General features: G+C 40.4%; 2 protein-coding genes across 2 annotated transcripts in view; both read left to right on the top strand.

Annotated features, from left to right (window-relative positions):
* The first annotated feature begins 31365 nt into the window (after positions 1–31365).
* Positions 31366–38160, top strand: LOC136868193 (larval cuticle protein 65Ag1). Its single transcript, XM_067144759.2, has 3 exons — positions 31366–31425; positions 36450–36565; positions 37555–38160. The coding sequence occupies exons 1-3, from the start codon at positions 31414–31416 to the stop codon at positions 37811–37813; spliced, it is 387 nt and encodes a 128-aa protein (XP_067000860.2). The 5' UTR covers positions 31366–31413; the 3' UTR covers positions 37814–38160.
* A 28635-nt stretch (positions 38161–66795) lies between these two features.
* LOC136868177 (endocuticle structural glycoprotein ABD-4) overlaps positions 66796–72089 on the top strand; it is a 13491-nt gene continuing 8197 nt past the window's right edge. Inside the window, exons 1-2 of the mRNA XM_067144758.2 lie at positions 66796–66909; positions 70536–70690. Of these exons, the coding sequence (XP_067000859.1) occupies positions 66895–66909; positions 70536–70690 (170 nt within the window). The 5' untranslated portion in view covers positions 66796–66894. The remainder of the gene's footprint in view (positions 66910–70535; positions 70691–72089) is intronic.

The raw sequence follows: 72089 nt of genomic DNA, 5'->3' as shown, positions 1-72089 counted from the left end.
AGGACGAAAACAAATCGTAATTCTAGAAAGGCTTGCAGACCTTTCCTATATGGTGCAATTAAATTTTATTGACGTAGGCTGAGTGGACCTCGAAGCAGTCCTCAAATTCAGTTAAAAATCCCTGACCTGGCCGGTAATCGAACCCGGAGCCTCCGGGTAAAAGACAGGCACGCCAAGAAGTGATAAATGGAGATGGAATTAATGAGTGACGAAGCTATAATCAGACAAGGCTTGTTCCGAGGGAGGAATTTGAAGTTGGAATGTAGTTGTTTTTGCTCGATCGCATGCTTTCAAAGTTGAAAAACCACTGGGAAGTATACAAAAATAAGAAAAATGTTTTACTTCCTAAATAATGTAACTGACCTAATATATGAAGGGGTAGCTCTGAATTCACATTATAGCGCCGATCTAGGCAAAGATAGATCACATAGACAGCTGATTTTAAACAGATTTGTGAGTGAAGGTTAGTTGATGCCACTGAATACAGAGGTCAGCACTAGTTGTCAGTATCAGAGCGAGAGGAAGATATAGAAATAGTTTCACCTGTAGGTGACGTTGGGAATTACTACAGTGTAATACGTTAATTCAATCCCGAGTAATTGCAATGTGAAATTCACGCTTGAGATACATTCCTCGGCAGTTAATACGTATACTGCAGACGTGGAAGCTTAATAGTAGTAATAGTTTGAGGCAGTAATTTTATTTTTTAGTACAAATGTTTGATAATAATTATACACTGTCATCTAGAGGTGACGTTGGGCATTACAACTCATTTCGGATATTTTATTGACTGCTGCTTCTAATTGAAATATTTGTATTTTTCAGCCTCCAAGTCCATGAAATATTGGAGGAAATTATTAAACTAGAAGATGAAGATAATGAAAAGGCGTTGGATTCAGCTCAATTTGTCATTATACCTCCAGAAGACGGTCGAGTCACAGACGAAGAAAGTGGAGATGAAGGTTTGGGTGACATAAACCATCTTCCACCACGGATGCTCAGTGCAGGTGGTGGTGGTGTCCTTGAAATGGAAAGCAGACTTCCAAAAACTAGGGGACCCTACAACCTATATTTTGATAACTTTTTTACCACACTTCCACTACTGAACAAACTATCTCAAAATGGAAGTGGTGGTGCAGGAACTCGTAGGGAGAATCATACTCAAGGCTGTCCTCTTGTAACCAGCAAGGAACTGAGGAAGAAAACCAAAGGGTCACTCTCATTTCAAGTTACTGATTCTGTAGCTGTCATCATATGTCATTGTTGTAACAACTGCATCGAACTGCCATGGAGTAAATCCAATCTCCAAAGTTGAGAGAATAGCTACAGTAAATGGAAATCGTATGAAAGTGCTAGTTTATTGCCCATGTGCAATTGATAAATATAATACTTATATGAGCGGAGTAGATAGAGCGGAAGAGAATGCCGAGAGAACAGCACTGCGTAGCATAATATGGTGGTTCCCTCTGTTTGCTTTTGGCTTAGATGCAGCTTATCAAAATTCATGGTAGATTTACAGGGCATCAACTCCAGGAAAGAGCTCAAACTACTGTGATTTCAGAAGGAACATAGTGCAAGTGTATTGCGGTCTTTAGGGGACAAAACCTCAACAAGGTGTCAGTCGAAGATCAGTAGCGAAACGAGTGCCACTTGAAGTTCGCCTATCAAACGATTCAGAAGAGCATGTGCAGGAAAAATGTTCACAGCGACGATGTGCCTTGTGCCATAAAGAACGCGCCTATGTAAGAAATGTAAAGTTGCTCTACATATTCATTGCTGGTACGAATTCCACTCCAGCCATTGACTGAAAATGTGCTACCAGTTCACGTTTTTAGCTTGAACTGTTCAATGGGCAGTGTTATAGAGTTGCAATGATGTATGTACATTGCCCAACGTCACCTATAGGGGACACCCCCTCCATTTGTCACCATGATGACTTACAAAATGTTTTGCCCTGAAAATAAGTTTTTCTAAGTCTTCAAATAAAGTGTTTTACAGAAAATCACTTGATTTTTATTTTTAACCTAACTTTGGGAATTGACGGGTTAAATTCCTCCCTCTGAACAAGCCTCGTCTAATTAGAGCTTCGTCGCTCATTAATTCCATCTCCCTTTATCACTTCTTGGCGTGCCTGCCTCTTACCCGGAGGCCCCGCGTTCGATTCCCGGCCAGGTCAGGGATTTTTAACTGCCACCTGCGGGCTGGTTCGAGGTCCACTCTCAGCGTACGTGATTAAAATTGAGGAGCTATCTGACGGTGATCTAGCGTTCTTGGTCTAGAAAGCCAAGAGTAACGGCCGAGAGGATCCGTCGTGCTGACCACACGACACCACGTAATATGTAGGCCTTCGGGCTGAGCAGCGGTCGCTTGGTAGGCCATGGTCCTTCGGGGCTGTTGCGCCATCGGGTTCGGTTTTGGTTATCACTTCTTGATGGAATCATAGTCACAGGCTTTACATTTTGCAGTGGCAAGATTTTCAAAATGGTCATACTTCTACATATTATGAACTTCAGTTACAAATATATGCAAGGGATCAAAGTGTTCTAAATTAATGTTAACATCTTGTAAATGCTTGCGTACAGTTTCTAAACAATCAATTTCCAATACAGCTATTTTCAACCTTTCCCGTCTGTAGAACAAACCTGCAGTTTCATTCCTGGTCACTGATATTTCAGTAGTACTTTCTTCAAGATCAAATATTGTGTATGATAATTGATTCCAGTCTTTGTTTATTTATACTGTAACGCCCGCCACTTGTGGTTGACCATCTAATGTTCCATTTTTCCTTCACCAAAATACTTTCCAGAACAGATATTTTTTTAACTTTTAACATCCGTGTTTTGAGGCAGCAATAAAGCAAACACAATCCTCGAAGAAGTCACACGATTCTGTGTAAGATTCAGTTGCATTCTTTTAAACTAAATTCAATTAACTTCCCGAACAAGGGACATAGAATGCGTATAGACAAACATTTTTAATCCGAGCCTGCAGGCCACTGTACGCCCCCACCATATAAGCAACATTATCATAAAATTTTCCTCTACAATTCATAAGGTCTCTTTTTAGATTCTAAAGCCTCTTTTAGAGTTGCTTCGGCTGACTTCGCAAATTTATGTCGCCGATTAGGTATAAATCATGGAAAACGTTCCACAAGTTGCTCACTTTCCAGAATGTAATCCACCATCAATGAAACTTGATATATATATGAAACGTCTGTAGTAGAATCGATAATTATAATTAGTGAACAAATTTTGCGTCTCTGGTTTCGTTAATTATTATTATCATCAATATTGTATCCGTCCAGCTCCATGGCTAAATGGTTAGCGTACTGACCTTTGGTCGCTGGGGTCCCGGGTTCTATTCCAGACAGTGTCGGAGATTTTAACCTTAAATGGTTAATCCCTTTGGCTCGGGGACTGATTATTTGTGCTTTCCTCAACATCCCTGCAACTCGCACACCACACATAACACTATCCTCCACCGCAATAACACGCAGCTACCTACACAAGGCAGATGATGCCCACCCTCATCGGAGGGTCTGCCTTACAAGGACTGCACCCTGCTAGAAATTGCCATGCGAAATTATAATTATTAATATTTTATCAGACATTAATTTAATAATTTGCCCACAGGAGGTGGTGGACAGGTATCACGAATAACCATATCTAGCATTTCAGTTTTTATATATAGGTTCTGTTAAAAGAGGGACCGGATACAGCAATGACCTCAAGGAACGTCATATAAATGCCAGTCGTAATCCGAAAGTGTCACGAGTGCCACATGAAACTAGTGCGCTGAGAACAGCTACTACCCTCCTCAATACATCCCTCCAGTACGTGACTGCACTGTCATATGCGGAAATAAGATTCTCATCAGTCCTTACCAATTAACATAATGGAAGACTTACGGCACATAGAATTTCCATACTCCGATGTAACCTGATTTCCACGTTTCCAATAGGGAAATCCTGAATTTGCACATAGATGTACATCTCCGTATTATTCCTTATTTTAGGAATAACAATTCACATCATTTCAGAAAAATGCATATGACAAGTTGAATTACATGAGGACAACACTCAGCAATATTATCTGGAGTTATTGTATTGTCACGAGGTTATAATGATGACCTCGACATTGATGATTCCTAAGCCGTTTTGCCAGGCTTTTATGATCGTTCTATAACAAAGTCAAGCGTTAAAATCATTGGACAGATCTAGGTTAGAAACCGCGGCTATCGGATAAGGGACAGATTAAATACCCGCATATCACTGAAGCGACAACAGTAACAGACTAATAATTAGTCGATATAATGCCTTGTCTGTAATGTTTCCAAAAAGGTCGAAGACGAAGCACACCTGTGACTTTGTAGTTTCGAGAGGCCATGTAAATTATCTGTTACCTCACAACTTCCGTTGTGGGGAGTAATATCTCCAACAACATTAAGTGAGTAAGAGTTGTTTCCTGCTGTCAGTAGGTCAAGTTCACGGTTAGCTCGCACGTGAGAGAGAGTTTTCATCTAGTGGTCTCTACATAAACAAATACGGTCACGGAATAAAACCAGCTTAACTCGATTGAACTCATCAGGGGATATAGCTACACAATCTTCCAAGAGAAGGACGCACTGAATGTCGTCCATGAAGTGTTTAAAGACCTGAAGAGCTTATTTTCTGCCCGTGATGACATGACCATTAAACTTCCCTTTCAATGAAAATAAATCCATTAATGTAGGTAAATAGTAGTAGCACATCCAGCGAAGAGTTTAGCTGATTCTGAACCTGTCCAAATATCCTAGCACTTTTAGAAACCATATTATGGGCTTCGTGTCGGGTAAAAGTTCTTAATACCTAGGTAGACACGCCTAAACACGCCGATATATGAGAAGATTGCCTCCGGGGAGTTCCTTACTGTGGAAGATATGACACACTGACTTATCATGTACAAACAATCTAAAACGCCACTAACGACCGTCAGAATATTGCGAACAGGAAATAAATGATTCTGCATATAGGCCCATATAAAATAAGTAAAGTTGGGACGATAAATTACCATAAAACAACATACCTAAGAAACGAATACCATATGTCGCTTATCTTGTTCAGCATGTAATGTGAAGAGCTCTCTTCAATCGTCGGATCTTTTACAATAATCACGAACTGTATGTTCAGTGACCACTCATCCATCAAAACAGGCTATAATAATTTCCCAAGCAATGTGTTTTACGACCATAATTAAAGACAAAAATATTTTGCCTTATCTGACTAGCCTCGAGGTCCAGGATTTGACTCTTGTTTGGTTCATGGAATTTTAATCGTAAACGATTAATTCCTTTGGCGCGGGGAAATCATGTCGCCTAGAGTAAGTTTCCGGGTCTCCTGTGTATACATATATAAAACACTCCTGAATGATGTGCTGCACAGTATGTCTGTCAGCCCCACATCCACACTGTGGAGAAGTAAATTTCTTTCATTTGAACATGAGGTCCCAACATACTCCATGCTTAGTCCGTATGCGGTTCAGTATTGAATAGACTCTTCTACGCAGATCAGAGCGAGGAACACGTTCTGTGGTGAAAAATTCCCAGATATTATTTGCTTTAAAGATACATTATAATACTCATACTCAAATAGCCTATAATAGCTTTTGTATTTCTGTGATTTGTAGTTAACTTTTATTTCTATTGCTAATTGTGTTCACTGCACTTCTGACTTGAAAAAGAAAAGGAAGTCCTCTCGAAATTCTGCTCCGATATCCGCGAATTTATTGCTAAGCGCCTAATGAATGCATTGGATTAAATAACAATGTCTAGTCTTCATTTGTATAGACCAAAAAACCAAACCCCATGACGCAAGAGCCCCGAAGATCTATGGCCTACGAAGTGACCGCTGCTCAAGGCAAAGACCTGTAGATTGCGAGGTAAAATATCGTGAATACTCTCGGCCATTATTCTTGACTTTCTAGACCGGGACCGCCATATTACCGTCATATAGCTCCTCAATTGTAATCACGTAGACTGAGTGGACTTCGAACCATCCCTCAGATCGAGGTAAAATTCCCAAACCTGGCCGGAAATCGAACCCGGGGCCTCCGGGTAAGAGGCAGGTGCGCTGTCCTACACCGCGGGTCCGGGTGCTTACTAAGAATAAAATGCAATTTATATTTAAATAATGATAAAGTTTGATCTACTTAAGTTATTAAAATAAAGTGTGGTGAAGTTCATTGCCACAATATGGAGGATCAAAAGCGAGTCACAGATCTAATCTTCCACCAGTTTTACAAGAGAATGGCCCCAGTTAACATCTACAAATTGTTTCATTATTCCAGTTTCTCCACAATCACATATTTTGAATTTTTCCTGATATTCTCATTTTTGGAGTTTCCCTTTGCAAACTTACAATTCCTCACCGACGTTTCTTGAAGAAATTTCACGTTTTACACTCCATATTTTGACCTACAGGAATACATTCCTTGGCTTCCATCCATTTCGGCTAAATGGTTAATTTTGTTCAACATCGCTGAAGTCTGGCTCCCTAGGTGTTTGTTTCAGTAATTATCGTATGGTCTGTGTGCAGACATTTTAATTTGTCGCCATCTGGATGTCTGCTCGCTAATTTTGAAGTTGCGTTTTACTATATGCCTACTAGATGGCAGAGCACGTTTCATCGATTTAAACCCTCTCCTTCAAATGTTGATCCACTATCTGCTGCCACAGGTTTCTTAACTCTAACTGAGAGAAATGACGTAGTCTGCTCTTGATTTCCTCACCGAGTAAAAGGGCGCTATTATACTGTATATAATTCTACCAAGTCCACTGATATGTGTACACCAGCCGACTCTAAAAGCGGCATTTGCTCACTGAAACCCTCAACAGAACCAGCACGTCCGTATTCTGTCTAACCCTTTCAGACCTGAAAGAAAACTGGAGGTGTGAATTTTTGTTTGTACGTCAAGAACGGACTAAAATGCTCCTCAATACACATATTAATAGTTTATTTTACAAAATAAAAACTAACATCCGAAAAACAGGACCTACACAATTGTGCGTATCAAAATTCAAAACCTCGTTGTATCACGTACGATGGTGTAGCTTCAAAATTTACGTTCACTAACCAATGTACACACTTCATTGAATATATTCCGGTATTCAGTAAAGCTTCTAGATTAATATAAACGCAGTAAATAAATACTTACTTTCGGCACTACTGCTTCCTGCCATCTCGCCGATCAACTGTGCCTTTTTAATCTCTTCTTCCTTCGCCCTGGCGGTCAAGCGCATACTAAATTCAATTGAAATACACGCCACGTGTCCTGCACAATCACTGCAGTCCGGTGTAGCGCCAAACAAACAACAAATACGGCCAGGGATAACTAAAATACGAACCCGCACAATTGTGCGTACTCGGTCTGAAAGGGATATGACTTGAAGCGTGAACCGCAAGACCTGACTGCTAAATCGAATAAAGTTAATGACATCACGTACCTCTGCTATTTCCATACTGTTGGAGCCAATAATGAGACTGAGATGGGAGTAGCAAACTTAATTTAACACAGATCATAAGGTACAACGTATTACAAATCACAGCAGAGGTAGGTGTGTGTAAGTAAAATGCATAGAATTTCTGTGGTTATTACCAATGACAGGAAATGTACAAAACAAGAAACGTAACGAGGCTGAATTACAGTTACCTCAGAAATATTTATTGTAAATTACAATTGAGGTGGTTGACGTAAATACGGCATATACAGTATATTATACACCTATGCGCCCGTTTTATGCAGAATGCATACATTTGTCCGCCATTTCCCCTAGTTAATAATGGCGAAAGATTCAGCAGGATATGTTGAAAACTGATGTTGTTACACCAGTTTCAAATTAGCCGTGCAACTTCTCCTAGTTCGTTAACACAGCTTCTCACAGTGTCATAGAAACTTTGAACGTATCAGACAGTATATTAACCCGAAAGAAGTGATTGGGAATGCCAAGCCTTATCTTACTGCAATGTATTGTGCAGTAGAACCCCTTCTCCATTTCTGAAGTTACAATGGATATGAACCTATTGTCAGACTGGGATAAATGGTTATCCCCATTCTTTTTGGACAAGCCAGTATCCATAAACAATATCTCATTCACAAAATTGCGTATGTGATCATAAACGCAATGAGAGGTTGTCCTGTTAAGCGTTCTCACACCTTCACTGCAAATTTCAACTTTTTTCGCATTTGAAAATGTCCTTACAGACAAGAAACCTTCACCATTGAAAAGACCGCTCCCGTGGACATACCAAAAGAATGTGAAGGATATAAGAAGCCTGTACAAATTTTTGTCTGAAGACGATATTGCGCTTATTGAGGGGGTTATAAACCAAGACTGAACAGTAAATGAAGTAGGGTCTTTTGGCGCTATTCTCTGACAATGCTGATCTATTTATAGCCATTTAACTTTTCCACAAACTCCATCTTTGGTACTAATATAGATTTACATTTAATTTAAAGCACTGTATTTAAGTCTTGTTGGGCGCAGCTGTGAGCTTGCATCCGGAAGATAGTGGTCGGCATCCCTGAAGATGGTTTTCATTGGTTTCCCACTTTCACTCCATGTAAATGCTGGGGCTGTACCTTAATTAAGGCCACGGCCGCTTCCTTCCAACTCCTAAGGCCTTTCCTCTCCCATCGTCGCGATAAGACCTATCTGTGTCAGTGCGGTGTAAAGCAAATAGCAAAAAAAGTTATAAAAAATAAGTCTTGTGCATTGAATTTTACCACGGAAAATGCTGCCTGCGTAAAAAGGGCTGATAATATTGATTTAGAAGTTCTTTTTTTATTTAGTTCGTGAGTCATTTAACTGATATTTTACATATGTGAATTAAATAAAAATAACAACAAACACTACAGTATGGAAAAGAAATAAACACCGAGGAAAAACAAAGACAAGTATTTCATTTACTTTTTTCTCCAAAATTGTTTACATCTATGTTTCTTTTTACGCCAACCACCTCAGTTACAGATTACTTTTTCAACAAACAAACAATCAGTAAAATTATAATCAAATTACTTCGCAAAACGGCGGTTTTAAGGGAATCATTGACCTTTCTTTAACATTGATATGTTTTTCGGCTGAGGGTCTATACGGAATTAGCGACATCTGTTCCCCGCTACCATTGTAACCATGGAAACCAGTGTTTGTCTACGTATACTACTACGTCAGTAGCGTCATTATCTCGCTGAGCGTTTTCTTCCTGTAGACAAGAGCTTGAGAAAATCTCGCATCAAATGAACGCCATTCTCCTCCTCAGTTTAAAATTACAATCCTTGAACTGGCCGGAAAACGAATCCAGGGCCTTGGAATAAGAGACAGACACGCAACCTCTACACCACAGGGATGGCTAATAATAATAATAATAATAATAATAATAATAATAATAATAATAATAATAATCCTTTCGAAAATAACATTGATGTCAGTAGGTAAGAAATTCACCAGAATTGAATGTCAGATTGGTGATACGAAGCTGAAACTGGTAGATAATTTCAAGTATTTAGGATGTGTGTTCTCCGAGGATGATAATACAATAAGTGAGATTGAATCAAGGTGTAGTAAAGCTAACGCAGTGAGCTCGCAGTTGCGATCAACAGTATTCTGTAAGAAGGAAGTCAGCTCCCAGACGAAACTATCATTACATCGGTCTGTTTTCAGACCAACTTTGCTTTACGGGAGCGACAGCTGGATATCTTATTCATAAGTTAGAAGTAACAGACATGAAAGTAGCGAGAGTGATTGCTGGTACAAACAGGTGGGAACAATGGCAGGAGAGTACTTGGAATGAGGAAATAAAGGCTTAATTAGGAATGAACTCGACGGATGAAGCTGTACGCATAAACCGGCTTCGGAGGTGGGTCATGTGAGGCGAATGAAGGAGGATAGGTTACCTAGAAGAATAATGGACTCTGTTATGGAGGAAAGGAGAAGTAGAGGGAGGCCAAGCCGACGATGGTTAGACTCAGTTGAGTTATTGAACTAAATGAGGCCACAACAGTAGTTGTAAATAGAGGTTTGTGGCGACGTTTAGTATATTCACAGAGGCTTGCAGACTGAACGCTGAAGGGCATAACGGTCTATAATGATAATGTATGTGTGTATGCACAATAATAATCAAAATAATAATAATAATAATAATAATAATAATAATAATAATAATAATAATAACAATAATAATAATATATTTACGAGACTAATATGTCTTCTATTTTCTGCCAATTCATGGTTTCTGCCACTGTGCTGTGGATACACTCATTTTCTTTCTATTTGTATAAATCTTTTTCTCCCTTGTGGGTAGAGTCGAAGGTTGCATTACCTATACACGCTGTAAGAGGCTACTAAGAGGAGAAAAACCAAATAATATATACTCTCTCACTCTCTCTCGTCTTCTAAGCCCAACAGCATATCCATGAATCTATGCTGTTTGCATGGGTTGGAAAGATACCAAATGATTACCTTTAATTTTATGAGCATGGAGGCAGTTATCAGTGACTTATAAATGGACAGCTTCCACCTTGACGTTTGGTAGAAACAGAAGTTGCCGACCATGGGCCTGTCAACGACGGGACATTTCCGTTAGTTTTATATAGGTTTATTATGTGTTAGTATTCTTCTTCTTATTATTACTCCGTTTACCCTCCAGGGTCGGTTTTTCCCTCGGACTCAGCAAGAGATCCCACGTCTACCACCTCAAAGGCACTGTCCTGGAGCTTCAGACTCTGGGTCTAGGATACAACTGGGAAGGATGACCAGTACTCGCCCAGGCGGCCTCACCTGCTATGCTGAACAGGGCCTTGAGGGGGGATGGGAAGATTGGAAGGAATAGACAAGGAAGAGAGAAGGAAACGGCCGTGGCCTTAAGTTAGGTACCATCCCGACATTTGCCTGGAGGAGAAGTGGGAAACCACGGGGAACTACTTCCAGGATGGCTGAGGTGAGAATCGAACGCACCTCTACTCAGTTGACCTTCCGAGGCTGAGTGGACCCCGTTCCAGCCCTCGTACCACTTATTTTCAAATTTGTGGCAGAGCCGGGAATCGAACCCGGGCCTCCGGGAGTGGGAGCTAATCACACTAACCACTACACCACAGAGGCGGACTGTTAGTATTTTACTGTTCTTAATGTTTACTTAATGCATCCGCGTGCAATAAAATAGTTTTGAAGGTTTTTATTTATGGCTAATTAGTTACTACTCTTTCGTTTGAAAGTGCCTGCACTGTAGTGTCATTGTTGGACAATGCCAGTGGTACTGGCATTTGTTTCCGATATTACCGGAGTATCGATATTTTTGCGACATGGGTGTCGATACCTAAATATCGTATCGTATGTGGTATCGCAACGTCGCTACCCTTGTGATTTATGCCCTTGGCGTGACGCGCTGCTAATGCTGGAGCTCCAACGATGTCAAACTCTCGGTCCGATGTGCATCGATTACAGGAATTTAATGATTTATTAGAATGTAACTGTCAAAATTTTATTTCCAGAAGTAAATTATACCAGTAAAAATTATTTTTTGAAAAAAATTAATTACACAAGCAAAACTTCCTAAAGAGATGTTCGTTACAAGTAATTCAATTAGATTTACTCAATTACTTCAGAATTGTAGTTATTACATCGGCCGTGCAGCCATGTCTTTGCAGCATTACTGCTAACACAGTTCTTCCACAAATTTATCCGCAAACAAGTTTTAAAAAAAACAAAAGACTAGGAATGTTGTTTGTAATATGTTAAATACCATCAAAGTCTGGTAACCCGTTGCTTACCAATTATGCATTGAAACAGCAGGACCCTCCCTTGATTTCCTTGAACCCTTTTGATGACTTAGCCCATTACGCTATTTAAACACTTCCTTGGGGAATATATTGCTGTTTCGGTAAATACATGCTCCGAAGGTCATAGATCATTCGAATCTTCCGTTATGTTTAGTTCGTGATGATCACCTTCCTTTTATGCGTATGTAAATTACAAAATTACAATAATCTTCCGAGCGCGCCTTAATGCAGTGATCAAGACATTACGACAAATGTAAATATCAAAGGTACGTAACTCTTGTATCCAGTCTCCTTCTTGTCTGGCAGGTAACGTGGAATAAACTCTCAAGGTAGTTATAATGGCCATAATAGGGTCATATTTCATACTGAATCGTCCTCTTCTCCTTGAGGATTGCGGTTTGCTAATTACGATTAGGTTTTTCTTACGGGACGTAGAATGGCATTATAGTAATATATATGTCTAATCCCTTGCCATAGGCTACCCGTATTTTAAATCACCCGTTGTAGACAGGCACGTTAATTCCAGCTCCACAGTGCCAGTGAATAGCAAAATTGACCTTCCTCACTTTCTCATGAAACTAACATTTAACCAAAAATAAGAAACTGAACCCCAATGCGCTAGAGCCCTGATTGGTCTTTGTCTGCCAAGCGTTTCATGCAGATTAAGAGGTGACGAGAGGTCAGCGCGACGAATCTTCCCGGCCGTTATTTTTCACTTGCTAGACCGGGGAAGTTATTTAACCGTTAGATAGCTTTCAATTTTTCTGAAGTAGGCTGAGTGGACCTCGAACCAGCCATCTGATAGAAGTAAAAACCCAGTCCTGGCTGAAAATCGAACCCGGAGCCTCTGAACAAGAGCCAGGCATAATACCTCTAAACCGTGGAGTTGGAATTTAACCACTAGTAGTAAGAGATAGTTCTCTACTTAAATGATTAATAATATTATTCGTTTTACGAACCACTAGAGTGCGTTAGGCGACAAGAGAGTCTTTACGCTCCAATGGTTGTCACGACGGATGGGGGAAGAGGGAGAGAAATACGTAGTTCGAAACTTAGGTAAACACAGATCGAAAGGTATATGACATGGTCAGCGTAGCTTTGCAAGAAGGTATTAGGAAAGCCCAGGATCTAAGGCAATTTCGGCAGGCATTTGTTGAACTGCCTGTAGCTTCGAAAGTGTCTTGAAGCTAATTCATCCTCAACTCCCACCCTTAAACTGCCATAAACTTTAGGCAGGAGGAGTCTGTGTACTTTTTAAAACAGTAAAATATGAGATATTTTCAATGAAAAGGATAAGTTCTGTTCGTACACAATAAATAATTTGATACGTCCATTCCGGAAAAGTATCTTCTCTTCTTACCTTAGATAAAATCTTATGTTGCCACAGGATTTTTCTTAATTATTAAGGCATCCTTTTTATGAGCCTCACGTGTTGAAAGTAAATAACTTGTCTGTGACCTAATTTAGCTCTCGCTGTGGCCGAGGGTGATAGGAAAGTTCATTCAGCTAATCCCCTGCCTGTCGTAAGCGGGTGACCGAAAGAGGTGACACCTAAGGATTCTCGACTTAGGAGCGTGAGTTTAGCGAGTACGGTTCCCCAAACTAAATCTGGTATTACTTCTACTTAATTTTGACAGTTTAATTTTTCCCTATCCGACCTAATTTTGTGAACGCTTGTTGCCTTCAACTCCGAAGGTATTACGCATTAAATTTGCGAGGCCTTAGGTGTCTTTCCTTTTTATGCCCTCCGAGGCTATACTCTTTCGTATTTTGATACACTCACTCCATGAAGTGTTGGACCTCTGCCACTTTTTAACTCTGATTAGAGATAAGAGAGAATGGTCGCCCAGTCAAACATCTGTGTTCGTAATTGAAATCCCTAACTCCTCTACCGAAGTCGATAGCTGCAGTCGCTTAAGTGCGGCCAGTACCCAGTAATGGGGAGATAGTCGGTTCGATCCCCACTGTCGGCAGCCCTAAATATGGTTTTCCGTGGTTTCCCATTTTCACACCAGGCAAATGCCGGGACTGTACCTTAATTAAGGCCACGGCCGCTTCCTTCCACTTCCTAGCCCTTTCCTATCCCATCGTCGCCATAAGACCTATCTGTGTAATCTTCCTATGAACGAATATTTCTCGCAGAATTCCAAATGTATGACCTTCCCTACTTTTAAAAACGTTCGTAAATGATTTCTTATGTTACGGTAGAGACCTACCGAATAATGATAGAGTTTTCTCTAAATACAGTTCTCTACATGACATTAATCTTTCTTCATTTCTTTACTTCTCCCATAAATACACTGACTGACAGAGCAAATGCAACACCAAGAAGGAGTGGTTCGAAAGGGATGAAAGTTGGAGAAAAAACGGAGACGGCACGGACGAATAATTGAAGTTTATTTCAAACCGATATGCATGTTACACAATGCGCACGGCATCGACTCAGTAGGATGTAGGACCACCGCGAGCGGCGATGCACGCAGAAACACGTCGAGGTACAGAGTCAATAAGAGTGCGGATGGTGTCCTGAGGGATGGTTCTCCATTCTCTGTCAACCATTTGCCACAGTTGGTCGTCCGTACGAGGCTGGGGCAGAGTTTGCAAACGCGTCCAATGAGATCCCACACGTGTTCGATTGGTGAGAGATCCGGAGAGTTCGCTGGCCACGGAAGCATCTGTACACCTCGTAGAGCCTGTTGGGAGATGCGAGCAGTGTGTGGGCGGGCATTATCCTGCTGAAACAGAGCATTGGGCAGCCCCTGAAGGTACGGGAGTGCCACCGGCCGCAGCACATGCTGCACGTAGCGGTGGGCATTGAACGTGCCTTGAATACGCACTAGAGATGACGTGGAATCATACGCAATAGCGCCCCAAACCATGATGCCGCGTTGTCTAGCGGTAGGGCGCTCCACAGTTACTGCCGGATTTGACCTTTCTCCACGCCGACGCCGACGCCACACTCGTCTGCGGTGACTATCACTGACAGAACAGAAGCCTGACTCATCGGAGAACACGACGTTCCGCCATTCCCTCATCCAAGTCGCTCTAGCCCGGCACCATGCCAGGCGTGCACGTCTATGCTGTGGAGTCAATAGTAGTCTTCTGAGCGGACGCCGGGAGTGCAGGCCTCCTTCAATCAATCGACGGGAAATTGTTCTGGTCGATATTGGAACACCGAGCTCGATAGCTGCAGTCGCTTAAGTGCGGGCAGTATCCAGTATTCGGGAGATAGTAGGTTCGAACCCCACTGTCGGCAGCCCTGAAAATGGTTTTCTGTGGTTTCCCATTTTCACACCAGGCAAATGCTGGGGCTGTACCTTAATTAAGGCCACAGCCGCTTCCTTCCCACTCCTAGCCCTTTCCTGTCCCATCGTCGCCATAAGACCTATCTGTGTCGGTGCGACGTAAAGCAAGTAGTAAAAAAAAAAAGATATTGGAACAGCCAGGGTGTCTTGCACATGCTGAAGAATGGCGGTTGACGTGGCGTGCGGGGCTGCCACCGCTTGGCGGCGGATGCACCGATCCTCGCGTGCTGACGTCACTCGGGCTGCGCCTGGACCCCTCGCACGTGCCACATGTCCCTGCGCCAACCATCTTCGCCACAGGCGCTGCACCGTGGACACATCCCTATGGGTATCGGCTGCGATTTGACGAAGCGACCAACCTGCCCTTCTCAGCCCGATCACCATACCCCTCGTAAAGTCGTCTGTCTGCTGGAAATGCCTCCGTTGACGGCGGCCTGGCATTCTTAGCTATACACGTGTCCTGTGGCACACGAGAACACGTTCTACAATGACTGTCGGCTGAGAAATCACGGTACGAAGTGGGCCATTCGCCAACGCCGTGTCCCATTTATCGTTCGCTACGTGCGCAGCACAGCGGCGCATTTCACATCATGAGCATACCTCAGTGACGTCAGTCTACCCTGCAATTGGCATAAAGTTCTGACCACTCCTTCTTGGTGTTGCATTTGCTCTGTCAGTGTAAGTGAACCCTTTGTTTAGAGCAATAAAGGGATCATATGCGAAAATTATACTATAGACCCTGCGTATGTATCTATGTTATGCGAAATCTTCAAGAAATAACCTTAAAATTTTCATGAAAGACCCAATAACCCCAATTACTGTACGGACGTAATGTAGCTTCTAAACATATTCAACTTTTGGACAATATGGACTTTCTCAATTTTTCTATTCAACTGATAAATGATAGCTATGTAGTTCATTCAGTAACTTCGGTCCGGCTCCATGGCTAAATGGTTAGCGTGCTGGCCTTTGGCCTATGGGGTCCACGGGTTCGACTCCCGGCCGGGTAGGGGATTTTAACCTTGGTTAAATCGGATGATTCGGAGGCAGAGTGTGTGTACCGTCTTCATCATCACCGTCGTAATAGGTAGGTCCCCATCGTCATAGACGCGCGCGTCGCCTATACGGCATCAACTCGAAAGACCTGCAGCAGGCCTCTTTACCTGGAACGTGGAGTTCATCAACATTTTCAAAATCTCTCTACACAAATGCTACAAAAAAAAAACAAAAAAAAATCAGAACCATGATATGTACGACCAAGTCCACTGCTCTATGGTTCTTATATAAAACGTCACGTGGTCACTGTAATACATTGTCTGCCGCATTGTTTGGCTTTCGTGACAGAGTGCGCTGCCTCTCACATCAACAGATCCCCTCTTGATCTCCTGAGAGATCCCTGTTCCAGGCCTCAGTTCAGAATGCAGTCGTGTGAAGTCAGGCGATGGAGGAAGTTCAAGATTACGCAATGAAGTCTCATAGGAAGTAGATGAATATTGTTACTTGGGTACTGGAATAACTATCGATGGCAGAAATAAGTATGGCATACATTTCAGACAAGAGATACTTAAATGGTCTGTCTCTGTGGTGTAGTGGTCAGTGTGAATAGCTGCCACCCCCGGAGGCCCGGGTTCGATTCCTGGCTCTGCCACGAAATTTGAAAAGTGGTACGAGGGCTGGAACGGGGTCCACTCAGCCTCGGGAAGTCAACTGAGTAGATGTGTGTTCGATTCCCCCCTCAGCCATCCTGGAAGTGGTTTTCCGTGGTTTCCCACTTCTCCTGCAGGCAAATGCCGGGATGGTACCTAAGTTAAGCCCACGGCCGCTTCCTTCCCTCTTCTTTCTCTATCCCTTCCAATCTTCCCATTCCCCCACAAGGCCCCCGTTCAGCATAGCAGGTGAGGCCGCCTGGGCGAGGTACTCGTCATCCTCCCCTGTTGTATCCCCGACTCAGTGTCTGAAGCTCCAGGACTCTGTCCTTGAGGCGGTAGAGGTGGGATCCCTCGCTGAGTCCGAGGGAAAAACTGATCCTGGAGGGTAAACAGATAAAGAAGAAGATTCTTAAATGAATTTGCTTACTTCAAACATATGTATACATTTTGGAAATATACTTTTGGAAACCTTATGTGCAGTATAGCATTGCATAGACGTGGCAGCTAGCACAGGAAGGAAGAGGATAGAAACTTTCGACCGAGCTCCGTAACTGCAGTCGCTGCAGATAGGTCTTATGGCAACGTTGGGATAGGAAAGGCCTAGGAGTGGGAAGGAAGCAGCCATGGCCTTAATTAAGGTACAGCCCTAGCATTTGCCAGGTGTGAAAATGGGAAACCACGGAAAATCATCTTCAGGACTGCCGACAGAGGGGTTCGAATCCACTATCTCCCGGATGCAAGCTCACTGCTGCGCGCCTCTAACCACACGGCCAACTCGCCCGGTAGGATGTACGAGTAATAACGGTAGAGATAGACCAAAGTATGAATATGGAAAGCAGTATAGGGTGCCATCAAACCATTTTACGGGCTGAGGACACAATTATTATTATTATTATTATTATTATTATTATTATTATTATTATTATTATTATTATTATTATTATTATTGCGCGCATTCTTTATGTTCACTAAAATGGTGCTTGTCTCCAAGAACGGACTGTGTCCATCCATCGAAAGTGAAATCTACTCCACCGTTTTGTTTGAAGAAGTAATAGAAGGTGCTGATCTAACAGTCTGCCCAACTAATTAGCGGTGAAACTTGAAGTGACGTGTTCCGGTGACCTATGTTGTCACACATGAACCACGTTATGTCATGAGTGGGCCATGCTCAGCGATTGTATACTACGATTTATCATAAAGGCACGGGTCTTCAAACAAATTACCCCGGCCAGTTAACAGCTGCGTTTAGTAACGATCACTAAGGAGTTCCGTGTCAATATTGCTATCAGATGATGTCAGAACTTTCTCAATTAACACTTTTCTTTACGTTCCTTAGTTGAAAACTCGGTATTAATTCCAGCATCATGCTTATGTGTACTTAAAATTCTTATTGAACTGCAGTCTTGTACTTTCTGCCCTGAAGTATAATTCTATTTATGAACAGTGGGCGGATTTTGGCACATTCACATGTTTTGTTTGTTTCAAGATATAGTATAAAAACAAAGCAAAGTCATCTCCGTACAGGCCATGAAGGCCCTTGGAGGGGTGGCAGGTGAAGGCTTCCACTATCCGTAACCTCGGCACTTGATGGGGTTGAGTGGTTAGCTCTACGCCCGGCCGCCTTTGCCCCCAGGAATTAACCAGGTACTCATTTTTGGTGTAGGCTGAGTGAATCTCAGGGCCATGTGCACCTCCAGAGGTGGAAATCTTGTTTCTTAAATTTTACGATTTCCTGACCGGGATTCGAACCCTCGTCCTTCCGGGCGAACCGAGCACGCCTTTACCGCCTCGGCCAGGCAGCCCCTCAAGACATGGTATGCTCATAAGAAATAAAGGCGATTCATACTTTGAAACAGATTGAGTATATATATAAATGCATATAGTATAGGAATACGCGCATATTCTTGACAATTTGACAATTATACATATACATGCATAATTGTAGTTTTTATTAATATTTTGTATAAAACAACGTATGTCCGCCTCTGTGGTGTAGTGGTTAGCGTGATTAGCTGCCACCTCCGGAGGCCCGGGTTCGATTCCCGGCTCTGCCACGAAAAGTGGTACGAGGGCTGGAACGGGGTCCACTCAGCCTCGGGAGGTCAACTGAGTAGAAGTGGGTTCGATTCCCACCTCATCCATCCTGGAAGTGGTTTTCCGTGGTTTCCCACTTCTCCACCAGGCGAATGCCGGGATGGTACCTAACTTAAGGCCACGGCCGCTTCCTTCCCTCTTCCTTGCCTATCCCTTCCAATCTTCCCATCCCTCCACAAGGCCCCTGTTCAGCATAGCAGGTGAGGCCGCCTGGGCGAGGTACTGGTCATACTCCCCAGTTGTATCCCCGACCAAGAGTCTGAAGCTCCAGGACATTGCCCATGAGGCGGTAGAGGTGGGATCCCTCGCTAAGTCCGAGGGAAAAACCGAACCTGGAGGGTAAACAGATGATGATGATGATGATGATAAAACAACGTATACTATTTATATTCAAATCGGTACAACAATGCAAAGAAATGAATATGTAACAATTCCGTTCGCCGCCGGAAGCCTTTACATTGCAATGTTGTTAACACTCGACAGTATTAACAAGAGGTTGACAATGTGTTAGTTTTTTTCCTGTGGCGATTTGGTATTCGGTTCGGATGTTGGAATCAGAGGGAAATAATATTTTACGAGACCTAAAGTAGCAGAGACGGGAGATCCTTCCTCGATACTTGGGAGAGACCAACCTACCCGCCCCAAAACTATTCTTACTTATATAGAATAATTAAAACAGAAACAGCCTGAACCTAAATAATGCCATCATTTTCTTTATTCCGATGGTCTTGCCCCTAGCAGGACTTAACCAGTCCAGACAAATATGTTGTAGCTCTAACCTATCTTTACCGTTCAACTTTCGTGTTATTCAATATTAGTGGATAATATGCCGACGCAGTATTCGGGAGATAGTAGGTTCGAACCCCACTGTCGGCAGCACTGAAGATGGTTTTCCGTGGTTTCCCATTTTCACACCAGGCAAATGCTGGGGCTGTACCTTAATTAAGACCAAGGTCGCTTCCTTCCCACTCCTAGCTCTTCCCTGTCCCATCGTCGCCATAAGAGTTATCTGTGTCGGTGCGACGTAAAGCAAATAGCAAAAAAAATAATAATTATGCCGACGTTGGCAAGCCTGTTTAGTACAGTGCGAGCTCGCTGGAGTCGCCGCTATGTTGGATCTATAACCTGTATTTTCATTTCTTTGTAGTATGAAGATCAGTAATCACCAGGAGTCATGCTCAAATTGGAACATACCTCTGTAAAATCATCAACTAGTTCGAAACAGTGAAATATATCAAAATCAAAAGTATCCCTTACGTGAATCAGGATTTCAAGTTATTTCCTTACCAAATTTCAGCTCAATCTGTACATTAGTTTTCGAGCCTGTCCGGAACAAACAAACAAACAAGCAAACAAACAAACAAACAAACACCATCTCATTTCTATTAATAGTTTAGATTATCTTGAATGCAAATCTTACAAACACTTTTGCATCGACTGTGTAATGCGAATAATTATGTACCTTTTAAATACCACATTCTCTAAAATTCCACAATGAAAATTGGTTTCCGTAGAAGCTTCCTTTATCAATCCTACGATGAATTTCATCATAGTAAGCATTGTGAAATTAAAGTCTTTCGAGTTTCAGAAAAAGAAAAAGCTTAAGAATATATATAAACATTAATAAAAGTCATCAACTTATGATCTCTGGGCCACCTTCTCTGGCTTGCTTCACCAAGGAGTTACCGGTAACTAATTCTAAATGATTTTTCAGGTGAAAATTACAATATGGGATACAGTTGTATTCCAACAGCGACCACCCTGATATATAGAGAGCCGAAAACTACTGCACTAATGATTCATTCCACTCGTTAACATTAATAATAAGGACATTTCTTTAACAATATTTACAATTGCTAAGTATTTCAGCGGACGCGAGTGGGTCAGAAATATTTTCCACTGTGGCAAAGTGAAAATGTATTGTGGTTTTACAAGCAGGAAACATTGAGGCAAAACTATTCTGAGAAATGGATATTTGAAGTTTTAAATTATCTGCTCTTAGAACAATGAGAATATGTGTCTTTGAAATTATGAGCCTCTTTCTTGAATCCCATAATGCATATGAACGCAGTACTACAGGGTGATCTAATGAGCCCCATACTCTTCAATATAGCGGTCTCAGACCTAATACCCAATATAAAAGTCGAAGTCGACGAGGTACATGTATGCAGATGACATGGTACTCGTATATATATATAAAGAAAAACTACGGGCTGCTTTCAAAAAGCTGAACATTTGGGCAGAGGACAATAAATTCAGAATTAATCGACAGGAGAAGGTACAGATGATCTTCCGCAAGGGAGGCAAGACAACATAAACAGAGAAAATTTGCAATGAAAACGGAGGTGGAACTATGCCAATTGTAAACAACTTCAAATATTTGGGCATTACATTACAGACATCGGGAACCACTTACACCAGACATATCAAGGAGTGGCTGCGGCCATAATAGCATTGGGTGACATGTTGATCTTATGCAAAATTTTCGGTTGAAGTCGCTATGAAATTGTTCTATGCAAAAATATTCCCGATAATGACGTACGGACTAGAATTGATATGGGAATATCTCGCCAAAAGAAATATTCGAGACATTGAAAGTGTAAAAGCAATCCACATGAAATAGTTATTACGTTTGTCCAAATTCACTCCTTTAAGACTGTGTTACAAGCTGACCGTACCTGAAAAATATTCTCCTCTTACGACTTAGCATGAAAATGCCAATTAGAACACTCAGTAACCTCGTATGACTCCATGTATATGCAACAGAAATAAAGGGAGATGATTGACAAATATACTCCTTTGGCTATGGAAGTAGCAGCAATCAGCAAACAAGAGAGCGTGACAATAATGTTTCCTTTCCTCCTTTACCCCACTGGCCTTATACCAAAATCATTTTCAGAAACCCTAAAGGTACTGAAGCTTTCCACCTAACTCACAATATGGCACAAAAGAGCTGCAGTTTTGCAGACCTACAAAATCGTCAGCGAATTCCTAACTCCTCATCACGGAGCATACACAAGAGAAGCTAAAATCTATATAGTGAAGGAAATAGTGAAGAATACATATAGCAAATTTATTTAAATCTCGAAACACGAGCTGTATTACCACCTGTAAAATAATAATAATAATAATAATAATAATAATAATAATAATAATAATAAAAATCATGGGCTGAGTAGTTCAGGTGTAGAACGCTGGCCTTCCGAGCCCAACATGGCAGGGTCGATCCTGGCTCAGTCCAATGGTACTTGAAGGTGCTCAAATACGTCAGCCTCGAGCCAGTAGATTTACGGCACGTAAAAGAACTCCAAACAACAGGCAAAGAAACCCCATGGCACCAACAGCCGCGAAGGACCATGGCCTATCAAGCGACCGCTGCTCAACCCGAAGGTCAGCAGATTACGAGGTGTCGTGTGGACAGCATGACGAATCACCTCGGCCGTTATTCTTGGCTTTCTAAACCGGGGTCGCAAACTCACCATCAGATAGCTCCTCAGTTGTAATCACGTAGGCTAAGTGGGCCTCGAACCAGCCCTCAGATAGGGTAAAAATCCCTGACATGGCCAGGAATCGAACCCGGGGCCTACGGGTAAGAGGGAGGCACGCTACACCTACACCGCGGGGCCGGTCCCGAAAAAACTCCACCGGGACAAAATTTCGGCAACTCAGCTTCTCCGAAGATCATCAAAACGTAGTTAGTGGGACATAAAACCAATGACAATAATAATAATAATAGCAAACGATCTAGCCGTGCGGTTAGGGTCGCGTAGCTGTGAGCTTGCATTCTGGAGATAGTGGCTTCGTATCCTACCGTCGGCAGCGCTGAAAATAGTTTTACGTGCTGGGGCCGAACATCAATTAACAACCGCTACTTTTCCAATCCTAGCCCTTTCTCATCCATCCTCACGTCGCCGAAAACTTTCGACGTGTTAGTGCGACGTTAAACCATTAGCAAACAATAATAATAATAATAATAATAATAATAATAATAATAATAATAATAATAATAATAATACCAAACGATCTAGCCGTGCAGTTAGGGTCGCGTAGCTGTGAGCTTGCATTCTGGAGATAGTGGCTTCGTATCCTACCGTCGGCAGCGCTGAAAATAGTTTTACGTGCTGGGGCCGAACATCAATTAACAACCGCTACTTTTCCAATCCTAGCCCTTTCTCATCCATCCTCACGTCGCCGAAAACTTTCGACGTGTTAGTGCGACGTTAAACCATTAGCAAACAATAATAATAATAATAATAATAATAATAATAATAATAATAATAATAATACTGTTCTAGTTTTCCATTAAGTTACAGTAAAGAATCGACGTAATATAACACAATTCGCATGAGGAAACGGAATTTGCGTTTCCTTTCATAGGTAGGCCCTATAACGTCTTCGACTTCTCCTCCACCTGTGCAGATGAGTAATGAGCAGTGAGTGAAGGTTGCGTGGGACCACACCTCAATGAAGAACTGTCTGCATATGTAAATAACATGTTGGACATGTTTATTTAGGCTGAACAACGAAAGTTCGAGTTATGAATATTCAAACGGAATGCGTCTGGAGTCTCCTCACAAGTGTTACATTAGTATGACGTAATGGAGTGTACACTTCAACTTAAAGGCTCGACACGTCGAATTCTGGGTAAGGCGGGGTCGCATCTCTTTCTCTGTCCGGAGAAATCGTAAGACCTCCTCGAGACACAAGGACTCATAAACATGTCTTCAGAGTCTTACGTCACATTCCAAAGAAGAGACCGTTAATGTACTTTTAACTAAAATAAGGAGATGAAGAAGTTACCGCTCAAGGTTTTCAATCGTCGGATCACTTCCGAAGAAAAAACCAACAGACATAACAACAATGTAAATTGTGCATACAAACAGATATACAGTACATAGTGAAGAAATCGACTACGCATTACAGGTAGTGTAGCTGTAACGTAACATCCACGATTCGAGACCTCTCTTCTGTAGCCATGGTTACCCTTCGTTACCCTTTGTTACATCAGGTCCCTTAAGGCGTGCAATAGTGCGACCCTAAACCGTTAGCAACAGGAAACCTCACTTACATGCATACTCACATAATGATATGGCCTGCATCACTGTTTGCAAGCATTTCGATTTGACGCCATTTAGACTACGTGTGTATCGATTTCGACGTTCCACTTTATTCTACCAGATGGCACACAAACTGGAACTCTTCTTGGGCTGTCTATGGCTGAGTTGTATTATTACTTTCTCATGAATACCAAGTGAGTCACATCGTAAACATAGACTACCCAGTAGATTTCTTCCCGTCCTTCAAAATCCGATTTCCTCTACCGGATTTGAACCTGCGATCTTGGGATCCTGAGTCCGACATTTTACCACCGAACTAAAGATGGAGATTTCATGTACATACATGCATGGATATATACAGATCTGTCTCTTAAAACAAAAATAAAAAGTGGGTAGTGGGAGGTAAATGATGATGATGATGAAGTTGATGATGATTATACCGAGCTCGATAGCTGCAGTCGCTTAAGTGCGGCCAGTATCCAGTATTCGGGAGATAGTAGGTTCGAACCCCACTGTCGGCAGCCCTGAAAATGGTTTTCCGTGGTTTCCCATTTTCACACCAGGCAAATGCTGGGGCTGTACCTTAATTAAGGCCACGGCCGCCTTCTTCCCACTCCTAGCCGTTTCCTGTCCCATCGTCGCCATAAGACCTATCTGTGTCGGTGCGACGTTAAGCAACTAACAAACGAAACGATGATTATTATTATTATTATTATTATTATTATTATTATTATTATTATTATTATTATTATTATCTAATGAATATAGGCTACAGTTTCATAAAAGATTCGCGTGATTATTGCTAGCCTGATGTAAGTTAACCCTTGTGAGGCAGATCCTCCGATGAGTGTCGGTGGCATCTGTTGTTTATGAGTAACTGCGGTGTTATTATGGTAGCAGATAGTACTGTGTGAGTTGTAGGGATGTTGGAGACAACATAAACACCTAGTGCCCGGTCAAAGGGAATTAATAATTTAAGATTAAATCCCCCAACCGGCCGGGAATCGACCCGGGGCCGTTTGAACCTGAGACCACTACGATGACCATTTATCCAAAGAGCTGCAGAGTACCGGTAACAAATAATTCACATTAGGGTTAGGATGAGAGGTACATTTGAAAACAAATTAGTACTTAGATATTCTAAATGTTGTGTAATTGGGCCCGATTCCGAGCCTTTCATTGGATTTCTCCCTGGCTCGAGGATATAGAATGATATTTGTTCAGTCTTATGAGGACCCTTGAAGAAGCACTGAAACAAAGTAACCTGGCGTCCCAAGGCATACGTAATTACCTGTCAGTTAGTTACGATCGCACGAGAACTGTAATATCCGTGGGCGTATACATTTCAATGTAATCGGCAACGGGTTATGTGGAGGGTGGAGCATGGCTGCTGTGATTTTACGAACTAAATTCATCAGGAATGTTACCTGGAAGACACTCCTTAAAATTAGACGCTTAAAAGGAAAGAAAATCGCTTTATGCATCGTGGATGTCATTATCAAAATATAATTAATTTACTTCACGCCTGCATGATGATATTTCTGATAATATGGACTGATGTGACGGTAGTTAGGGGATTGCTAAACAATATTTAAGCAATACCGCTTTAAACACACACCATACGTGGTCGCTCACTGTTAGTCAAAATGTTACTTGCTTTCAGTACTAACAAGTTTTTCCTTGAGAAAGGAGGAGCGAAATGTCACTTGCATTTTACAGCCCTCGACGTTTGCTATCTCAAAATTCGTTAAAGACTCTTAATGTATGAAATAAGTGCATAGATCTCTCTAGATCAGCTCTTCCTTTCATTGGCTTATATATATTCTAGTTAATTTTAATGGTTGTGCGGATATCATATGCAGGAAAACCAAATTATTTTGTAGTTTTTCCTTGAATATCTGATATTTACCGTCTTAATTCGTACTTTCGTCAGTAGGCCTATTAATTCATTTCATCCCTATATATGTTACTCTGAAAACCTGAAATCCGTGACAGTTATATTCAACTAGAAATAAACATCAAGTGCTAGATCATCAAATATAAATTTTCTGAACTAATAAACAAGAAATGGAAACACACACGACTGTAACCAAGAAACCCTCTGTTGGGGGGGGGGGGGTAGGGGGGTGCTGGAATACACCCACAGTATCCCCTGCCTGTCGTAAGAGGCGACCAAAAGTGGGTTTAAGCACTCTCGACTCAGGAGCGTGGGTTGGCGACTGCGGTTCTCCTAGCTGAATCTGACATTGTTTCCACCAAGGCTTTTCTTCAGTTTCATATTTCTTACCCGACCTCTCTCGCTTAACTCCTGTTCTCTTCCGACTCCGATGGTGTGTGAGGCCTACGGACTCTTTTCAGTCATTTCATGGTAATCTTGTGTAGCTCCCTGGCTGAATGATACGCGTAGTGCTCTTCGGTTCAGAGGGCCCCGGTTTCTATTCCCGGCCGGGTAGGAGATTTTAACCTTAAATGGTTAATTCCCACGGCTTGGGAACCGGGTGTTTGTAATGTCCCCAACGTCCCTGCATCTCACACTCCACACAGCACTATCCTCCAATACGCGGTTTCATACACACGGCAGATATCGCCCACCCTCGTCGGACGGTCTGTTTTACAAGGGGCTGCACCAAGCCAGAAGTAGCCACACGAAATTATTAAATTATGACAATTTCGTTTCCATTAATGTATGAATTATGACCTTCATTCAAGCCTAAAACATCTGAAGTTATACAACTAGGATGGCATATTAAATGATTAATTCAAGAAAGTGGACGTAGTTTCCTTACGCCTTAAATAATGGGCATTCTCATAGATTACAGCAAATTCTACTTCTGATGTATGACAGCAGAAAAAATTATGCACAGGTTTCTATTTTGAAGCCATTCATGACATGGTTTAATAGAATTCTCGTTTCTGATAACGAGAAATGGGCTAAGGATTCCCGTTAGAAAAACGTTGTTAGACTTTATAAAAATATTAAACCATTTTCGACCGGCGTACAAAGTTTTGAAAAAATTGAATATAAGCCTTTGAGAAATGGATCAAATACTGTTTCACAGTAACAGTCGCACAAGAAGAAATACATTGGAACATAATAAAATAAAGTATTTCTGATCTAATTTTTAAGTCAGGTTTCGGAGAAGTACAAAGCAAACATTTCGAACATTTTTGAATATTAGGTCTACTGAAGGGTGTTCCAAGATACAGACAACGAGACTTATTTTTTTACTATTGGTGATCATCTTCATGCTAAACGTACTGAATTAGGGCTTTGAGTAGGAAGCGGATGTATCCTTAATTAAAATACAACCCTGCCATACGTCTAGATTGAAAATGTGCAATAATGGAAAAGGATCTTCGGAGATACCGGCTTGATTCAAGGATGATGTAGTGGCCAATGTCGTGATGAATTCGTATCAAATCTTCCTTTACACCTCAGAACACATCCCCAAGATTCAAACAACGAGCTTATCACTGACCTGTGAGTCACACATTAGGTAGTTCTTACTCAGAGATATAACAATTATTTCAGGAGATCACGCGAGTTCTTGGATAACCCCTGTTGAGAGGCTGTCCCTCTGGACGTTCTCATAGGTTATGTCCCACGTTTAACATGGCATAGCTTAAAATGGCAATCACATGGACACGGAAATTTGCTTATTAACCCATTAGGATGACCTATTATAAAGGAATGCTGTGAGTATGAACAAACTGTTTCAAATTAAGAACTTCATTAGAAATTTCCAAATTCCAACAGTTTTCCTGAGGCTTCTTCAGAGTCAGAGTAGTAGTTTTTGAATTACTTGAACAACGTGTAATAGCCTCCATATCAATACTGACAAATGGGATTTAATCTATATTTTTGACATAGAGCTATACTAGGCTAAGTTAGAATATTTTAAAAAAGAAACAGAAAGCTAGATCTCATAGTAAAAGAATACTGTAATTTGTACCCAGTCTTAATACATTGAAGAGGAGATGGAACCCTCAAACTCAGTACCTTCTGCAATCTTAGATTGCTATCCACAAAAGAAATCCTGATTAAATCATTAAACTCAATCCAGAAACATGCATTTGAAAATTAAGAACATTTAGCTCATAATTTCTCCATTTTCAAACACTTCGTTTGAAATCTCTATATTTTAAAAACAAAAGGACCATGAAGTCTGTGCGTTACCTTTAACTGCAGAAAGAGTGTTAATGCAAATCTATAACCTAGGAGTGTAAAAATGGAATGGGGGTGTATTGGGGTCATGGCCATAAGTTTTGACGTAGAATAAGTACCATGTGACAGGTATCTAATCAGTCCGGGTTTGGATTTTTACTCTTGAAATTTTATTCCTTGGATGCAAACATACATGGGCCACAACTGGGGAAAACGCAATCGGGTGGGGTTCCAGTAATGCAGAACTCGCCCCATGACGCTCGGCCAGCTTGACGTTGAGACGCTCCCGATAAGTCTTCTGAAACTCGATGTTGGTGATTTTGGAATTTTGGAATTCTAACAAGCCTGTCTCTCCTCTCAAGTGCGTTCTGCAGGAAGGCGTTCATTTTCTATATGTCGTGACAATTTGCAGTTCGACATTTTTCGCACATTTCACACAAATTTCTCAAATATTCGCTATTTGATCTCCTTTCTTCCATATAGATGTAAAGCCTACTGATACGAATCAAACAACTTTTCACACGGCGTGCTACCACGCTTGTGTCCAGAACTACATTAATTATTAGCTGTGCGGCACTGCAATTTTAGTACCTCATAATGGTAATACTCTTGAATCAACCAGATGACGTCATACCGAGGTCAGACTCGTATTGGTAGATACCCTAGTTTTTCCTCTTTAAAATGAGATAATGAACAAAGTCGTCATTATTTAGATTTGAAATGTTTCATGATTTGACCTAAATATGTCTTATAACTGGGGATCATCTGTAAATTTCCGTTACTGAAGTTGGCGTGACGGGCGTTAGTGTGCCGGAAGTGTAACCCTAGCAACCGTGCAGGCTGTAATGTACGGTATGCATGGATGTTACTTAGCAACGGTGCAGTCTTGGTTTTATGGCTGGCGTCCATCTGAAATTAGCAGCCGTTGATGGATGGCCATGACCGAGGGAAATATATTTTACGGTAATTTTATTTTCGCAAAGCATAAAATAGTTTCTATTTTTGTAACGTTGACAGGTCCAAGTAAGTTCCGAAAATATAGACGTATTTAAAGTATTCACACGTCAGATGTATTCATTTATTCATTTGAGAAGTGTCCGTTCAAAAGGCGCTATTTCCATCCTAAGAAAGTTGTGGAAAAATACAAAGAAACGTATAATAATTGACACGTGGAACGTACCCATGATCGGATATGACACTTCCCTCTTGCCTCTCACATCGTCACCTTGATAACTTACAATGTGTCCACCTTAAACCGTAGGCCGTGGCAAGATTCGATACAATGACTTGGTACTTTTAAGGAATTACTTCTTTCTGGTCTGGATTTCTCATGGCAATCGATGGTATTCAACTACTGCAATGCATGTGGACCAAATACTTTTTAAAAAATCTGAAGTGGAAAGACACTCATCATTTATTCCAGTACCTACTGGAAAATTATACTTGAATTTCTCCAGGAAATGATCATGACAAGCAAGCATGTCAGGTATTTGAATGTTCTGATACTTATGGGTATTTACAAAGAATTACTCTGATCACAGTTTCTAGCATTTTACATTTTCAACTAAATATGTACCTATATCTCAGAAAATGTCCAGTACATAGTATTAGAATTTCTATTAGTTCCTTAAGCAACTGGACCAAGATCGTAACAAAGACATTCACATTATCCGAATTGGACACTTTTGTAGAATACGCCTTCCTCTGAAAAATGATCTAGATGAAAGGAAGTCACCCATCTTAAGTGACCATTTAAGATATTTAATTCTGGTCCAGTGAAGATATAATACATACCGAAAATAAAGCTTGCTATTTCGATTTTGTACTGGACAGGTTTCTGAGGTCGGAGATATAAGCTGTGCTACAATAACCTACATTGGCTACTGATATTAAGAAATTCCTGAGTAACGGACTTTTCCTCATAGGAGTTCTTTAATGTCCCGGAATCCATAAATTCCAGGTTGCTGCGTTTTAACACTCACCAATCTTACCGTCCGGAGCCGAGATCTGAACCCACTATGTTGCGAAAAGCAGGACAACGGCTAACTTATTACGCTATATAGGAACGGCAGTTTCATATTTCTTTACCATTTAACGTAAGTATTTTATGCAGTAGTAAAATGTTATTTTGAGCTGATAACCGTTACAGGCTACGGAGGGCCACAGAAGAATTGAATATGCATAACTATGAGACAAAGGGGGCCGGCCCCGTGGTGTAGGGGTAGCGTGCCTGCCTCTTACCCGGAGGCCCCGGGTTCGATTCCCGGCCAGGTCAGGGATTTTCACCTGGACCTGAGGGCTGGTTCGAGGTCCACTCAGCCTACGTGATTAGAATTGAGGAGCTGTCTGACGGTGAAATGGCGGCCCCGGTCTAGAAAGCCAAGAATAACGGCCGAGAGGATTCGTCGTGCTGACCACACGACACCTCGTAATCTGCAGGCCTTCGGGCTGAGCAGCGGTCGCTTGGTAGGCCAAGGCCCTTCAAGGGCTGTAGTGCCATGGGGTTTGGTTTGGTTTTTTATGAGACAAAGGGAGACGATATGAGTTACATGTCCATTCTACTTTAATCGTAAGAATTAATCTGTTTTTTTTATTTATTTGGGATTGAGTGTGCATCTCAATGGTACGTGTCTCTCAATATTTGCAAATTATTTTTCAAAATCTCTCGCTACCTGACGTTGAGTTAAACGCATTAACTACCGATTGAATTGAAAACACTGTTGAATTTTTTGTTACACGTAATGTAATAGCCGTATTTTGTTTCGAATTGCACTATCAGCACTTTATTAGAGGAAAATTTATTTCAGCTTCTTATACGCGAATTCTTCTTGCATATTTCCACTTTTAGAATCATTTCACATTGTATGCACATTTATATTCATTCATCGCAGCTGTGATAGTCTCTGCCAAAGGTGAAGCTGGTCGACCCTGCTTACCGCTACTCACTTTGCACATTACGACCTTCACCAGGACCCTTCTTGAAAAAAGAAGAGCTAAACTTTACTTGGTTAAAATCTTTAATGACCCTTCCCTCTTGCCTCTCACATTGTCACCTTGATAACTTACAAAGTGTCCCCCTTAAACCGTAGGCCGTGGCAAGATTCGATACGATGACTTGGTACTTCTTACGACTGCCCATGAAAAAAGGAAGAAAAAGTGTCTTCATGTGGCCGTCCCCTTCCTCCAAGTATGAAGCAATAGTTCTTCCCTTCGGTGGAGCGCGAATTGCTGTGGTAGGGGCCTTTACGTATAAATAGGCGCCTCATCGTCTTGTGAAGCACACTTGGTCAGCTGCTCTCTCTCTTGATCCATCACAAGGACACACAGTACATCACAATGATGAAGCTGGTAAGTGCTGCACTTTCTCTCCGCTCTCAAAATTAACCCTGCATTATACCGTTACAGAAACGCTCTTCTGCATAAATGTAAATGGTTTCTGAAAAGGAATTCTTAAAAATTAAAACCATCATTTGTAACGATATATTGTAATCTATATAACATTTATATTTTTGAAACTGGGGCTTTCTGATAAAACTTGCACGCAACCGGTATAAATAAGCGCTCCATTTATAGTTTACATCAAATGCCTCCGTGGCTAAGGTGGCAGTTCACCGGCCTCTCACCGCTGGGTTCCGTGGTTCAAACCCCGGTTATTCCATGTGAGATTTGTGCTAGACAAAGCGGAGGCGGGGACAAAATTTTCTCCGGGTACTCCGGTATTCTCTGTTATCTTTGATTCCAGCAACACTCTCCAATATAATTTCATTTTATTAATCATTGCCCCAGAGGAGTGCGACAGGCTTCGGCAGCCGGCACCATTCTTATCCACGCCGCTAGATGGGGGCTTCATTCATTACATCCCTGACCCGGTCCAATGGCTGAAAACAGGTTGTGGATTTTCATTTTCATTTATAGTTTACATCAATGATTTGAAATATTTTTTTTTTTCTCATTTATATATGAACTTCACTATCAGTCACTAGTCAAGAGGTGGATTGAATTCTTCCAATGACGTATATTCAGTCAAGCATTTTCAGACATCGGGAGGGTTGTCAATTTCCTCAAGTTAGACCTCTATCTGTAGGTAGGTATATCTTGAGCGTTAGTGAAGGTTAATTTGAATTAGATCACAATTCCTAAGAATATTGAGGGAGAATTCCTCACTCGAGTTTGCTACATTGGTTTCTGACCAATCATATGGATATCGAAGACGTCTGCTTCTTGATAATTTTCTATTAATTCTGTTTTAAAACTCTTTTCACTGGCTATGGCCGGTCTCGTGGTGTAGGGGTTGCGTGCCTCTTAACCGGAGGCCCCGCGTTCAATTCCCGGCCAGGTCAGATATCTTTACCTGAGCCTGAGGGCTGATTCGAGGTTAACTCAACATACGTGATTAGAATTGAGGAGCTAACTGACGGTGAGATAGCGGCTTCGGTCTAGAAAGCCAAGAATAAAGGCCAAGAGGATTCGTAGTGCTGACCACTTCAAGGGCTGTAGTGCCATGGGTTTTTGGTTTTTTTCTCTAGCTATGGGTTATAATAAATTAAGGGGGAGTGGTATCGTGTGGTATACTCACTGCTTTCTCATCAAGATGGTCAAGGTTCGAATATCATCCTATGCATTACATTCTTCCCCGTGGTTCGAATTCTGCACAAAACTGAAGGTCCTGTGGAAATGATTACAGTATCAAAATTCGCGTAAGATAGCCATCATCGTGGAGGCGTCAAGTCTCAACGGTTTGACATCGTGGTCAGTCGGTTCGAGTCTCGTTGATGGAAAAATCTCCACCATCAGAATGTTGGCCGCCAGGGCAAGAGAAATGATATGGAGTGAAGGCATATAATGCTAATGAAGGCGATTCGTTCGTCGAAAGGAGACGTTAAGTGTTGAGCAGACACTTTGGTGCTATTCGAAGGGAATAGGCTATACACCACCATCGGGTTTCACCCACTCCCTCCTGTTGTCATATATCAAGTCAGTCATTTCATCGCATTAACTTCTCCGATAAAGTTGACGTCAGAAATGGGACTCAATAGTAAAACCTTGCTACGAAGATTCATCTCACTTCATACCAGACCCCATAGAGAAACGGGACAACGGTTGGACATACAATACACCGAACGTAGCGGGTTTTTTCATAAACAATTAATTAATTAATTTGTCTTATAGTTTTAGGCAAAGCTTACCAACGAACTATGCTTAACCTCACCTCTCAAAATGGCTGTAAGGAAAAGGAAATCCTCAATAAAATGAAAAGTATCTTACCGAATGAGATAAGATTCGCAAGACTATTCGTAGTGTTTAGTGTCATACAGATTCTTTGCAACTTCACCATTGTACTCATGATTAGGCCTGCCTTTCAGGCAATGCTTCATATCCTCGATGTTAACCTCATACTCGGAAATTCAGATCTTAATTTTCTATTAGTTAAGAAGATATACTGGAGGCTACCTAACCGAAGTGGTAAGGGAGTACTCGGATTACTCCAATAGTCCTCAGTTCGCTCCCCTGTCATGAAGTCAAATATTTTAATAACTAGATCTCCATTCCTGGACAGACTCTCGGCACTGGAATACACAAGAAATGAGCAGGTTAATTGCTGGGGGAAAACGCTATCCGCCCTATACAACTAAGTGCCGCGGTTGCGGACAGTGGAAATCTTTATCTTTCAGCCATGGGCATTCATGGCCTGTACAGATGTAGGTTTCATATTTTAAATATACATACTAAAAACTGTGATAACGGTAATATCAATGTAGTAACACACTGTTCGAAATGACTTTAATACATCTTGGTAAAAAGCTCGTGTTAGATTCTACTTCCTACTTTAGATCAACGGAAGAGACACTCGTAGTGTGCGTGAAAAAATTTTCTTTCGGTTGATAGAAATAATTCCTGCTCTCTTACACTTCACATATGACACTCTTATGTTTTGGGAGTCAATGACGTCGCCGAAATGCTAACGCGGTTCCAATGTCGTGACGAACCCGGCACTCTACTATCATGTGTCCAACCTAGGATTGCCCAGATCAGAGTCCTCGACTGGCTCCTCGTTTGTTCAGATATTTGGTCATAAGTTGAAATACCACGTCATTACTGGTTCTATGGAACCATATTTGAATACAATACCTCATAAAATGGTGTAATATCTGGCTTTATTATCGTATTTATTATATAATACCGTGTACTCAAGACCGTCTGCAGTTGCATGTGAAGGTGATCGTACTCTAGCTACAAAACTAATATTGTACGAAAGATGTAAGAAATCCGGACAAGAAAATTTCACAGACCAATGAACTGGCATTGTTAAAATTCAGTCCTATTGAGCTTTTCGCGAAATAGCCACCAATACTTATCCGAGGAGAAATCTGGAAAGCTTTCTCATTTCAAATATTCTCGTATCTAGACAACAAATATTTAATTTAGAGTGCTGGGCGAGTCCCACCGTCGGCTGTCTAGAAAATATTTTCCGTGGTTTTCCTCACTAAGGTAAGGTCCTTTTATTGGCCGCGGAGACTTATCTCTCACCTTTCTCCGCACCTCAAAGCAAAGCATCACATCTCCTGGCTTGAGACAGGACGTCACCCACTAGGACGCCCACAGTACCACATCAGAGTACGGAATGGAAGCTTTTAGTAGAAAGGTACTTTAAAGCAATATTCTGTTCAACATGATTGAAGTTAAAAGGAAGTAAGCCGGTAGTTTTACTTGACTCTTATTATTATAGACGAAGGGCCTTCAGTTTTACTTAGAATCCAAACTACAGGGAAGTAAATTTTCATTTGGAAAATCGCACATGCATTGAACGGGATTCGAATCGTGATCACCATGATCAGGAGCAAATGATTATGCCTCACTCAGAAAACTCAGCGCCATGTTAGCCCGGTATCAAATACAGTAATAATGATACCTTGCTACAGCGAATTACAGTGCGACAAAATTAAGCGCAGTGAATACTTGAATGTCTGTAAAATAATTGAAGCCAATGTAAACAAGTTGCATATCTGAGGGATGTTTTTAAAAGAATGTGACGATTAAGGAGGCGTTCGCAAGCTTCTGAGTCGTTTGCAGATAGTCAACTGGAGGGAGGAAATCGGGCTAAGTACAACTGGAGTCCCAGAATTATGCCCCAAGGAGTTTTTATCATTTCAAAGTGTCAGAAAATCCACAAATAACGCTCTGTCTTTTGTATAAGTTCTCTTAAGGGCCAAATGATTCCTCCAGGATTCGATCCCGCCACTACGTAAAGCACAGAAGACATGTGTCTCATACAAACTCGCTACGCAGATGATCACTCACCGCTTTCCCCAGGAGGAATTTCGTACAACAGCAACGAGTATCAACCACAGAACATAGCGGGGACAGACATACTTTTAATTCTATCAGCGGTAAGATGAATGAATAAATAAATAAATAAATAAATAAATAAATAAATAAATAAATAAATAAATAAATAAATAAATAAATAAATAAATAAATAAATAAATAAATACATAATCATATATTTCGAAACTATTATTATTACTGTATTAATATCATCCCAGTTATATGCTGCGGTTGCCATTTCTTGACAGATGTAGCTTTACGTCTAATGCTACAGTCTGGCACAAACGAAAAAGTTTTCACTGAGATCAAATCGGTATCTGAGGGGATAATTTTCCCAACGATCGATGGAATATCCATCATATTTGTCTCGAGGGTGGTCATGCCAACAAGCCATGAGCTGTGGTGAGGTGTGGTGAGTCTTGTCAACCGTGAAAGAACTGGTCCAAACAAGCCACCATTTTTGATCCAAACATACTGTTGATTGGTATTACAGGCTACTGAACCTGGTTAAAACTTCCAGAGCCGAGTAGAACGAGTCTCTGCCCTTACTAGCTTGGTTGCGAATTATCTGTTAATGAATTTGATGAGAAGAAGAAACTCTGTCGATATCAGTCTATGTGAGGAAAATTTAAAGTATAAGATATTTTTTTAAACCGTGGATATAACAACTTTAATTTAGTGAATTGAGACCCGGGTAAATGAAAACAAGTCACAGCAACAAAATTCAATAATGTGAAAAGCGGTGTCTTACTGCTGTAAAAGATATTCCCTCTAACACAAAATTAGAAATGAAGACTCAGAAAGTCGAATAATTTATAAACGAGACCTCCAATTCGGGAGAGACATATGACCATCCTCCAAGGGCCACCATGGCTTGAATGAAGATGACTTTGCTTTGCTTAAAATGTCTCCTACTGTTAACTGTACATCATACTTTATAAATAATAAAAATATAAATATGAATTTCATCTGTACTGAAAATTGTTTTATTATTAACGGTGATATGTGTAACACATACGATCTAGGAATGTGTATTCATTTTTCAGATTGTTTTGTCTTGCTTGGTTGCCATTGCCCTGTCTCTGCCAGTCGGCCCTAACGAGCCAGTGGCCATCATCTCCCAGGAGAACAACATCAACCCTGATGGCTCCTACAGATACAGGTAAACTCACAACCATTGAACAACAACATTAAATATATTGAAGGGTGCTTCCAAGCATTGAGTGTCCGCCTTGAACGTTTTAAGAGAATGTTTTTCATAAGAATGTTGTTCATTTCCCTAGCTGATCATAATGAACATTTTTATATTTCCTTTATACAACCAATTTCCAATTATCTCAGCTTTAGTACTGGTGCCGAATAATTTGGCAAAAAATCAAGTCCATTTAACTTAGCACCTTACAAGACAGTAATTACAAAATTGCCCACACAGCAGTAAGAGCAAGTAGACTTTCCATAAGAATATATTAGCAATTTGAAGATCTAACAGTATATTTCCATTAATTATGAAGAAAGGGCCTTTCATTAAGGGCTCCAAAAATTGTACAAAATATGAGTTGAAATAATTTCCACGTAAACTAAACACAACGTACAAGGAAATATAAGATATTATTGATTTTAAAAACATTTTCAACTTGGCTAGAATAAAACATGAGACTTCAACCGTTTCTTCCGAAACGTGAAGTTCTATTCTACATTCCAAGTAGAGTACGAATCCCTCCACACAGAATTATTTTTGTTCACAGACTTTTTATGTAAACGGTAGTTTTCCAGTCGTGCAAATGGGATGGTATTCCTCAGAGTACTGAATGAAAATTCCATCTGAAATGTATTTTCTTTGAAAGATTTAAACAGAATTGTGTGTTTAGCCTTAATCAGTAACTGAATAACTTTCTTCGACTATTGTTTACCTAATCCGAGATGAAAACGAAGAGTTAGGTAAAATGTGAAATACATACATTTTTTATTCTTTTATTCATATATGATGGCTCGGATATTAAACCAGTTGATGAATCAGGCACCTTAACAACAGCTTCTTTCAGTGTACCCCCGCTCCCTACCCTGTCCCGATCGGGTACAATATGAATCCTGAAATGAATAGGAAGGTGACACTTGTTAACAGAATATTAATTAACACTATTTTCTCCACAGTTTTGAGAGTGCAGATGGCACACGTGCCCAGCAAGAAGGCCGCCTTCTGCCACCAGAGAACAAGGATGAGACCGAAGTCGTTGGACAGGCTGGTAGCTTCAGCTACATAGGTACCGACGGCCAGAACTACGAGATCACCTACGTCGCTGACAAGGAAGGATACAAGCCCCAAGGCGCTCATCTTCCCGTCGCTCCTCCCGTTCCCGAAGCCATCGCCAGGTCCATCGAGTTCAACCTGGCTAATACCCAGAGGAACTGAATAATCTAAACTCTGATTTCCTTCGTGACATTGTCGATGTTCTCTTCAGATCCTTAGAGGGCGGGCCATCTTAAAAATATTTCGTCTGGTTTCCACCATTCCTCTATCTCACTCATATTTATTGAAAGTAATCATTTCCTAAGGATCTCAAGAAACATCGAGATCTACAGTCGTCCTGAAATGCTCGTCGATAATGGCTTTTCTTATGGCCAAGAGACATTAGCAGGACACTGCCTCGCAATGACAACCCAGCTGTTCCCAATACGATCACCTCGTTCAAAATAATAAACCCGCCTTGTGAAGATATTTTTATGTATTGTGTATAAAGTCGAAAATAAAATAATACTCATACAAAACTCGTATCTTATTGATTTTCAATCCCAAATGTGTATGTTCATACCAATATATTAACACAGTAAGAAATTTAACAATATTTTCATACCTTTAGGCAATCAAAGAACCTTTCCATGTTTCCTTGGCATACTAAATGTTAATGATGAAGATTTTACAACCGAGCTCGATAGCTGCAGTCGCTTAAGTGCGGCCAGTATCCAGTATTCGGGAGATAGTGGGTTCGAGCCCCACCGTCGGCAGCCCTGAATATGGTTTTCCGTGGTTTCCCATTTTCCCACCAGGCAAATGTTGAGGCTGTACCTTAAATAAGGCCATGGCCGCTTCCTTCCCACTCCTAGCCCTTTCCTGTCCCATCGTTGTCGGTGCGACGTAAAGCAACTTGCAAAAAAAAAAAAAAAAAAAAAAAAACATGATTTAATTTTCTCTTTCCACCACGTTTTTCACATCCTGGTAGGGTCGTGATGTGAATTGTGCTCTGATTTACGGCCGAATGTGCTTCTTGACGCCAACCCTATATGGAAGTACGTATTCACTACTGTGTATTTCTGGTAGTGTGATGTGTTGTGTGCGTACGAAGAAGATTGTAAGAACAAGTACGAGCACACCTGGTCCGAGTCGGAGGAATTAATCAGACGTGTTTAAAATCCTCAACCCAGCCCTTCAGCCAAGGATCCAGACTCACATACGATTCAATTATTAATTAATTTTTTTTTTAAATTACAAAGTTTAAGAAGCCTAGCTGGGATAAAACTAATCAGTGGAAGACTGACAGATGTAAGTCCTACTCTTGTAGAAAAATCACTACGAAATATATGGTTACATTCACTAAAGATTCCATTACGATGTCCCAAAGCTAAGAAATGACAAGAAGATTTCCAACTTAAACATGTTTGAGTTATGAAGTCGAAAGATAGAATCTTACCATGGAAATAAATCAACAGTGGAGTACCACAAGGTTGTGACTTATCCCCACCGATTTTTATCATATACATGAATGCCTTTACAAAAGACTGGAGACATCTCCCCCACGCTAGTATCACAATCAACGGACATCTGAAATTAGACAGGCTCCTATATGCTGATGATCAAGTACTATTTTCTGGCACAAAGGCTGGTTCACAACGCTCCATACATCATCTCAGTACAATAGCTACCCAATATGATATGGACATACCTACAGAAAAATCAAAATTATTTGTTTTCAAGGATAAAGAACTAATTCAGATTAAGTTCTGTCTCAAATGTTAATGTTATAGATAATGTTATAGATATTTATAATAAGATAGTTAATTCCGACAAAACCTTAGGTACGGTGAAATCAATAACGAAAACATTCTCAGTCCAGAGAGACAAGGCTACGAGTCTACAAAACACAAGCTAGATCAATTCTCATATATCGAAGTGAAGCATGGACAATCAGGAGACAAGATGAAATCAGAATCACTACTTCTGAGATTAATTGTATGAGACGCACGCTATGGGACCACGAAAGGAAGAAAGTCGTGATCAAAGAACTGAAGACAGAATCCGTATTAAATGGCATAGGCCCAAGAGTTTCCTTAAGGAGCTGTGGAAGAGAATTCTACTATTCTTAAATTCGGCACTACTTGGGTAGAATGAGCAGTTTCTATAACTATTCAGTCACCTTTGTCTTAGAAATTAATTTGACTTAAATTCCTGGTGCAGGATGAGAATAATCCAGGGTCACGTGCTTCTTCCTCTTCAGAAGTAGTGACCTTGTGTCTAAATTCCCAGCCTTTGTGACAGGGAATCGAACTAGCATCCTTCCAGGGGATCCAACCGAGTGTTGCTTGCCGCCTCGCACAGACACCTCGTATTCCACTCCACAGAAACGTATTCTGTTCATATGCTAAATTACCTGTGATTTTGTTGAAGAGAACTGACCGGTAATTGATATGTTTCGATGGTACCTATCATACGTATGCAAGTAAAACATGGAATATTATCTTGATAAGTTACAACAACACCCTATCTGAATATTTAAATAATCTAAGTAAAATAACCATGTTACCACTACAAAATGCTTAATATGTTTGAGATAAATGGGGATATTAACGAGTAATGGGTTTTCATCGCATTTATAATTGCAACCGTAAACTGCTCCGCGAGGGTGTTTGATGTTGCTGAAGCCTAATCCGGACTTAAATAGACAATATTGCGAATGCTGGACACATTACGGCAACTACTTCTGTAAAATTCTGTCATACAATGAATAATCACGCTTGAGATCTCTTTCTCACGATTAATCGCATGATAATAACCACATGAAGGAGCAATATGAGATGCAACTAGTTATTTTCTAATTACGTTACGAACTTTTCTTCGGTGCAGGAGATATCGGAACGTGGTATTCCTAACCCCGTAGTGGTGTTCGTTGTTACATGCTGTAGAACTGATGAAATGGTGAAGTTAGCTTGGAAGGCAGCATAATAAACGTTACCCGAGAAGCGAAAGTCTCCGGGATGCACTTCAATTATAAAATACCTCATATCAGGACTGCCATTTTGAAGTTTGTCCTTACCACTTGTTATTTTTTAAACATACCTCCTCTGCTATGGGCATTACGTCGCACCGACACAGATAGATCTTATGGCGACGATGGGATAGGAAAGGCCTAGGAGTTGGTAGGAAGCGGCCTGGTGTGAAAATGGGAAACCACAGAAAACCATTTTCAGGGCTGCCGAAAGTGGGATTCGAACCTACTATCTCCCGGATGCAAGCTTCACAGCCTCTACGCGCCAACTCGCCCGATTTTAAACATACCATTGATGCTTTTTACCACCTATAAACACCATGTACATGTAAGATTTAACCTTCATCTTCAAGATCGCACAGTTTTAAAATTGACAAAATACTCTTCGATTATCTTTTCCTAGCTCTACTGATATACAAAGTTACATTTTTTGAATTGTTCTTGATGAAGCTCATAAAGGAATTAAGATTCGCTGTGCAGATGTCACCATGTCACTTGCTCTTTCTTTTGAACTTCAAGAACGAAGTAAACAAGGATTTTGGCCTTAAAATAAATACTCTGAAAACAAATTTCGTGGTAATTAACGAGCACAAAATCGCCAATATTGTCATCAGCCTGGATGGAAACACATAATGAAAGGTCAGACTTTAAGTACATCGAATGCTGGCTAAGAATGGCATGCAGAAACCAGAAACAAAATCGGCATTGCCAGAAGTGCGTTTCTGATATTAAAAGATCCCACGTGCAACCATGACCTGCTATTCGAAATTCACGGTGAAGTTCTCGTAATTTTCTGTTTAACGTCCAGAACGCTTTTCAAGTCCACACTGGAGTCAACGTGGAGTATGTCCTTTACGGGGCAAGCAGCCATTTGCTATTGGTCAACAGTCGAGCCGGTGGGTTGTCCTGCTTTGCATTTAAGTCACCGGTCGTTCACGAAGAAATTGCGAGAAGTTTGCAAGCGATGCGTTACGGTTTAGAAGGATGAACACTAAAAGCAACGTTAGGCCTTTGGAATGTGGATGTATCCCAGAGTGTTATTGATCTCATGGGTAGAGCACGTCACCAACGAAGAGGTACTCCGTCGTGCCAGGATATCATGTGAAGTCTTAACCCTCGCAAACTCCGGAAAGGAGCATATTTCGGTGAAATTTTTCCGACAAATATGGCCTGATACAACTGATCGTAGATGGTTAACGTGGACGTAGGTGGAGAAGGTTATCCTGGGCACGTAACCTCCGACAGTGGTTCGACAACCACGATACGGCAACCCTGACACCTAAAATACAAAATTAAACCTTAATCCATGATCGTCACTCACGTTCTGTAAGGGGATGGGACTAGAAGAAGGAATAAAATCGTGAGGTGACAATTAAAGAGGATTGCTTGTTGGTGATATGTCCATGGGTTATCCGTATTGAAATACAATATTCCGCAGTCCATTCATACTTAGTATAGGGTAGGGGGGCCAATACCCGGACAGCTTCTATTTCCGGACACTCTTAACGTCTATGTGGTTTATATTTGAAATAAGCGTCAGATGTGTTTTCGAAATAGTTAACTAGCTGACGGCACCCTCTTGCAGTAGAGTGAAACGGTAGTGAATGGCAGGAGTTGCGCGGTTCTTGCTGCAGACCATATCAAAGGAAACAAGGTAGGACGCGCCCCCTGTACTTTTCCTGGTACTTTACATTTATTCTGATCTTTCGTTTCACTTAAATTGAGAAAATGTACGACCTGAGAGTAAGACAATCTGTAGTCTGTCTGTTAGGTCATCAGCCCAGAGGCTGGTTGGATCCTCAAATAGCACCACCAAAGGTTATGCGGTTATAAGGAAACCGGAAAAACCAATGGCAGCACCAAAATGAGGCGTACTAGGCAAGACGAGGAGTGAGGTAGTTTGTCATTGCTTTCCTCACTGGATCAGAAAGTGCTATTGCAGCACGACTGACCCTATGAGCAACAGCTTTCATAACACTCAGATGCACTAGTCGTGCTCTAAATGTCAATACTCAGCACCACCCATACCCCAGCAGCTTCCATATTGTCACAGCCATGGATGAGACTGGGACTTCGGTGAAAGCTACACTTTACTCTGGCCTGTGCCAAAGGATGGATACAAAAGTACTGTATCCATCAAGAAATGGCAGCAGGCAACAATCTGTAATATTGAAGATGAAAGGTTTAAGCAGGCAATGTATGGGTAGCAATATGTAGGTCACGGCACGTGCGATCATAGCGTGAAATTTGAATGATGGACAGACTTGTTCGTATTTCCGGACGCTCGATTGTTCCCAATTCCAGACACCAATACATACCAACGATACATTCAAAGCTGGTTAATTGTGTAGGTTAACGAGATAACGTTTGATAACATTGGTTCTCAAACTATCAGTTCAACTTAGAGGGATACCCAGGATAAAGAGTCTGACATTTATTCACATATGAGTACAGTAGTTCTGTAGGTGATTAATTAGTTAATGGCGTCTGGCCTCCGGAGAGTCCTTGTGTGGGTCTTTTTCTCGTACACAGCCTATTAGGCGACCTGCATGTCTGTGAAGATAGGGCCCTAATGCTGAATACGCCACACACGCCCAGTCCCCGAGCCATTGGAATTAACCAATTAAGGTTAAAATCCCCGAATCGGCCAAGAATCGAACCCGCGACCCTCTGAACCTGTGGGCAGTACGCTGATCATTCAGCCAACGAGTTGAACTCTGAGATGATGAAATTACGCAGTATACTATCTGTTTCTGACAGGAAGTCGCGGCAGGTCGTAGGTGCGGCAGGAGTAACGGATACTATACTCATTACAAACATTAGTCGCGACAGAAAAATCAGATCTATGTTCATTATTATTTTTTTTTTTTTTTGCTAGTTGCTTTACGTCGCACCGACACAGATAGGTCTTATGGCGACGATGGGACAGGGAAGGGCTAGGAGTGGGAAGGAAGCGGCCGTGGCCCTAATTAAGGTACAGCCCCAGCATTTGCCTGGTGTGAAAATGGGAAACCACGGAAAACCATTTTCAGGGCTGCCGACAGTGGGGTTCGAACCTACTATCTCCCGAATACTGGAAACTGGCCGCACTTAAGCGACTGCAGCTATCGAGCTCGGTATGTTCATTATTAAGCTGTTCGTTATGCAGTACTTATAATTATATTAAATGTATAACTAAGGCACAATTGTACTGCCATTTTAAACCTTCACAACAACACCTTCATTCGCAAGAGTCACCACGGACGGAAGGGGTGTTTATTGTCAGGCTTGAGACTGGAGATAGATACATGCGTGGCACCAATGCTTACCTCTCCCACCCCTTACCCCGCAACCATACTACTTTTCTAACTTGCGTCTTATTTGAATGAGGAAGATACAGTTGCAGGGAAAACGCACTCTCAAAAGCTATTTCTCCAAGCCCATTCTGTGTTGAGTTCATGATGACTGCACCCTTATCAGGTACCCTTATCAAGAAATTTAGCACTTTTAACAGGACAGGCTTCATATGACCCACAGAGCTGACCAGCTTCGGTTATAGAGGGGGGATGAGGCTCTACCTCAATCCCGTCCTGAAAAAAAAAAAAAATGATAAGGGCAATACATGTTTATGCGCTTTTATGGTATTGACTATTTTAGTAACGTTTCTGGACGAATGGGATCATGGATTCAGTGCGGTCTGTGCCGGATATGGTTTAAGGAAGTATGTGTAGGAACAGCATGAAAGCGTGATTCTGTGTGTAGCAAATACGTTGTAAAATAATATCAAATGTAAATAGTAATGTACCGTGCATGTGTTAAATTGAATTGTGGGTAACGAAACCATCGTAACTGGAAAAAAATATGATGTCCGAGAAATGACACATTATGTTTCAGTGATGTCGGATTTAAGAGAATCTGTTCCTATTATCGGACGTTTTCAATTAATTTTTAAAATATTGTTCTTATGTAAGTATGTAATATTAATTAAATGTTATTAAATTTGCTAGTATCATTAAATGTTATGATACTGTGTATATTTCAGTGATAGAAATATTCACTGCTATGTGTTATATCCAAAAAATATCTGAATCGTTCCGATGTATTTTTTCCCCTTTTTAGGATGGTCGGTATTGAAATGGTGAGCGTTTACGTCATGTCCGTAGCAGAGGGGTTCAGAACCAGCTCCCCAACTTTTATAACGTTCAACTGGATATAGTGTACTCTCCAGGGGCGTGAGCTGAATTTAAGACTCTAAGAATTTCTATTTAGATTCAAACCACAAGGTTCGACAATCCAGAATATATAGGTAAGTGTCAAATGATTACTCGAAACAATCACTCTCAGGATGGGGTAATTTAATTAAATAGACGTTACTTCTCACTCTGCGTTAATGGGTGCTAGAAGAATTGTTACCCCCACTTTCACGAGCAGTTGCCCAGAGTGTACAAAGTCTTGCCTTTGTAAATGTTTGTACTGGAACTCAGAGGGATTTCTCTTACACGTGCATGATTACACAAAACCCACCGGATATCTGATGCTTTCCACCTGTGGTTTCAGTCCACCTGCTAATACTGCGGATTATTTCGTTGTAGCGTTGGCCGTATGTTACATGAAATCGAACAAATACCATGATTTATCTAATCATCACCATCATCATCTGTTTACCCTCCAGGGTCGGCTTTTCCCTCGGACACAGCGAGGGATCCCACCTCTACCGCCTCAAGGGCAGTGTCCTGGAGCTTCAGACTCTCGATCGGGGATACAACTGGGGAGAATGACCAGTACCTCGCCCAGGCGGCCTCACCTGCTATGCTGAACAGGGGCCTTGTAGAGGGATGGGAAGATTGGAAGGGATAGGCAAAGAAGAGGGAAGGAAGCGGCCGTGGCCTTAAGTTAGGTACCATCCCGGCATTCGCCTGGAGGAGAAGTGGGAAACCACGGAAAACCACTTCGAGGATGGCTGAGGTGGGAACCGAACCCACCTCTACTCAGTTGACCTCCCGAGGCTGAGTGGACCCCGTTCCAGCCCTCATACCACTTTTCAAAATTCGTGGCAGAGCCGGGAATCGAACCCGGGCCTCCGGGGGTGGCAGCTAATCACGCTAACCACTACACCACAGAGGCGGACGATTTATCTAATATCTTGAGTAATTTTTAATATCATATTAGGTGTTTGTCGGTCAATAGTGAACATACAACTTGTTCTATGGATAAGGGAATAGAGACCTTGAAGTTTCGTTCTTTACGGCAATTCAAATTGAGTACGAAGATGGACTCCACAATGTATAAGTTTGCACTTCCAAATAATAGCTTTTTTGCTAATCATAGTCTTATAATTATTACTGAATGACCAAATATTAAAAAAAAAAGCAGAGTCACCTCCGTACAGGCCATGAAGGCCCTTGGAGGAGTGGAAGGTAAAGGCTTCCACCATTGTTAACCTCGGCACGTGATGGGATAGAGTGGTTAGCTCTACGCCCGGCCGCCTTTGCCCCCAGTAATTAACCTGGTACTCATTTTTGGTGTAGGCTGAGTGAACCTCAAGGCCATATGCACCTCCGGAAGTGGAAATCTCGTTTCTTAAATTTTACGACTTCCTGACGGGGATTCGAACCCACGTCCTTCCGGGCGAACCGAGCACGCCTTTACCGCCTCGGCCAAGCAGCCTCTTACCAAATATTAAAGCACGAGAATAATTTGGTCTTGGCATAATGCATCATCCAGTTTGTTTTTATTAAATAATTCAAAAATTTCTTAGCCCATGGTGTAGAGGTAACGGATCTGCCTGGTGTACATAGCCCCGCATCCGATTTCCATCTAGTAAATTGTTTCTTACTCCGGAGTTTACGACTGGACTAAGTGAAGTGCTGTCTGGTAGGGGAGGCATGGGATTCAATTGAGAAGTAGGCTGAAAATGTCATGCTTATCATGTGGCACTCCTATATCTACAGGTCATCTGGCTCAGTAAAAAAGTTCTTTAGTTGCAAGTGAAACACAGTTTTTATGTATTCACAGTCGATGAATGTTTTGCCACCTTTAACAATTCATGAATTTATTATGGTAACAGCTTGACTTTCTTGGACACTTCACGTACCTCCCTTGGATATTTATAGGAGAGTAAGAGGGGAATCACGATTCGTAAGAAGTAATAATATAGATGAATAAATAATTAATTTACTGCAAAGGAGAACGAAGACCTTTTTCTTCAATGCTCAACGATCCTTGTCAGTCAGTACTCGTGGCCTGCCCGGTAGTGATTTAGTTGTGGTAGTTAAAGTTTGCACCTTACAGTCACGTCCCCGACAGTCGACCAGGGCTAATTGCGGGCGTCCCCTCGCACAGCTGTAGCTTTGTTCTCTTCACTTCAACGATTAGCAGAACAGGCCGCATTGAACTGCAGCGGAACTTTTATTAACAGATTAGAAATTGTTTCCGAAAGTGTCTTCCAAAAGAATAATTTTATACGCGAGAAAATTCGTTGTTCTGATATAATAATTTCGTGTGTCTATTTCTAGCTTGTAAGGCTTAACCTTTGATCAGGGTGGGCGACATCTGTCATGTGTAGGTAACTGCGTGTTATTGTGGTGGAGGATAGTGTTACGTGTGGTGTGTGAGTTGCAGGGATGTTGGGGACAGCACAAATACCCAGTCCCCGAGCCAAGGGAATTAACCATTTAAGACTAAAATCTCCGACTCGGCCGGGAATCGAACCCGAGATCCCTGTGACCAAAGGTCAGCACGCTAATCATTTAGGCATGGAGCCGCACTGTACTTGTCGTTTTAAAAGTGTGATCACACACACACGCGTTCCACAAGTTGTAATTTTCAAAGGAAAAATTAAAATTAATGCACAAACAAAATTGTAGCTGGGAAATGTTGGAATTTTTCGAAATGGGCTTAATCCACGTATAGTCCCGACTTCAATTCTTTGAGAAAAGGCCAAGAAATGGAATTATTATTATTATTATTATTATTATTATTATTATTATTATTATCATCGTCATCATCATCATCTGTTTACCCTCCAGGTTCGGTTTTTCCCTCGGACTCAGCGAGGGATACCACCTCTACCGCCTCAAGGGCAGTGTCCTGGAGCTTCAGACTCTTGGTCGTGGGATACAACTGGGGAGAATGACCAGTACCTCGCCCAGGCGGCCTCACCTGCTATGGTGAACAGGGGCCTTGTGGAGGGATGGGAAGATCGGATGGGATAGGCAAGGAAGAGGGAAGGAAGCGGCCGTGGCCTGAAGTTAGGTACCATCCCGGCATTCGCCTGGAGGAGAAGTGGGAAACCACGGAAAACCACTTCCAGGATGGCTGAGGTGGGAATCGAACCCACCTCTACTCAGTTGACCTCCCGAGGCTGAGTGGACCCCGTTCCAGCCCTCGTACCACTTTTCAAATTTCGTGGCAGAGCCGGGAATCGAACCCGGACCTCCGGGGGTGGCAGCTAATCACGCTAACCACTACACCACAGAGGCGGCCATTATTATTATTATTATTATTATTATTATTATTATTATTATTATTATCGTATGGCCGTGTGCTGGCATTTTGACGGGACGCCATCAGGGAAGCCTGCGCATCAATTTTTATATTTTGTTTTAATTCACCAAATAGCAGAGTAAATCAGACTGAGTCCTTCATTAATTTTGCCTGCCATACGTCAAATGATTCGGAAGATAGTAGGTTCGAACCCCACTGTCGGCAGCCCTGAAAATGGCTTTCCGTGGTTTCCCATTTTCACACCAGGCAAATGCTGCGGCTGTACCTTAATTAAGGCCACGGTCGCTTCCTTCCCACTCCTAGCCCTTCCCTGTCCCATCGTCGCCATAAGACCTATCTGTGTCGGTGCGACGTAAAGCAACTAGAAAAAAAAAGTCAAATGTGTCACCATGCCGGCACCGTATATGGAGTGACGAACGGACTTCTTCCGCCCGTCAAAAATCCGACTACCTCGGCTAGGATTGAACCCATGGTCTTGCGATCCAAAGGGGAACTATTATTATTATTATTAATAAGTGTTTCGTCAAAAAAGTGGTCAGTGTGTCCCTATTATGTCTTTCTAGTATCTTCTTCTTCCTGGCCTTTTCCCAGCTACCTAGGGCCGACACCTGCGTTGCCAACTTCTGAAATGGTCAGGATCGTACAATAACCCCCAAAAAAATTATCTTTTCAAGAAAGAACAGTACGACTTAAAATAACCATTCAAATATTCGCTCTTTTTCTAGCCTCTTTACAGAGGCAATAGGTCACTTACGCAGCAGCTTGCTTCTGAGGAAGCTGACTGGATCGATTCTTGGTTAATACTATAAAATTTCCATGAAGTCAAGTACCTCTGTTTCGGGCCGCATGCAAAACTGTATGTTCCGCGGATTACCTATAACACAATAGCTAGGTGTCCCACTGCCGCAACTTCACATTTAAACAGGTTAGGAAGGAAAATAAATATAATTCATAGTGCTAATATGTGAGATACAGCATCAAGGATAGGAAAATACTTTTTTTGCTAGTGGCTTTACGACGCACCGACACGGATGGGTCTTATGGCGACGATGGGATAGGAAAGGCCTAGGAGTTGGAAGGAAGCGGCCGTGGCCTTAATTAAGGTACAGCCCCAGCATTTGCCTGGTGTAAAAATGGGGAGGCACGAAAAATTATTTTCAGGGTTTCCGACAGTGGGATTCGAACCCACTATCTCCCGGATGTAAGCTCACAGCCGCGCGCCCCTAACCGCACGGCCAACTCGCCCAGTCAAAATAATTTTATTTAGATTACTCAAGAATTGGGTAATATATAAAGAAGTAGTCAATATGAGATACAAAGTCACTGAAGTCACGTCATAGCTGGAAATCGTCATCATGATCATCCTCTATGGAACCTCTAGGCACATTCACAGCAGAAGATTCTGGAATACCGGTACTTGAGCTTGCTGGTTGATCATACAACTCTGCTTGTCATCCTTCTGAGCATGTTCTCCAACGGTTTGAAATCATTACACATACCACTGACTGGCCAGAAAAGCATCCATTCACCGTACAAGTAATTAGCCTATTACTGTTTTTGACATTAATCAGATTAATTTTGCTGAATATTCCATCACAATCAGCTTTCGAGGGAGGGAGTGACAAAATAGAGTACAAATTCTGGAAGTGAGGGAAACTCACGTTCACCAAACGTGTCCTTTACCTCCTGTAACATAGCCCATAATTAATCTACATCAGAGCCGGCTTTAATATCATCATTGATGTTGACAAAGGGTAAATTCCTCCAGTCATGGTCAATCTGCTGAAGGCGAATGCTATGATCCACTGATTATAGCACAGGCTTGAGTCCGTGAAGTAACTCTGAAAGGAAAGAGCCCATTCTTGGTAAATCCCCTTTGGAAATCTCATTATTCGAAAAGCCCTTCTTTCCAACTTGTCATCTCTGATAGAACATAACATGCACGAGTAAACGAAGGAACACAAATCGACGCATGTTAAGGGAAAAGAAGCCTAAATTTACGATACGTCATAGGATCGTACACTAGGCGTACGATCCGGGGGTTGGATCGCACGGTAGTACACAGCATTGAATTATCGTACATGTACGATCCAGATCGTACGGTTGGGAACGCTGGTCGGCACATTGTATGGACTCAGCTTAGCTTACTGCCGTATGTCTTTCCTGAGACCAACCCCAAGTGGAGGGACATATTCACTACCACATCTTTCTCTAGTGTGATGTGTTGTACGTAGGTGAATACGTGTGTTGAGAAATACACAAACACCCAGTCCCCGAACCAGAGGAATCAACTTTCTTCTTTTTCTTCTTTTCTTACCGCTTTTCCCACACCTGAGTGTTCGCGGGTGTGAACTGCGTCTTATATGTGGATTTGGCCCTGTTTTACAGCCGGATGCCATTCCTGACGCCAACCTTATATGGAGGAATGTAATCAATATTGCGTGTATGTGGTGGTTGGTAGTGTGGTATGTTGTCTGAATATGAAGAGGAGAGTGTTTGGTCGGACACAAACACCCAGTCCCCAAGCTAGAAGAATTAATCAGAAGCGATTAAAATCCCGACCCGGCCGGGAATCGAACCCGAGACCCTCTGAACCGAAGGCCAGGACTCTGACCATTCATCCAACGAGTCGGACAACCAGAGGAATAAACTATACGCAATTAAAATCCCCGACCCATCGGGAATCGAACCCGGGGCCCTCCGAGCAGAAGGCCATTACTATAAAATTATACGGCATGATATTAAGGTCGTATGCCCTCCCTGACGTCAACGTCAATTGAGGAGCTGATGAAGATGAAACGATTGTGAATTAAATTGGATAAGAAGGAAACGGCTGTGGATAGAACTGTCCCAGCGTATGCCTGGAAGTGAACATGGTGAACCACAGAAAACCATTCTCATGAAATGGTGGGGTTCAAACTCACACGTCTCTCGAATGCAGGGCTTGGCTCTATAGCCGAAGTACGTTAACACTCCACTCGGTGATAATAATAATAATAATAATAATAATAATAATAATAATAATAATAATAATAATAATAATAATAATAATAATAATAATAATAATAATAATTAAAGCAAATTAAGGATCGGAAGTACAGCACGGAAAAAGTACCAAGATGACTTCACGAACACAACGGAAACAATTCAGACCCAAAGTTGGGAGAATATAAAGAAAAACTTACTTACTAAAGCTGAACAGAGAGCACCTCAAATAAATTTAGAAAGCATGCCTGGTGGTCATTAGAATGTGATGAACACATTGGAACAAAAAAACAGGCATGGCAAAATTGGCATTCACAGAAAACAGAACAAAGCAGATTAAATTTCACTACAATTAGGAAACTGGTAGATAAAAATATAGAAAGGATTAAGAAGGCACATGAAAACAAAACTCTCCTCCAAAGTGATCAAGAATTTACCAAAATCAACACGAGCTTCTACAGAACTTTCAAACAAAAGTTATCAAGATACAAAGCACCCACCCTCCATTTGAGGATGTAAATGGGGCCATTGCTCACAATAACACAATATACTAGCAGAATACTTTGAGAAACTCTTGAACTGTGAATCAATCATCGAAAAATTTGAATCAATCCCAAATAACTTTGAAAAGCCAGATTCAGAACCACCGAAAACTGAGAATTGCAAAATATCATTTCAGAACTGAGAAACAAGAAAGCGTCTGGAGGAAACCAAATAGTGGCCGAATTGTTGTAAAAAACTGACAAACGTGCAATTACGTCTCTTTAATGTGTTTTCGACAAAATCTGGAAAGAAGAAGTGATACCCATAGAGTTGAAAACAGCTATCATCTACCCTATTCACAAGGAAGGCTTGAAAACAGACCCAAACAATTGTAGAGGAATATCATTGTTGGATGTAACATACGTGATTATTTCTAAACTACTTTTAAACAGGGCAGGCCAAAATTGGACCCGCAACTTGGGGAATACCAGAGAGGTTTTAGAAAGGGTACGTCATGCTCTGAACAAACACTCAAGTTCAAAAATACTATGGCATACCAAAAATCAAGGACAAAGCCGTATGTAATCTCCTTCAGCGATTTCAAAAAGTCATTTGATTCGATTGATGGAGAATCCCTTTTATCAGTCTTGGAGGAAATGGGTTTGGATAAAAAATAACGAATATCACAAAAGCGACTATCACAAATACGTTGTCGGAAGTTAAATTCATAGGTGAACTATCAGATTCCTTCGAAATAAGAACGGAAGTACGACAGAGGGATGGGCTCTCACCGTTGTTGTGCAACTGTGCGCTTGAGAAAGTAGTCAGAGAATGGAACAAAAATATAAACAGTGGAATTAGACTGGGTTGCAAAAAGAAGAACCTTAAAATCTATTCTATTGCTTTTGCATATATGGCCTTGTTTGCTGAAACAATGGAGGAAGCAAGGGAGCAAATCGTAGAACTAGAGAAACAAGCAGCTAAAATCGGTGTCCACATCTCCTCCGAAAGAACTAAAATTATGACAAACAACAAACATAAATACCTCAAAGTCCAAGAACAAAAGATTGAAATAGCAAAAGAATAGAAACCTCGGAGAATGGATTAGTTGGAATGCTGTGGAAAGCAAAGCAATGGAATCCAGGAAAAATAAACTTGAACTGGTCTTCCAATTAACAAAAGATACATACAACAAGAAATTCTTTACATGGAGGTCCAAAATTAAACATGATAAGATAGTGATTAAACCAGAGGTACTATAAGCAGCAGAAACACTAAACATAAACCTCAAAGGCCAAATGGAGAAACTCGAGCTAAAAGAAAGAAAGGAAAATTTTAAGAAAGCTCATAAGACCAAAATTTGAGGATAATAATATAATGCACATCAAGAAGAAAACAATCTACAAGAAAATTAAAAATCTCTCAGATATTATGCGAGAAAAAAGGATATATTTTTACGGTCATCTTTCAAAATGAACTCTAATAGATTAAGCAAACAAATTTTTGACTTCTGCTGTACCCTCAAAACAAAATCCAACTGGTTTAAAGAAACTGAAACCGAGCTCGATAGCTGCAGTCGCTTAAGTGCGGCCAGTATCCAGTATTCGGGAGATAGTAGGTTCGAACCGCACTATCGGCAGCCCTGAAGATGGTTTTCCGTGGTTTCCCATTTTCACACCAGGCAAATGCTGTACCTTAATTAAGGCCACGGACTCTTCCTTCCCACTCCTAGCCCTTTCCTGCCCCATCGTCGCCATAAGACCTATCTCTGTCGATGCGACGTAAAGCAACTAGCAAAAAAAAAAAAAAGAAACTGAAAAAGACCTAATAGAATTAAAAATTACAGTAAGTTCACTATTCGGTCGAACAGCTAAACTAATAACAAAAGACGAAAATATAAGTTTCGAAGACAAATCTACATTAAAAATCAAACCTATTATATCGGAAAATGAGAGAAAACGAAGATCAGAAAGAATGAAGAAACACTAGTCACTAAGAAAAGAACAACACACAAAGAAATGATTTATTCAACATATCCCAAAGAGGATGAAACTACAGAATAAGAAGAACAAGAAGAAGAATAGTGTAGACTCAGGTACTGAGTTGCAAACTTCCTGAGATGGTGCCATCTAGATAGCCCGCCTACCAATCTTAACATAACGATTGTGCTGATTTCTAGTAAAAAATACGGAATTCTCTTGGACGGTTCCTATGGCCGGGGTTGATTTAATTTTGTTTGTTGACACTGACTGCGCCACCTTCCGAGGCTGAGTAGACAACGTTCCAGTCCTTGGGCCACTTTTCAAATTTCGTGGCAGCTAATCACACTAACCACTACACCACAGAGGCCACATTAAATCTATGAAAATGAATACATAGAGAGTGTGCTTACAATATAGCTATTAAACATATTGAAGAATGCAGAGAAAGAGACCAGCCATTAAATATAACTACAGGAGAACCTCTGATCATCACAATCGTGTAGGGTCACAGCCAGCAGTCCTTACCATTCGGTGCCCACCTGTCAGCATTTTTTCGCAACTTATTAGCGACATTTTGATTAGAATGATCGGGGAAGGTAAAATTAAACAATAATAGAAATTATTTCTATCAACATTATATGGGCAGCCTATACGATTTGGCAACGATCATTTAGTTTCATTGAGCTAAATTAAACAGAGTAACGAAAAACTTACTTGTAAAATATGTCTTCCTAATTTTGTAATTACGCTTATGCATCCAGCTATCTCCCATCCGCACATATGGGCAGCCGATTCATCAGCGGTCTGGCGCACTGTCAATGCGCGTGAAAGTTTCAATCGCAATTAAATGCCTCCTGCTCCTCCCCGCATCCAAATATATTGCATTTAAATATATATATATATATATACATAACGCACAGACAGACAGTTATATGCGAATGGACAGAGCTCAACGTGGAAATCCTCCAGCAAATAACATCAAATAAATAAAAACAAGGATTCTTAGAATAGAAGTTGCTGAGGTTTAAGAATCGCTAAATTAACAGGATTCATTTTGTGAACTTTTTTTTTTTTTTTTGTTAAGGATAGCTATTTAAGTCGTACAGTTCAGGGCTCATTTATTGTTGTAATTTGTCAGTAAGGTAAATATGCTGTTATTTCGATAACTGTTTCTTTGAATAATAATTAATGGTTTTGGATTCAGAGTTTGCAATCAACATAACCTAATTGATACTAACAAGTGTAGATAGACCAGAGTACGATACGTATAATCGTAAATACAGTAAACAAGCTCGGGGCCGAATTCATACATGCCAGAGAAGGGTTCCGAGAGGCTTGGACCCGAATTCGCGTCTTTCCCAGACCCTGCATTTGCTCCTGCAGCCGAATTCATTCTACTCCGTGGAGATGTGTTTTCCATTACTCGTGAAAATCCAGTATTTTATGTATCAATCTTTCCACGAGACTTTCCTTCAGGTGTGGTAACTGTGAACTTAATACCTTTTCAGCTGGTGTTAAATGAGGAGCACGTTGCAGTAACTTCCTGTTCCAGTGCAGTGTTTCGACACTGCGGATGCATCTCGTTGTTAGTATGTTGTCTCTTGTTATCATGTCTGGTAACGTGTAGGCTACCTCCAGTGCTAATTGCAGAAAGTAACCAAGGAATAACTATGAAGGCCTCCTCTGAGAACCCTTGACATCGTTACAACGTGGTAGTGAGATGTTCCTTTCATTAGCTCTAAAATATACGTGTTGCTGAATTCGTCTTCTGAAAATTTGATGACAGAAATTACATATGAAGGTCTTAAGCAAGGTCATGTTTTCAAATAAAAATACTGATCAATCCAGTCCAAAGATCTCAGGTTAGAAAAGAGAAGGACAGTACTTGGTGGGAGAGTGGAAATACTGCAGTTCGTAAAGTAGATGGTCTCAAGGACTGATTAGACGAAATGAAATCCTCTTCGTAAAATGAAGTAATCTGAAGGCTCACTTTAGACACATGATTGCAAAAATTGTTTCGGAAAAAAAAGTAACCGGTAGAAATAGAGATTAATATAATGCGCTTCGCAAATCGTTATTTATTTTTACATGTCGTTAGATTATCCAAACAAAATGTATTTAATCAATGAATGACTGTAAACATAAAATGAATTTCTGATGCTTATTGTTTAAAGGGGCCTAACGTCTACGTCATCGACCCAGTAAATGATTTACTTCTCTAGACTATAACTTATCTTACAAAGAATAAACCTAAAGACCGAGCACGTGGCTACGTGATTTAGGTCACGTAGCTATCACCTTGCATTCGGGAGGTAGTGAGTTCGAACCCCACTGCTGGCAGCCCGGAAGATGGTTTTCCGTGGTTTCCCATTTCACACCAGGCAAATGCCAGGGCTGTACCTTAATTAATGCCATGGTCACTTCCTTCCCACTCCTAGCCCTTTCCTATTCCAATGTCGCCATAACACCTATCTGTGCCGTGCGACGTAAAACAAATCTATATAGTAGTACATAAAGCAGAATGTCTGTTTGTCTGTGTGTCTATACGTTATACAAATCCATACTATTCCACTAATCTGAACCAAATTTGGTATAATTTTCTTTTAGGACCCTGCGGGTAACCCCATATACAAGAAATTTTAACATCCCTCTCCATTACTTAGGCCCTTTGGTACATTAACATAGGCTAATTAGGTAAAATATTCAATTTGTCGTACAAGGACAAGACAAAGCTCATTTTAAGCCTCACGACGCGTAGAACGGAACTCGGTCAGGCCCTGCGGGCCACGAAAACCGTGTTTTAAGGGCCTAAAAACAACCGTTTCGGAGATATTGGCATCCCACTATCCCGCTCTAGGAATTGGATGAAGAAATGACCAGCAGTAACCATGGCAAAGTCAGCTCAATGATTCTGCAGTGGAATACAGTCCTAGTGTTCGAAGTAGGCATGTGCGTAAATGTAGGCTACGCCAAGGAGAGATTCTGCTAGACATATGACTGTCTTGAAAAGAGCACTGTGGGGGTAAGCCACCCCTAAGGGTTGTGGTTGGGAGGGGGTGGCATATATAAAAATAATCGAAAATAGTGTCGAAACCATAGGTTTTGGGGTCGCTGAGATGAACGGTGACACCTTGCATGTCGTTTAAGTCCAAGTTCAGTTCCCATCGGCATGGGGATGAGAAGGGCTGAGAAAAGTCCAAAATGGCCCAGTTTATGGATTTATGCGTGTGCACTCCTCGGAGCGGGAGTGGAAAGTGGATGAAGTATAAAAGTAATAGGAAACGACCAATATTAAAGTAGAATCCATAGTTTTTGCCTTTGCTGAGATGAATATTGACACTAAAGCTGTCGTTTAAAACCAAGTTCACCCGCATCGGCACGGGGGTGAGAAGGAGTGAAAAAGAAAATATCCGAAATAACCGAGTATAGCTTTCAAACAAACAAACAAACAAACAAACAAACAAACAAACAAACAAAAATGACTGTGGGGGCAGGACTCCACTAGATCTGACTCTTTGGATGTCATTTAACTCATACTTCAGGCCCAGTCGGAATGGCGGTTGAGAGGGGGTGAAAAAAGAATGTCCAAAATGACCGAGATTGTAGATGTATGTGTTATATTCTAGCGTAGCTCTCAACTAAAACTGGTGCACATGTGACTTACACTATCTGAACAAAAATTACGTGGGGTAAGACACCCCTGGGACCCTTGGCGGAGCGGATGATACTAAAAAATCATCGAAAACGACGAATATTACTGTCGAATCCGTGGTTTTTGGGGTTGCTTAGATGAATACTGACACTTCGAATGCCCTTAAGTTGAAGGTCTTCCCCTTCACACCTCTCAACCAAACTCGGTACGGATAGATAGATACTGTAGGGAGAAACCACCCTTGGAGGAGGGGTTGACATATAAAATAATCGAAAACAGCCGATATTAGTGCCGAATCCATAGTTTGCTTGGTCACTGAGATGAATAGTGACATTCCGGATGTCGTTTTAGTCCAGGTTCAGCACCCATCGTCATGGTGATTCAGAAGGGGTGATAAAGAAAATATCCAAATTCACCGGGGTTAGGCTGTTTACACAGTTTTCGATGTCACTCGGCTGATTGGTGACAGTCCCAGTTACAGTTGGAATCGTGTACATCATGTCTATACCGGGCGAGTTGGCCGTGCGGTTAGGAGTGCACAGCTGTGAGCATGCATACGGGAGATAGTAGGTACGAATCCCACTGTCGGCAGTCCTGAAGATGGTTTTCCGTGGTTTCCCATTTTCACACCAGGCAAATACTGGGGCTGTACCTTAATTAAAGCCACGGCCGCTTCCTTCCCATTCCTAGGCCTTTCCTATCCCATCGTCGAGACGAGATGTATGTGTGTCGGTGCGACGTAAAGCAAATAACAAAAACAAAACATCATATCTATAATGCAACGCGTAAATACATTACGTTATAACTTATTTTTATTATTGTTTGAAAGTATCAACTACTTCCCAGACAATCTGGGCTGCCTCAAGGGAATACTTTAAGGCAAAACAAAATAATTTAAAGCTCAGACGTAAAATTACCCACGTAACAATATTTCAATTTTAAAAAATTCAAAAGAGTTCATACACAATCTATCAACGTCAAGATTGAGCAAACTAAAAAAAACCACTTGAAATAAGTAATACAAATCCTAAAAGTAAAAGGTGTGAAAGAGAAAATTACTTAAATTGTAGATGTACGTGAGTACAATATCTTCTAGCTCTCAACCAAACTTCGTACAAATACCAATTACTATCTCGAAAACATACTAAACCACCTTCTAGCAAACCTAAGGGAGGGAATGACGTACAATGATAATCGAAATAATAATAATACTAATAATAATAATAATAATAATAATAATAATAATAATAATAATAATAATAATCGAAACGACCAATATTAGCTTCGAATCCATAGTTTCCGTGGTCGCTGAGTTATATTGGGGCACTGTGGGTGCCGTTTAAGTACCAGTTCAGCTGCGTAGGCATAGTGAAAAGTGGTGATGAAGGAAATGTCCAAACTTACCGATATTATTTTGATTAACGAGAAAGAAGATTATGTATAAGATTTAAAATTAAAGACAACAATAGCTTCTAAACTACAAAATAGTTCTTAATCAGTCAACGTCATAACAACGAAATCTACAAAAATTCTCTTCACACATAATTAGCAGGTAATAAGAGGAAACAATAAAATGCCCGGGAAGGGCCGGGAAATAAAGCTAGTTGTAAATAAAATTAAAAATGCACATAAATCACGAAAAACATACAAAAACGTCGAGAGTAATAAATCGTGTTATGAAGACATCCTTACTTCAAAGATATACCCGCATACGCATACGTGAGTAAGACCAGTCCTATGGTACGGAAGTGAACCATGGACAATGAGGAAACCTTATGCCACTAATGAGATGAAACACATGAGAAGAACAGTGGAATAAACTCAAAGGAGTCATAAAGTAAATGAAACAGCATTGAAGGAATAAGGAACTCAAAATAGAATCAGCAGTACAATACACACATGGTTGTCAAGAAAGGTGGTAAAATCAGGTTCGAAGAAATGTTACAAGAAAATTTGTAAGATACATTCATAAGTACTACCCTAAAAGAACAAGATCCATCGGTCGCCCAATGAAACGTTGGTGAGAGAATGCTTCATAGGATCATAAACAGGCCACAAGGTCTATCATGTGAATGGATGATTATTAATATTATTGTAATTTGCGCAGTTTATTTATTCACCTGAGTTTTGCGTCATTAAAGCTTCATGATCATCGTGTACAGGAAACTTCCTCTACTTAAGAATTTTAAAGAGATTTCAATCTTCTTCTGAAGAAATTATAATAATAATTATGCTAATAAGAGGATGAAGAAGAAGAAGATGCTTAAGAGCTAGCTCAAGAATGTAACGAAGTAGATAGTACAGCATTAATAAATGTAAGCTGGTACATGAGGACAGGAGGAAGAAAGTAGTATTAATCATAATTTGACAAAGCGCTCCTCTCAAATAACTTGAAGGAGAAAAGAATAACTACAACCCATACAAAAATTAAAGTATCGTGTTAAGGAAGGAAAGGATTACGAAATTCAGGTAATGAAGGATTCCTAATATGCCTTGAAAATCCACAACCTGTTTCCAGTCACTAGACCGGGCCAGGAATGGAATGAATGAAGCTCCCATCCAGCCCCGAGGATAGGAACTGTGCTGGCTGCTGACGCCTATCCCACTCCTCTAGAGCAATAATTAATGAGTGACAGATGAAATGAAATGATATTGGAGAGTGTTGCTGGAATGAAAGATAACAGGGAAAACCGGAGTACCCGGAGAAAAACCTGTCCCGCCTCCGCTTTGTCCAGCACAAATGTCACATGGAGTGACCGGAATTTGAACCAAGGAACTCAGCGGTGAGAGGCCGGCGGGTGCCGCCTGAGCCACGGAGGCTTCCCTAATATGCTTTATGCAATAACATATAGGCCTACGACTTTAAAGGAAAGAGAGGAACAAATTCCACCTTCACTTAACAAACATTTGTGTCCTCCCGCGAGTAACAAGAAGTGCACCATTGGAGGAGAAGAAATGATGGAGGATAATCTATCAAGTCTTTTACTTTATGACCTGCTTTATCATTTCGGTAGTTCATTTAAAGTTATATTGTATATTTTAGGTTTCAACTGATGACTTGGACTTAATATCGTAAGGTTATGAGCTCATTATTCTTATTGCATTCCTGTGATCGATACTCTGTAGTGAGGTTAATAATGAATAGTCCGGTATTGAACGCAGTGATATTTTTCCATTGATCAGTTCTATTTAATAAATCCCTTCTAACCTTTTGATTTCTAATAAAGCTAGTTCTTATAACATACGAGAAGGCCTCAACGCTGAACATTCAGCCAAGTAGTTGGACGTTCAAAATACTATCATTAATGATAATTTATACAGGAACTTTGGCTGAACGATCAGCATTGAGGCCTTCGTTTCAGAGGGTCAACGGTTCGATTCTCGGTAGGGTCGGGGATTTAATCACTTCGGGTTAATTCCTCCGTCCCGGGGACTGGTTATTTGTGTTTTCATATTCAAACATCACACCGCGTTACCCACCAACACAGAAACACGTAGCAATAACACAGCCCTCCACAAAGTGTTGGCGCCAGGAAGGGCATCTGGCCGTAAACAAGGGCCTAGTCCACATGCACACCCATGACCACCAGGGTGTGGGAAAAGTGGTAGAATGATAATAATAATTTTAGTGAAAATGCAGTAAGCAGTTTGGTCTCAGTTGACAACTTGATCTCAACGACAAACTGTTTTGAAATTCTGTAATATAATTATCTTAGAGCTTCAGAAAATTTGCTGCGAGTATGACATGGACATCAGTATTCCCAAGACGAAAATGAGTTGGAGAAAACTGGGAGACGAGCAGATCAGGTTGGGAATACAGAAAAGTACTGAAATCCTTGGACAAATCTGAAATCGAACTACAGATCCAATGATGTGACAAGAAGAAGTGGCACAACCCCTTACACTGTGAGGCCATCAACTACGTTGATCGGAAACAACTCAGAATCTTGAACATTGCCAGGGAAACATGCATCCATAAATTAAGAAAACAATAACGTATTTTCTTTTTTCAATTTGGGGAGGTCTATCCTTAAAATAATGTCGATGCTGAATACATAATATGAAAAATTTGTTTTTGATGGTATATCATGTTAGATAAGAGTCAAAAAGAGTGTTTTGATATAAATTTTAAACATCAACACTTACATGAAAATCGCCATCCTTGAGGTGTCCTTCCCGTCATCGTCATAAGACCCATCTTCATCGGTTCACGTAAAGCAAACTATAAAGATAATTTTAAAAGTAGTTAATGTGAAGTTGAAGAGGCTTGACGTGATCGCGTGGGTATAATGTTACCGACACGGCTTGAAGTTTTGTTCATTGTAATGGCGGACACACTCTCCACCTGCCTTTTTACATACTCAGAAAGACTGCATTAGTGGTTTGCCAACTGAAATCAACATAGGTTATTACAATGACGCCAGTAGGAATGTCGCGATTAAAGGCAATGCTATCATATGAAATACTCGATCAAAGGAAAACCGCACATTTTCTCACTTTTAACGAACAACGCTACGCTGCCGCTCTTACAGTCCAAAGTTCCAGAGCTGGAATAACCAGGCCGCAGACAGGCGTGAGCCGTGAACTCTCTTTAATTTCGGGGGAACGAGCTAATAGTGTAGAGTTCAGGGCATAAACGATGCCCTTTTACTCATCTGTTTAATAGGAGCACCCGATGAGTCAGAAAATCTCAATTCACTACAATGCCGACGGAAAAAGTTTTCCTCCAATCCAGAGGAGATACCCACTCTTTACTGCAAATTTGGAATAAAATGAAAGTAGAATTTAATAAAACTTAAGAGGAAGACGCTTTTCTTAAGAAACGGCCCTTTTCAGGGTTGAATTTTGAGTTATTTAGTGAATGTTGTGCTATAATTTGGAATAGGCCGAACTTGTAGTTCTAGACCAGGTCATAAGTGAGCCTTTGCCAATAGCTGGAATACTATTGTATGATGAACCAGTGTGTTACGTACTAGCAGTACCAGAAAATGTATGAACCAGAGAAATAGCATGCTAAAGAAGAAATTGACGTAACACCCCAGGTATTTACCACCAATATTCAAGAGGGCAATTATACTCGGTACGCAGCAGTAATCCCATCTATCGGAGAGGAGTGGCAGCACTAGAGACAAAGAATATCACAACAAACAATGGTCAATGTAATTTTATTGTTGATCAATTGTACGAGCTTTCGATATTGTATAAAACATCAATGATCGGAAATTGTATTCTCTATAACTTGTGTTATGTAATACTTTTCGATAGGACAAATAACATAGGTATTTAAAAATTAAATATTAGACACCTTCCCCTTAGTTTATAGCTTATAGCTTAGACTGTAGTTTCTTATTTTCCGACTCTATACACAGATTTTCATTAAATTGTGTTTAACCATTTTCTCGCGACTCGGCGTTGATATGGACAAAGCAACAAAAACACAAATTCACGAATATCTCTGTTATCATAGCCGGTACGGTAACAATGTATGGCATAAATGATCGGAAATTTAATTCTATATAACTTCAGTTATGTAGTATTTATCGATAGAACCACTATTAACATAAATATTTAAGAATTACATTTTAGGCCTTCCCTTAAACTACCATTTCACTCAGCGTGAATAAAATGATTTATAGCGTAGATTGTAGTGGCTCATTCCCCGACTTTAAATTCCGACTTTAATTAAATTCTCTTTAGCCATTTTCTTGTGATGCGCGTGCATACATACATACATACATAAATACATACATACATACATACATACATACATACATACATACATACATACATACATACATACATACATACATACTGACGGACAGACAGACAGATAGGCAGACAGAAATTACGGAAACGTAAAAAGGTGTATTTCCTTGTTACAGTGGGCATGACCGATGAGAAATTCTGAGCAATGAACAGACAAAACTCGAGTGACTATTGCTAGCCTGATGCAGCCTTTGTAACGCAGACCATCCGACGTAAGTGGGTGGCATCTGCCGAGTATTGGAATTGCGTTATATTGTGGTGGAGGGTAGTTCTGTGTGTGAGTTCTAGGGGTGTTGGAGACAGTACAAATACCCAGTCCCCGAGCCAGAGGAATTTATCATTTAGGGTCTAAATCTCCTACCCGACCTGGAATCGAACCCAGGATCCTCTGAAACAAAGACGACTACGCTGACCCTTCAGCCAAAGAGTCGTACAGTATTTGAAATATTACGGTATGTAAACATAAATAAGCGTGACTCACGCAGCCCATCAAGCCCATTCGTCTGCCTATGCGACTGCTATCCAGCAAGATGACCTGCAGGTATTAGAGTTACACGTGGGCAGCAAGATGATATTCTCGAGCTGAATTACTTGGATTTGATGACCAGGTACGCTGCCTCCTATGTCAGGTAACTCCTTAGTTGGTCTTACAAGACTGAGTGAATTCTGTTTGAGGTCCCAATCCAGAAATAAATTCCTTGGGCTGGTCAGGACCCCAGGTAGGAGTTAGGCAGGATAATCCGATGCGTCTTACACACAGCTATTAAATTCTAGTAGCAACTTAAATATCAATAATTCGTTTAATAGGAGCAAAGAACATGTTCGTCGGACATTGTGAGAGCAATGTAATGATACTCGGTAAAACACTATAAGGTTTCTGATATATTCACCATGACACATTGCACCAGTATGACCAATCCCTTGCTTAGTTATTTATAGTGACATTTATCAATTTGTAAATAAACTGCTACTATGAATGTCCATGCAAATTACTGACCATCTAATTGCAGTAGATAATACGTCAGATCCCCGAGCAATTCGTGACTGATTACCAGATGAAATTCATACGTTATTCATAAAATTGCACAATAATAATATTTAGCTGCTATTTGTTGCTGTGTCATCGTAAGTAATTTCTTTCTGATCTTGCAGAAAGTAAACATGCAAGGTCTTGCGTGTTTATCAACCTCTGAAAGTCAGGCGGTGCGACCAACCGTAATCAATTAATATCTCGTTAGTCCAACGTATGTCATAAAATCCTCATCGTGCCTCCAAAAGCAGCTGGTGATATTATGAAAGACGAAAGTTTGCTTGAGTATTTATCTAAAATATGTACCTGTATTCAGTGCAAGAGTGATCTAAATACATTTCCCCAGTTATTAGCTATACAAGTTCAAACACTTGAGAAATTACAAAGTGTATTTTCCTACCACGCAAAATTAGGGATTAAAAATGATTATGGACAAATTTAGTTTTCTGTTCTTAATATTTGTAAATATAATAGTTACTAAGTTGGTGCCGATGATATCAACTTTCAACCCCTTAAATAATCAACCACCATTTCACTGTTAAGGAGGTCTTTCGAAATAGTTGAGTTATAAAAAACACTCACTTAGACACAGCAAGATATTAATTTATTTTAGTACTTACATAGTCCAGTAGCCTATAATTCGTTCACCGACTCTTTCAGACACAATGAAACGGATCATATATGATGTGCTAATTTGATGAGAATTGCTCATTACCAAGAGAAGTGGAGATTGTAAGAATGACAATGGAGCTGTAGTATGATTAATAGTTTGATTTTGTGATTTTAAACTAAATGTAAGCAATGAATATGTAATTAAAGTATCTTCATGCTAGGCGTAATACCACCGGGCGAGTTGGCCGTGCGCGTAGAGGCGCGCGGCTGTGAGCTTGCATCCGGGAGATAGTAGGTTCGAATCCCACTATCGGCAGCCCTGAAGATGGTTTTCCGTGGTTTCCCATTTTCACACCAGGGCAAATGCTGGGACTGTACCTTAATTAAGGCCACGGCCGCTTCCTTCCAACTCCTAGGCCTTTCCTATCCCATCGTCGCCATAAGACCTATCTGTGTCGGTGCGACGTAAAGCCCCTAGCAAAAAAAAGAAAGGAGTAATACCTTTAGAATATTGGTTACTGCCTATTCAAAGATGGATGAATATTTTTATTTGGGTGTAAATAAACTAAGGATATAAAAAGTAAGGAGGACGTCAAATGCCGACTAGAGTATGCAAGGAAATCCTTTTTCAAGGTAAGAAAATCGCTCAATTCAAATGCAAACATCCATAATATAAATATTTGTGTAGACTGAGGCGCTGTGTGGAAGTGAAACATAGACAGCAACTAGCTCAGAAAGAAAATAGAAACTTTGAAATATGGTGGCACAGAAGAATGTTGAATATGAGACGGATATTTCGGATTGGGAATGAAGAGATGCTGAATCGAGGTGTTGAGAGGAAAAAGCAGTTGGTGAAATTTGATCAGATGATCACTCAAGTTGATAGGACATACCTTCAGACACACAGAACTTGTTAGAGTTTTATAGAAGTTTAGAAGTAGACGAAGGTATGAATTTAACAAACGGATTATGGTAGATGTAGGATGCAATAGTTATGTGGAAATGAAAACGTTAGTGTAGCATAGGTTGGTATGGAGAACTAATAATATTTTCAAAGCAGTCCCTGGACTGATGACCAAAACTACAACAATACTATGTAATGAATTTTTCTAAATGATTGGAAGAATTGTTTTTTTTAATTGTAAGGGAGACTTGAATATTAAGAAGCAATGCTGAAGGTATGAATTTAACAAACGGATTATGGTAGATGTAGGATGCAATAGTTATGTGGAAATGAAAACGTTAGTGTAGCATAGGTTGGTATGGAGGACTAATAATATTTTCAAAGCAGTCCCTGGACTGATGACCAAAACTACAACAATACTATGTAATGAATTTTTCTAAATGATTGGAAGAATTGTTTTTTTTTAATTGTAAGGGAGACTTGAATATTAAGAAGCAATGCTATTATAAATTATTATTTAGGTTAGAATGCAACAATAATATCGTTAATGTATACATTGCTCTCCTCAAAATGCCTTCTTTCGAGCTACGGTCCCCATACACACACTGGAAAGTCGTGCGAATGACCATATTGAATGAATTTGTATGATATTTTATAGTCTGTGTTCGTAGTTATAAACTACAGAACATAATATTTACCAGAATGTTCCGAGTACTGGGAGTAATAATTTTAGGGTATTGGTTTTTGAATAATGACTCTGAATTTCTAAAATGTAAATTTTAGAGAAAATGGATTTATTTATGATATTAATGTAATAATAAATTATAAGATAGCCATAGATATATAGAAAATATTAATTCATTACCACATATCATTCTATAAGTTACAATGCAAGATAATATATACCTTCTTTGAAAGTCTTTTTTCCTGGCCCATTTCCGCACATTTTATAAAAATAATTACAATACTAATAATTATCGGTCAGTTTTGGAAAATTGTTGCCAACTTTGTACTGTCGTGCAAAAATAATTCTGGAAATGGTAAAATGCTTGTGAGCGGAGTTCCCTTATTCCACTCCTGCTCCAAGGCTGAGCCCAAAGTAGTCAATATTTATCAGGCAGTGAGTGTATCCTGTAGGCCCTGGCCGGCAGCTGTGAGTACGACGCAATGTTTAGTTTACCTCAGCGTGGATGAGAAGGGATTGGGGACGAATTACTTAGCACATTTAGGTATTGCTCTGTCACAGATATAAATACGGGCTGCTCAGCTGAGGGAAACATCAGTTGTTCTCTTCTCGTGCTTCGCTCAAAGTGATCACATCACATACCACCGACATGTGGACCTACCTGGTAAGTAACTAGGGGTATAATCAGACAAATCCACTCTTCGAGTATGTAACGAAGTGTTCCACTTCAAATTGGAAAACTTTAGGATTTTATGTTACTTGACATTCAGCGGTGATCAGTTTAAGATGTTATATATTTTCTCCTTACATAACAATGAAAATAATTATTTCATAGTCTTTGGAGTGAAATTATAATCTCTTTATCGGTATAGATCAAGAGTTTAAGAGTCGTAAGGAATGAAATAAATTATTTGTAAAACCGATGGGAAGTGATGCAAACAGAATTGAATTCTTTTTTTCAAATATTATATTCTTTAATATTCGGCCGAGATTAGTTGAGGAAAATAGATTTATAAGCATTCTTTTTTAAATAGCCATGAAAGTAATTACTATATGGTAAACTTGTAACTTGTCCGTCAGTACATAATAATGCAGAAGTATATCATAAATCATATGATAGGTGCCTGCTTGAAACTGTAAAGGCTTCCTTGGCTTACGTTGAAGGACATGGTTTTTATTTGTCGTCAGAAATCTGGTAATTTTGAAACGAGAATTATTATTCTTTCTCTCGTGTTTACATAATATACTTCTGAAATGAGTAGTAGTTTAATTAATTCTTAGGTTTTATAAAACTAACTATTCTACACCACTGTGCCAAGGGGACAAATAACGAACTTTTTTGTTTGCTTTTGGCTTAACGTCGTATAAACTCAGACAGTTTTATGGTGACGATGGGATAAGACGGAGGTGATGGTGGGGGTGATTATTGTTTTAAGAGGAAGTACAACTAGGCAAGCATCCTCTATATAACAGTAGTCAGAGAAGATATCGGCCAAAGAAAGACAAGGGAGTGGAAAGGAAAGACTCCCTAGATCACGAATGCTCTAATACCTTCGGGGAAGAAAAAGAACAAGAGTTGACAAAGGGAGGTCGGATAGGACAGATGAAAGTGAGGATCCTGGCGTAAGTATGTGACCATGGTCTTAATTAAGGTAAAGCTGTAGAATTTGTCTGGTATTAAATTGAGAAATCATATAAAACTATCTTCAGGTTTCCGATAGTGAGTGGGATTCAAACCCACCACCTCTCGAATGCAACACCTGCACGGTCCACGAACTCAGTCGGTGTCCCTTCTCCAGAGGTCTCCATGGCCTGTGCGAGGTTGATATTAACTTGATTTACTTTTCAAGCATAATCGTAAATCTACAAAATGGGTACTTACTATTGCTGTTTATCTAGCACACCTTTTGTGATAATGTACCATTTAATACAGCTCACTCTCTCAGCATATTCTCTTTAAAAATCCGAAATAATGCGTCCTTATACCTATGTATTTCTTCGTACGTTTATAGGGCAACGAAAACAACAAATATTAACTGTACTGTAAGTATGGACAAGAGTTTGGCCATAAAATTATTTCCTTAAGTTGAATGAGAAAGGGAAAAGATTCTGTGATATGCTGTCAGTGATAGCAGAAAAACATTCAACAGAATATTCACATTTGCGTGTAATGCTATGCTTTCATTCAATGTGAACAACTCGTTAAAGACTAGCTTCAGAAATTTGAAAGTGACGTAGGCTATCTTCTGATCATCGGATAAAGCACTGTTTAGTAAGACATGGTTCGATATAATATAACGATGCTCCGAATAGAGTCAGCATACAATTATTAACAAAATCGTACACCACGCAATAAAGAATTATGTATGACAGTTTGAATAGTATATTATATAAAAGAACACATATTTGTATTGAACTTAGCAGTGCCAGTTCTGTGATAATCTAGCTGTACCTCGAGGGAAGCGACCACGCTCTCAGCATCCAGGAACTGTGAAAACAAATATAGCGTAGAACGTGGTCAAAATAATATCTGAGTATTGGTGAAACTCGGTAACCTATAATCACATTCGAAGTGTCTAAGTCGTCGTGATAAAACGTTTTTTTCAGCTGATCCATTCACCAGTAGTGACTTTCCTTAATACTTTATAACCTAAAATAAAATACTTCACGCCAATTGAAATAGGTGTTCAGTAACTATAAATCAGTTGCGGATTAATTTATGGGGACAGAAACAGTCAGATATAAGGTTAACTATCAAATCCTATTTAGTGCCGGGGTTACCAATTATGGAAGGTTTACTATCTTCTCATCTAGTGACCATCACGGTCTGTACGGAGATTTAAAACTGAAATCCATGAATAAACAGCGCATTTTGATACCTAAATGAATTATTTTAAATAGCAGTAAAACGCAAAGTATTATGTAAAGGTTAATATAACTTTTAGAACCTTAAAAGGCGTTACATTTCCTCATGTTTCTAGTAAACGTACCTGTTGACAACGCATTATTCTTTATTATTATTAAATTTAAAATTAATGGAACACTTATCTGCCCATTGTTCCACTTCTGGAACATTGTCATGTTTAATATTGTTTCCATTTTCTCTCATTACGTGAAATATAATAATTAATGATTCCTACGTTTGTACTTTTAAGTCTTGAAATAACGAAATTGTATTCAACGTTCTTATTATTTCTATAAGTGTTTATATAACATCCCTCCCAATATATTTTGCAATACGTCAATGTGCCCATAATAGGAAGATACATGTACCGGTATGCATAAGACACTGTTTGTAAGTTATTTTTGCCTTTTATTTTTAAAATGAACATTATGACATTTCGAGGTGACGCGTTAAACAGTAATGTCAACATATCCAACACAGTCCTAAAATGGAAAAGAAAAATCTGTATTCGTTTTAAAGCATACTTTTATTAAGTTGCACAGCTTTAAATCTTCAATGAAGTTTACTTTTAATACGCCACTGAGGGGAGTGGCCACGTTACTGCTACGAAGCCAAACTCTGCGTCCGAGAGACGAGTGGGTTCGAATTCCACCGTCGGCTGTCCTGAAAATGGTTCACTTCCAGGCAAATGCCGACACAGTTTCTATTCACAGGCCACAGCCAATTCCTACCACCCACTTATCCAATTCCACTAACCATCGTTCTTTTCATCTTCATTAGCTCCGCAGCTGAGGTTGGCATCAGGAACGGCATCCAGCCGGAAAAAAAAGACATATAATTTCTTCCCAGCTCATGTCCGATCCCGTATCAGGAAGTAAGACATGATTCGATATAATATAGCGTTGCTCCGAATAGAGTCAGCATACAATTATTAACAAAATCGTACACCACGCAATAAAGAATTATGTATGACAGTTTGAATAGTATATTATATGAAAGTACACATATTTGTATTGGATGGACATGAATACTTTCAACATGTCCTCCATTTTCCGGGGGCCACTTTTTTGAGACAGCCCTTACGATTAAATTAGAGGAAAATATTGTATTTTTTCTTTCTATCTTGTGTATACCAGATAATACAAGCACATCTTAAAAAATGATAAGAATCCCAAACACTACATATCTCTACCATAGGTCTATATGGGCTTTAGAATACCATGTATCTCATGGTTAAAGTTTAGCAATCGAAATTCCGTGTTTAGTTCTAGAAACTCTGGACTAGATATTTTGTTTTCTGTTTCTGAATGAAGAAATCTATTTATAACTCCATTTTTTTTTACATCAAGCAGTATATTCCACTTGTTGCTAATTTATATTTACAGACTATTGCAGCTCTGATCGCAGCGACAGCTGTAGCTCGTCCACAAGAGGACGCACCACCACCAACCGCAGTGGCCAGCACAGGGCCAAGTCAGCCCCCTGTGGAAATAGTGTCTCAGACTGATGTGATCAATCCCGACGGCAGTTTCAACTACAGGTAACCTATAGTCATACACTTCGACGCTCCAGTATAATGCAATGTGTGGGGTGTCCTTTTAACTGAACAAGATATCAGTTTATAAGTTTATTCCTGATGCTAAATATATATATGGTAGCAGTACAAACAACTTTGAACATTCCTTTGAGGCTCGGATATATCTACGATTTATTGTCTTTGTTCTATTAAAGGTTTTGTGGAATAACGGTCACCAGCCCCTTGAAATTCTTCTAGGAGTGATCTTGTTTCATAGGCCATTCACCTAGGCTACACAAATTTCCAACAGTGCAGGTCCACTGCCAATTAAAACATAGTCATAAAGTCATGAAACCATTAGTAAATATAATATACGTTAATTGGAATTTAAATAGTTATAATATTATCGTGTACAGCATAAACGTGTTTATGTTTTCACACAAGTACGAATTATATATTTAGATAGATATTTACAGACGGAAATATTCATTGAAAATCACTTGATGCATTAACCTGTTAATTGCTTGGATATCAGAAATCAACGGAGCGTTAATCGTGCAAGGATCGAACAATTAATAAACAAATAATTAAATCAACAGTCGATTAATCAATCGATTACTAATTCTACCAATTCTTTGCTACAATATAGGAGATGATTGTCATTCTGTCGAATTGCGTTCAATTCCTGGTCATGCCAACTGCTTAAGACTTAGGTTACGGACTGAAGCAGGATGACCTCAGCCTCAGATAAAATCACTTAGTTGTAAAGTGCGCTAAAATCATTTATGTGCCGTCCCAGAAGAAACTCTTTCCGTGTGGTAAGCTACGATAAATGATGGAATTATACCAAACATACAGACCATTAAATCAAAGCAATAGGATAGCCTAGGTGTGTGTGCGTGTGCGTGTGTGTGTGGCGTTTTTCCCAGGGCGTATCAGTTGGAACCATCAGTTGGACTGGCACGCCTTTTCTATTCTAATGCTGTGATTGTTCGCCCCGCGCCTGTGAAAGCCTTAATTGACATCCCCACAACATTGTTGATTCTCTCACATAATCAGTAATAATTGACAACACTAAAAGCTACCAATGTCATTCATAATTCAGGCAGACTTGACACGCTAGGCTGTCGACCAAATACCTCCGAAGTATTCTACCATCGAGTTTCTTGGATCTGGAGAGGAGATACGAATAGCTATAATCCCAGGTATTCTACTTAAGAAATAACAGATCGAGGACCAGATTAATTTAAAACTTGATTTCGTACCTATGGAGAATAAAATATATAGCCTATATATATTCAGGGCCCTGGTATATTTCATTTTTTCTGAGCAGAGAGTTTTCTTCGACAGTAATGCAAAGTGGTCAAATCTTACAGGAATGCTAGAGTCCAAAATACACGTAATTGTACATTTCATTTAATAG

This window comes from Anabrus simplex, chromosome 1 (genome assembly GCF_040414725.1).
Source record: "Anabrus simplex isolate iqAnaSimp1 chromosome 1, ASM4041472v1, whole genome shotgun sequence".
Taxonomy (NCBI): Eukaryota; Metazoa; Arthropoda; class Insecta; order Orthoptera; family Tettigoniidae; genus Anabrus; species Anabrus simplex.
This window is presented reverse-complemented; position numbering and strand designations above follow the sequence as displayed.

Bases quoted from the DNA above. Each gene is read 5' to 3' on its own strand.
- LOC136868193 (XM_067144759.2), top strand. The intron at 36,566-37,554 runs GTAAACTCACAA...TTTTCTCCACAG, and splicing joins GATGGCTCCTACAGATACAG to TTTTGAGAGTGCAGATGGCA.